Source organism: Vipera ursinii (assembly GCF_947247035.1).
Source record: "Vipera ursinii genome assembly, chromosome: 5".
NCBI classification, from domain to species: domain Eukaryota; kingdom Metazoa; phylum Chordata; class Lepidosauria; order Squamata; family Viperidae; genus Vipera; species Vipera ursinii.
The window spans coordinates 57,823,331-57,874,610 of record NC_139518.1 but is presented as its reverse complement, the minus strand read 5'-3'; the positions used below and the strand labels follow the sequence as shown (position 1 = coordinate 57,874,610).

At 38.2% G+C, this 51,280-nt stretch overlaps 1 protein-coding gene across 1 annotated transcript; it reads right to left on the bottom strand.

The window, feature by feature from the left end:
- Positions 1–529: 529 nt before the first annotated feature.
- INPP5F (inositol polyphosphate-5-phosphatase F) lies at positions 530–45,134 on the bottom strand. Its single transcript, XM_083364490.1, has 20 exons — positions 44,506–45,134; positions 33,614–33,694; positions 27,754–27,890; positions 26,555–26,683; positions 21,928–22,095; positions 21,669–21,725; positions 17,976–18,174; positions 17,112–17,291; positions 15,860–15,927; positions 14,507–14,631; positions 14,025–14,102; positions 13,222–13,342; positions 12,483–12,611; positions 10,949–11,066; positions 9,874–10,072; positions 7,196–7,267; positions 6,875–6,948; positions 4,827–4,955; positions 4,088–4,175; positions 530–3,107 (listed from the first exon to the last, which is right to left on the bottom strand). Exons 1-20 carry the CDS (start codon positions 44,600–44,602, stop codon positions 1,958–1,960), a joined length of 3,399 nt encoding a protein of 1,132 aa, XP_083220616.1. The 5' UTR covers positions 44,603–45,134; the 3' UTR covers positions 530–1,957.
- Between the last annotated feature and the right edge of the window lie 6,146 nt (positions 45,135–51,280).

Below are 51,280 nucleotides of genomic sequence, written 5' to 3'. Positions count from 1 at the left end.
CAAGTGTTCATGCTAGTCATTTAGACATCCCTTCAATCAGTTACCAAGTAGTAAAACTTCATTAACATCCTATTCTTTATGGCCCCAGACCAAAGCCACATGCGGCTCCTTCAGCCGTCTCCTGCGGCTCCCAGTCCTCTGCCATGTGCAGTCCAAAAAAAAGTGGGACTAAAAATGTTCAACCAATCAATTCAAATATGCAGGGTAGGTGCATATCTTGCCTTGGCTCCACTCTTCAGTCAAACCCTGTTCTGCGCATGCGCGCATGTACACACATTTTTTGTGGCTCCCAGTTTTTCCTTTTGTGAGGGAACCGGTTCTGAGTGGCTCTTTCATTGTTTCAGGTTGCTGACCCCTGCCCCAGACAGATCTGTGCAATCACTGTATCAAAATAGCATCCTCTGAACTTTTTTTTTACTAATTAAATGTGTTGCTTCCCCAAAAACAATAAAAGATGTCTAAGGAAAAACATGGGAGCAGAGAAGCAGCTTTAGTCTTGTAAATGAGAAATCAACCAAGATCCTTAGTATTCTGAACCATATACACCAAAATGCATAGTGTTTTATTTTTTTATTAAAATAGCTCTTGTTTCCCACATTAAAACAACAGTTTTATTGTATATTTATTCTAAATATACTTAAATGTATAGGTACTCTCAAAAGAACACACATTAAAGTATTAATAAATAACAAAATACAAACAGTACAAAAGTATCACACAAAAGACAGTTTAAGTAAGTTATCACTTCTGATATAGTAGACACTCAGACATATAATTGACTAATTAACTGTTCAGAACACCACATGCAACCTAGCTATAGTAGAAGTGTACTAACAAACCCAAGTTCTAGAATAAGGACAGAGGTTATGAAGGAACAAGACTGCATTCAGTGTTGTTTCTGCTGCTACGTTCTATTATACTTCATCACAAGACTGTTTTGGGCAACTGCTTCTAAGAAATGAGCTAGTATTTAAATACAACTTCATTTCTCCGCTGAAGTCAAGATTGTAGCTACAGTAACTTCTCAGGCATGTTGCACTGATCACATTTTAGACAACAGTAAGGTATTATGGAGGAGGAGTATGTTGTCAGTTATATTACTGAAAATTATTCCCTTGCATATGTTTAAGTAATATCTCCTCACAGGGATACATTTTTACTCAGTATTTGATATCAAGCTTAAGAATTTTGCTTTGATCCACAAAAGACTACGCTCTAAGAATATGCAACTAGTTTCTTAGAAAATAATGCATTATGGTTTCCAGAAACACTGATTTTATTTTTTAAAAGAGGATTAATTTTTTTTCCAGCTAGAAAAGCCCTTTCAGCAGCTACCCTGAAAGCTTTAACAAACATGTTAACTTCTAGATACCATAACTATTAAATCAACAGAGGTAGAAAGAAGCAAGGAATTGGTGAAGGAAAGGGAGAATGCCTAAGCATGTTTATTTAAAAAAAAATACTCCCTCTGCAGTGACCATTTCCTTAGGAATGAAACCTGTTCAAGGAACACAATTTTTTTTAAAAAAATTAAATTAAAAAAATCTGGAGAAAAATAAATAGAATGCCATCTATGAGTAAAATATTCACTGGTACAGTGCAAGATTAATAAGGTAATGGGTGTTTAGTACCAGACCCTTAATATAAATATTCTACACAAATCTGAAGACTTATAAAAAACTTGCCCCAAAAGATATAATTGTGCATCCGATTACCTAAAGGAGCAGCATGCACGTCAACAATTGCTGTGCGAGTTACCTGTTTAAGTATAATTTATTGTCGCTCACTCGCTACAAAACAGTTCTGAAGCCTGTTCAAAACCCAACTAATTTCTCCCATCAGTTTCTGTAAACATTGTTACTGGTATTCTTAATACCAATACTCAGTGGCAGTTTGCCTTTCTTCCCTAGAATTTATGTTACAGTATTTAATAGTATGTACAATTGGATCTTGAGCTCTAAATCTGAATTATTCGTGTTTGACACTGGGTAAACATTTCTTTCAATTCATTTTGCTGGCTTTCATTAATAGTTTCTGGTTCCGCTGGGCTCTTCTGGACTTTAGCCACAGCAAAGTTGATTCCTTGGGTTAAGCCGGCTTGTGTAATGTTAGCTACCTGGGCCACTGAATTGCGTATCTTTGCAAAGGGAGAGACTGCCCTGCTACCATTATTCTCTGCTGGTGAAGGAGTCACATGCAACCCTGGCTCAGCTTCGAGAACAATAGACGAGCCTGGGCTTTTATGAGACTGAAATAAATTCATCTGTTCAACCACTAAATATTGTGGTCCTGTCTCTGAAAGTGATACATCCAGTTTAGATGGTCTAGAAGGAGCCTTACTAGTTCCCAAACAATCAGCTGCCTTAGGAGCATTATGGCTAATATCATGCACTGCTTCTTGGAGTTCTTGAGAACCCCTCTCATGTTCTGAAACACTGTTCATCTTAAGTTTAGCATCCTGGACAAATCTGTGACAGTAAACATCAATCTGTTTAGTGATATCTAGTGTTGTATTTTCAGCAGACAAAGCTTCTTGAGAAGTTTTGCCTTCTCTTTCATTGTTCATTTGGTGTCCAGATTGTGCCACATAGATATCTGAAGGAACAGGAATGCTAATATTGACATCGGTGCTGCTCACAGATTGGGACCGACTATTTAACCGAGGAGCAGATGCAATGATACCACAACTAGGTAAGACATAATCTATCTGTCCGTTCTCTAAAGAGTCCATGAATTGCTGGTCATCAGAAGATCTGGAATTTGTCAGGAAGTCATCTGAATGGAATGAGTCGTTATCAGACGAGATCTCAATATCCGATTCTATATTAGCATTAGTATCAGTCATGACATTTTCCATGGTTTCAAGACTACTGTCAGATTTCCAAAGATTTACTTTCAGATTGGGCTTTAAGAAATTGACTTTCATTTCAGTCTTTGTAAAGTTTCCCAATTTTCTAAGATTGCTGATATTTACGTTGGATTTGGTTTGTTTCACTTTTTGATTAAGAGATGAAAACTTGTTCATTAAGTAATTCTTCCCCAGGGCCAAAGAACCTCTACTCTGGGATCTGATCCCAATGATGTCCTCATGTGGTTTGCTGCTTTTCCTGAAAAAGTGAGAAAACTAATAACTTCCTTTCTTACTCATATGATAAAAACAGTATATACCAAAAGTCAGGCTTCACAATTTATTACATAAATTACATTAAATGTTTGAATTGGTTACTGTTTTCTTTTAAACACTGTTTTCTTTTACTCATTTGAGACATGACCTTTAAGCATTCCTAGGATACAGTAACATTGGCAAAAAAAATAATAAAGCATTCTGATTGGGTTAGAGGGTCTGACTTTTGCTGCACCTGGGATATATAACAATTGCTTGTTTATTGGGGTTTAAGCATAGCATATCGTTGACCTTAACACCAAGGCACTCAACATCCCCAATATTGCAAGACAGAATCCTCAAGTACGGTAATATAATTATTAAGAACTTTTTGGACTCCTTGGTGTCCTCTGAACTTGGATGTTTTCTTGTAAATATGTCATTATCCAGCTAAATAACTACTCAGTGCTACTCAACCTGAAAAGCAAAGTATCAAAATTTACATACTTTGTTTACATAAAAGCAGGAAAGTAATTAATACAAACAGATGGCTGGTGTATAGGTAGTCCTCAACTTACAACTATTCCTTTAGTGACCATTAGAAGTTACATCAGCACTGAAAAAAGTGATTTACAACCATTCCTCACATTTACAACCATTGCAATATCTCCACAATCACGTGAAAATTCAGGTTGTTGTATCCCAAGAATTGTGACCGGCTTCCGACAAGCAAAGTCAAAAGGGAAAGTTGGATTTGTTTAACAATCACATAGTTCACTTAACAACTACAGTGATTCACTCAACAAATGTGCCAAAAAGGTTGCAAAATTAGGTGCATTAATAGCCGCCTTGCTTAGCAATATAAATCCTGGTCTCAATTGTGGTTGTAAGTCAAGGACTATCTGTAGTATATACAACAAGTGTTGTAGCTTAAAGTAAATTAGGTGTCAGAGAATTTATGAAAATGAAAAAATTAAAATTCACCTCTCCAGTTTTTTCTCAATAATGGAGACATCTAACCCCATGGCCTGCTTGGTGATTCGCAGCATTTCTGCAATGCACTGAAGAGTGTCTGAAATTCAAAGAATTAATCCAGAATTCCTGAAAAGATCATATTCTTCACTAAATGCTAATGACAGTTTACTTGAATATATTTGTCTTCCAAAAGTAATACAGGATGTACTTCATACTCACATGAAAAATTCACCTTCATTTTACATCAAATGACTCACATATTAATGAAGTTAGGTACTTAAGCAAAAAGTAAAGAATTAAGCTATTTTTAGTTGCAAAGATTCATTTTTATCCTTCAGATAAAATTAAAAATGAAGATTTCTACTAGACACATGTACTACAGATTCAATTGGTACATCTGTTGTCTGAGACATACTGCAAAATGCATGGCATAATTAGTGAAGTATAATTGAAAGGGTGGAAATGTACCAAATTTCTCTTGAATGGGTATGCTGCCCTTCCAGAGATGTACTCTCTGCTCAAAAATTAGTAGAAGAACTGATGTTGGTGAAAAGCAGGAATAGGCAGAGTTCTGGTGTCAGTAATTCAGTAATTAAATTGGCTAATTAATTTAAAATACAGTTTATTTTCAAACAAGTTATTTTTCTTATTCAGCTATTTAAATGTCCCATTTTATTTTCATAGCTACATTGTAATTGCTCAGAAACTTCTAAATTGATTCGATTCATTCCAAAAAGTAGATACTTACCTTTTCCATCCTCTTCAGGGCTGCGCACCACAGCTCTAAGCGTATGGAAGTACCCACTTGTATCTTTGTATTTATAATGAAGCCTCATGCATGAGAACTTGGGTTTTCCAAAGAACGTTGGTTCGGGTCCTTGTTAAAAAAATAGCAATTCAGGAATGCCTAGTCTACTTTTTAAACAACACACTTCATTATAGCTGTTCTGTCCCAGCCTACACGAACACCGCTCAACCGCTTACTCACAAGGAAAAAACCCTTTACATTGAACAGGGCAGGACTTGGTAAGATAAATCCCTTTTATTTTTACAAGGGCTTTTATGGAACAAAACTCCAACCAGTCCTTTAGCTGTTGAAACAAACAAGATTCAGTCTGAGTTCTCAGCTGCAATGCTCAAGGTTTAAGTCACTCAAACATACATAAAGCCGACAAACCTGGTTAAATATTCAAAATCCTGAGGCAAGAAATCCCAACGATAGAAGCACAAAGACGTAGCATGAACGGTTGCCTTCAACAACCAGCCCCTTCCACGCCTCTCCTCTTTATAGTCCACCCAGGGCGTGGCTTCTTAGTGTCTTTTACTTTTCCTGGAAAGCCGCCCCACCGCCCTCCGCTGCTCTTCGTCTTCACTCGGTTCAGGCCCCCAACCCAGCTGTCTCTCTGCCTGAGCATGAGTAGATGGCCCAGTGTCACATCTAGCACTGAGTCCTCGTGCTCCTCAGAGCCTTCCACAGACTCTGATGTGACCCCAGGCAACCCTTCCCCCTCATCCGATTCATCTGACTTGGCTGCCGGATCTGCTGGCAGGCAAGGACTCACAACAATATCAACCAGGAACAAAGACTTTCCTAGCTCAGCTGGAATGAACCACTATTTGGTTCCACCTGAACTGTATGCTGTGACTTCGTTCTACCGCTTCAGTTATACACCATTAAAAGATTAATCCCATAGGTTTTGTTGTATGTTTTTCTTCCTTATACCAGTGAGTGGTAGTAGTGAATATTGTCGCTTCAGAGATTTTGGTTTATATCCCATTTAGCAATGAAGCTCACCAATTACTTTTGGTCATTCAACCTCTCAAATTAATCTACGGTACTTTATAGAAAGATTGCAAGAATAAAAGAGGAGCAAGAAATTGAGTTCCCTGGCAAAAGGCAAGGTAACATTTTCATAAATGCTCACCACCTTTTCGACTGTATCACTTTAAAATCTTAAATCACAGTGATTACTCCATAGCACTGCACACATGGAGACAGCCACTTGCAGTAACAAAACAGGTAAAGAAGGGAATCCCTGGAAAAGTTGGTACATGCTATGGCTGCTCCGGGCCACAGCCATTCTTTTATTAAACCCAGTACAGCCAACAACTGGTCCGCCTCTCCTGTTTTTTCCAGTTCGCTCCTTATTCAGCCTCCTTTAGCCTATGCCAGGGGTAGGCAACCTCGGCTCTTTTATGACTCATGGACTTCAACTCCCAGAATTCCTGAGTCAGCTGACTCAGGAATTCTGGGAGTTGAAGTCCATGAGTCATAAAAGAGCCGAGGTTGCCTACCCCTGGCCTATGCCATCCTTAAGAACAGTATATTTCACCTCCCACCCCCTCCCCATGACAAGGCAGGCAGTTGGCTTATGTTGTTTATGAGGAGTTGAGTTCAAAGACAGCAGCATCATCTAAAGGGAAAGGGGGAAGACAAGGCACTTTCGTTCACAGGCCACACAGAGGGGGAGCAGAGAGAAAAAGAGAAAAATGCACCAGTTTTGCTTACTCACCTGGTAAGAATTTACCTAGGCTAGAACCTGGAACAACTAAGATGTTCCTGGGTTCACTTCACTAACTGCAACCTGCTCAAAACAGTTCAGCTAAACTTCAGAGCCACTATTCATGAGTTTGTTTTCGCAGTTGGAAACAAAATATTTGTTCATTTGTTTCATGACAAAGAGTTACAATCATTATACAAAAGAGAAAGATTTTTCAAACTTTTTTTTTTTACAATTACTGATATGCTCCAATTGCCCTGGCAAGAAAAAGGGACATAGAATGCAAAGTACATACCTATTTCTATCTTCTCCAAATTTTCAAGGCTCAGCCTTTGATACTGATTGACTTTATCTATTTCATCATCATAGCTACAAGGGGGGAAAAACAGTGCCTAGAATTAAATCTTCACTCATAGGGAAACCATCGATAATGCACTTCTGACAACTTAGTCTACAACAGATGTTCCCAATCTTTTGGGCACCAGGGTTTTTCCGCGGACCGGAAGGGGCGTGGTTTTGTGTGCTGCCTGCATGGCATGCCATGGACCGGCGCTGGTCCATGGACCAGGGGTTGGGGACCCCTAGTCTACAATGTGAAATGAAAATTATGACTTACTAGGCTACGTAGTATGCAGAGTTAGAAAGTAGAAGAAGAACATCCACATCTCTATGCGTAGCATCAGTAAGGCTAAAATAAAAAGACAGTAGTAACGAAAATGTTGAAACATAAATCTCATAAACACCTTTTGAAGATTTTTCTGTTTTGTGGTTAGGATGGAAACATTTATTAATAAATCATAAACACAGTTCCCGATTCCTGAGCCAAGCAGGAGGAGGATTGGCCTCCTGCCCCACGTTATGAGATTCCTGTTCTGAGCTCATTCATCTCACTGGATTCACACACACACACACACACACACACACACACACACACACACACACACACAAACTGTTCAGCCGGTCCTTTACCTGCTGAAGAACTAGTTTCCTAGTGTGGATGTCCTTTACAGAGTAAACGCTCTTAATTATTTTATCCTTCATTATATTGCTATGCTAGTAAAGGAAAATAAATAAAGGTTCTTCTTTTATAAATTGTATAAAATGTAACACCAATGAATTGTATCAAATGTAACACTAAGATGTGGGGCTATCTATTTCCTGCTCAGACAGAGGTCTCACAAAGTTTTTTTTTGAAATGTTAAAAAGCTTCAAAGAAGATAGGAACATCCCAAGGTTGCAAGTAAACAAGATAAGATAGTGACGGATGTAAGGAAGTTGTTACAATAAGTCTTTTGAGTGTAAAAAGCTTCAAAGAAGATCTTTTAGAAATGTAAATGACTTCAAAGACTAACTTAAGTTTCTTAGGGGGGTATGTATCGAGAAAAGAAAGTATAAATGCCTGGTTTGAAACTTGCTCAGTGCGCTCTTTGAACCCAATCCAATTTGGGTAGGGTCTAAGAGGCCGTGTTTGCAAACGCTTTCTTTCTTTATTATTTTCAATTTCTTTTCAATAAATCTTTGTTTTTGTTAACTAGACTTGTCTTTGAGTTGTATCAAATTTTGGGTTTTTAAATCTCACACTAGCATCAGCTAAGCCTAAGAAGTTGCAATCATGATACAGCAGCCTCTCATGTAAACAGTCACAAGGCTTGTAGCATTATAATGATTTTATTTCATTCTTTAAACAAATATTCATGAACGTCAAATCACACAATGAAAAACAAAATGCTTAAACTGCTTAAAAACCACTAACAGTAGGACCAAAAACAGAATGAAACCTTACGCTTAGAAAATATGAGGGAAAAGTACTTTCTCTAGCACCAAATAGGGACCATAAAGTAAACGCACAAATAAAAACTTTCTAGCAAGAACATTCTATAACTGTTTTGTTTGAACTGTCTCATTTATCAGAACCATATGACAATATGCTTCCCGTAATACATTTACTAAGTCTAAAGATACTGAGTACCAATGAAGGAGAATATTTGTAGCTCAGGGTTGAAATGAGGGGTTCTTGGTGCTCTCTAAGCTTGCTAGTAGGGACTCCTTACTAGCACTGATGACGTTACCTAGTTAAGGTAGTGAAACATTTGCAACAAAACAAGCAAGCTCAGACAGCACAAAGGACCCCTCATACTGAGTACCCCCCCAAAGAATGAATCCTCGGAATATTTTATGCTAAATAATCAGAATAAGCAACAAATAAATCTCAGCAGCACATCAGGATAAACAGTCCATCAGTATATTTTGGTCACCATATCACAAAAAAGATGTTGACAGTTTGGGGAAAAATCAGAGAAGAGCAACTAAGATGATCAAAGGCCTGGAGACTAAAACGTACAAACAACGGCTGCAGGACTTGGGTTTGGCTAGTCTAAAGAAAAGAAGAAATAGGGGAGACATGATAGCAGTGTGCCAGTATCTGAGGGATTGCCACAAAGAAGAGGGGGTCATGTTGTTCACCAAAACACCAGCGGGAAGGACAAGAAACAATGGTTGGAAACTGATCAAAGAAAGAAGCAACCTGGAATTAAGGAGATAGTTCCTGACAGTGAGGACAATCAACCAGTGAAACAGCTTACCCCCAGAAATCGTGGGTGCTCCATCACTGGAGATTTTTTAAGAAGAGACTAGATATTCACCTGTCTGAGACAGTATAGGTTCTCCTGCTTGACCAGGGGGCTGGACTAGAAGACCTCCAAGGTCCCTTCCAGCTCTATTCTATTCTATATAAATCCCAAACTTTAAAGTGCTTTAAAGGTCAAAAAGTACTTCAACTGATTATATTTTGAATCTACTTGAGATTTCAAGATTGGTATAGATATTACTAAAACGACTATGAGTGAAACAAGTATTGTATAGCAATTTAGACTTATATATCGCTTCACAGTGCTTTACAGAGTCAGCATATTGCCCTCAAGAATCTGGCTCCTCATTTTACCGACCCCGGAAGGATGGAAGGCTGAGTCAACCTTGAGCTGGTGAAAATCAAACTGCCAAACTGCAGTTCTGTATATGATAAAGAGTTATACATAAAGTACCAACCATATTGAAAAGAAATTGTAATAAATTCTAACTACCTAACACTGAAAGTAGTAAGATTTTGATTTTAAAGTTCTTACATTAATCTGCTGCTTTTGTTCAACAGTATTCATATTATCAACTTCTTTATTCACTTAGAATTCATAATGAAATAATAGTAGTTGCATAAAAGACAATGATTACGATTCACTGTCCTATGACAATGTGGAAAAATGTAGAATTATATAATCAAATATTTTAGACTCCGCATACCTGGGGTCACAGTCAATCAGTGCCCAACCACCATGAAATTTTTCATCATCTGGTAAAAGCAATTTCATGTAACTCTGCAATAATTGGCTAATCAATTCCTGATGACTCCTCAAATTTTCCTTGTGCAAGGCTTCATGCTCTTTTTCTTTGGTAAATATGGAATAGAGATCTTCTGTCACAGGAATACCCTGCATTAAATCTAGACAAACACAGAACGCATAGAATGATTAAATGAGAACTAAGCACAGACAGCAGAAATTATACCAAGAAATTTTGGTTTTAAATATTCAATATTATAAAAAAATAGTACGCAATTGTTGACAGGCTGCTTCCATCTGTCATGCTTTACTAACCTCCAAATCAGAATTTGGCCATAATTGGGGAAAATCTGGAGTATAGTTATGAATTATACCCTCCTTCTAGCCATATTATTGCTATTGCTAAGCTTGTAAGCCGCCCTGAGTCTTCGGAGAAGGGCGGGATATAAATGGAATTAAAATAAATAAAAATATTAGGTAAAAAAATAAAAATAATATCAATGCAACTTAAAAATAAATAGGCTAATATTAGAAGGAAAGAACTGTTCATATTTCAAGAAGAATCAGCTAAAAATGAACCAATCAAAACTATATTCAAATAACATATAATACATTTTTCATTAATATGAAGAATCTCCAAAATAAAATATTTCTAGATGGCATAAACTCAAAGCACACTTGGGAAAACAAAAGAAAATTCAACCAACATATGTCAACAATTACACAGGAAGCACTTTCAAACATCAGTATAAATCTAAACTGAATTTTTAAAAATAATCTTTAATCACGAGGAAGTAGCATAATTTATATCTTCTTGACAAATATTTAAATTAGGTTCTGATCAGGACTTAAGACATGCATATCAAGATCACTGGGTTTATTGCTTTCTGAACAAGGGAAGTGAAATGAAGAAAAAAGATTTGCTCAGTCATTTCCACTAGCCCGAACGGCCAATTGGGGATGATGAGGTCTCAGTGCTTGGCTCATTCATACAAATATGTTATCCATTTGATGTGAAAATGGAACAACTGTCTTACCTATGACTGCTTGTCTATAAGCATCCCGGAAGCGGTTTAAGTAGTATCTATTTGCAGAGTTAACACCGTCTTTCATAACTCCTGCCAGCTTCCTTTCACCAGTCCTTGTGAAGTCACTCTAATATACAAAATGTATCTCTGAATATTCAGTGTGCAATTTACATATCATTTAGACAAAGTTCTTCTTTCCATATTAGATAGCTTTGCAGCTTCACTTTTTGGACTCCAAGGTAAAGGTAAAGGTAAAGGTTCCCCCGCACACGCGTGCTAGTCGTTTCCAACTCTAGGGGCCGGTGCTCATCTCCGTTTCAAAGCCGAAGAGCCAGCGCTTGTCCGAGGACGTCTCCGTGGTCATGTGGCCGGCATGACTAGACGCCAAAGGCGCACAGAACGCTGTTACCTTCCCACCGTAGTGGTCCCTATTTTTCTACTTGCATTTTTACGTGCTTTCGAACTACTAGGTTGGCAGAAGCTGGGACGAGTAACAGGCGCTCACTCTGTTATGCGGCACTCGGGATTCGACCCGCCAAACTGCCGACCTTCTGATCGACAAGCTCAGCGTCCTAACCCACTGAGCCACCATGTCCCTCCAAAGCATTCCTCAAATTGTTGTGTCTTGTTAACAAAAATTAGGGCTGGGAAGAATGTGTTAAGGTTCTTCAAATCCCCATCTACCCTGAAACAGTTCTCCAAATAACCACTGTGAACCATACTTGCACGATAGCTATGTTCACACAATATACTTAAGCAGGCCAATTTAAGAACAAGAGATTGCAAATGTACAGCCCTAGTACTAACTGTGATTTGTTTGCATGTATAGTCATCAGAAGCTATTCCATTTTCAATATATTATATAAATAAGGAAAAATGAGTAAATCTGGTAAATAGGTTAAGCCTGGTATATAAATACAGTCAACGTAAAAACAAAGACTTCTTTGCTAGATTCAAACAGAATGCTAAATCATATTGTGATTTGTTTGATTTTCGTTTAGTATTTGATGAAACTAAGCCAATGGAATTAATAAATTATAATTTCTGCTTTTGTGTAATGTATAAACACAGCCCTTCTATATTCCTATTGACTTTGGTATGACTCATTTTGCTTTTAGGTAATAAAATGAAAAAAAAACCTTTAGCAAAAGAAAATAACAAAATTTATAAGGACTGAACTGAAATTGTGGAGAACGATTTGTCTATTATCTATATAGCACAGGCAAGGTTGAGTCTAAGTTAGCCATACATGCATGAAACTTTATAAGTTTCAATAAAGGATGGCCATTATTTTATTGTAATAATCCACACTCTATAAGCAACTCATTCATAATTCACAATTTCAACCCACTGAATAAGGACCATACATTTATTTTTCTAATTTTGAAAAACTAATCACTTAGCAATAAGGACATATAAAATCCACAGGATTCAATTATTTTATTCAAAAGCGATGCTATGGACAGTGACTTCAAAATATAAGACAATACACAGTCCTGAAGATTTTTTTTTTAATTTTCCTTACATCAAATAAAATATTTACCTTTAAAGCTGCTGTGCCAGCATATTGTCTGCTTATGGCATCACCATTGTTAGCCCATATGATCTGATAAATTCTATTGCACTTCACTGGCAATGCTTGTTCTGGGGGCATTACACCTAGTTTTTTCAGCTGAAATTTAATGTATTTATTATTAATTGTCACTTGTTCTACTGAAAACTATAAAATAAACAATAAAATAATGAAAACTTCCAGCTGATCTTCTCTTATCCAATTACCTCCAAACATATATATTATGTAACAATTCTCTTTTTATGATAAGACTTATACTTTAATACATAACAGAGGGCACCAAATGGGGGAAAGCTTTCTGTGTTCAATTTTCAGATGAAATCTCCCAAACAATCCAAATTATACTACTTTCTAGAAATAATAAAGGTCCTGTGTACTGAAAACATGCATTCACTTATTCATTTCCCTCTTTAACAGGGTACTTATGACTTCGTACTTAATTTGCATGACCAGGCTAAAATCAAAAAAGGCATTTTAAATCATTTTGCTGAAAAGCATCAATGTAAAAGTACATTTAAATTTTAAATTTCAGCATTATCTATAGAACTTCTAAAAAACATATCCCAGTACTACTATAGCTATTTTTCTTCAGTAAATTCAGCTCTTCTATATGAATTATTTGGAAGCAATTTAAAGATAAGCAGACTTTTCAAAATGCCTATACTAGTGTTCTCTTTAAGGACAATCACTATAGTTTACACCGTTGTACCTGCTGTTCCATAATGGCACGAGCAATTGCTGCTTGCACAACGTTGGTTCGATCCAGACAATCCATGCAGTTAACACGGAAAATTCCTTCCTGTTTACAAATTACACCAGCTTGGTCCACCCTTCCAAAAAAGTGATATTAAATAATTTTAATAAACTTTTTTTTAAAATGGCCATACTATACTAAATAAAAATACAGTGGTACCTTGGTACTCAACTGCTTTGAAACTCATTGAGTTTGGTACTTAATGCAAATTGCCTCGGTACTCATTGTTTGTTTGGTATTCAACGCACAAGCTAAAACTTGTCGGTGTTAGCTGCTTTATGACTTAATACTTTATTTCTTATGGGAAAAATCTGTTTGGTATTTATCGTTTTTGGTTCTCATCATGCTTCCTGGAACAAATCAATGATGACTACTGAGGTATCACATATTCATACTCTTATTGTATACAATAAAACAGTTTTTGGTGCTTGTATACAGTATGAGTTACTGTTAATCATATCCAAGCACAACATATTTCTGTTTGCAGAATCTCTCATCTCCATGGAAAACAGAAAGCTCTACATGAAAATTGTTATGGAGATGCATATTGCCTTGTACTCGCCAAGCCTTCCCCTCATTCCTGATTCAAGACACAAAAGGCACGGGTGTCAAACTCGCCACGTCATGTGATGTGTTGCAATGTATCGCAACTTTTTTTGCATTGCCGGAGCTGGGGTAAGGATGGCCTCCGAATGATGCAACCAGCCCGTGGGCTTGCAGTTTGACACCCCTGCACAAAGGCAACACTGAATACCTACCAGCACCATTTTACATCAGTGATTATGTCAGAAATGGCATCTGTGAGGGTTTGAACATTTTCAAACTTCATTCCACGGCTGAAAGGTAGAAAGAAGGCACAGTTTGCTGTAATTTTTATTGTACTAAAAATGTGCTGCTTATTATACCAAATCTGGAAAAAAAATCCCCAGTTTTTTGCCCTTTTTTACAATCTGCTACCAAATAATCCATAGATTAACAAGGCAGACTGCTATACCCTAATTTTAATATATACATACATGCACACACATACAGGAATACGTTTTTTATTAAGGTACTTTTTGAAACAAGTAAAAGTTTGCAAAAGCCTTGTAATCCTTCACTCATGAAAACTCTTGAGGGAAAACCCCAAATCTTACCTATGAAGAACTTCTGTCATCATGTATCATATAATATCAAGTATAGTAATAGACTGTACATTCCAATATTTAGCTGCTAGGTTAAGGTTCTTTCATAGTCTTACCAATGTTCATGGAAATCAAATGAAACATATGTAAGGCTTGGATTATTGTACAATAAAACTTGTTTAAGGTAAGCATCACCAATAATTTTTTCTCGACCAGTCTGGTCCACTAGGTTAATGATAATCTGTTTAGAGATAGGAAAATAGAAACATGTTTTAAAATACGAATGTACATGTCTTTATTTATTTATTTATTTATTTTTATTTATTTATTTTTAGGACTTATATGCTGCCCTATCTCCCGAAGGACTCAGGGCGGCTAACAACAATAATTCCATTTTTAAAATACAGGAGAAGTGGTTCTTATTTTAATTTTTAAGGGCTTGGTTCTAAGTGACTGCTAAGAAGCACTCAGTCAATGAATATTAAAAGCTTCACCAGTTCTTTAAAAATCATATTTAATCTCACATTTTATATCAGTCAGAATTGCACTAAATGGACAGTAAATGTTCACCAAATGCTTCACTATAAAGCAGTGTTTCTCAATCTTGGCAACTTTAAGTTGGGTGAACCCATCCACCCTTGCTGAGGAATTCTGGGTGTTGAAGTCTACCCATCTTAAAGTGACAAAGTTGAGAAACACTGCTTTAAAGGGATACATTTTTGCCTATGTAACATGAGGTATTCAGCTTTTGCCTCTTCAGCTTCTAGAATTTTTTTCCTCACCCCAAAAGGTTGCCCCAGAAACATCCTATGGAACATAACTAGTGATAGGATAGGAAATGCAGAAGAAATGGGAATATTCAGCAAGTCCCAGCTACCTTAGCAAACATATGTCAAAATGCTTTCCACTAACACAAAACCATCAATAGAGACAACCCAGGATTACATGGTTAGCAAATTTTTATAATTCACAAAGCACTAGATATTGCCAAACTCTTTTTTTCAAAAAATGAAAGCACAGTATAGGTAGTTCTCAACTTATGACCTCATTTGGAACTGAAATTTTGGTTACTAAGTGATGTGATGATTAAGTCAGCTATCATGTGACCCAACCCAATGTTACAACCAATTTTACTGAGGTTGTCAAGCAAATCATTGCTACCATTAAACTAATCACACTATCATTGAGTGAATTCAGCTTCCCCAATTGACTGTGTGCTTATTGTAAGCCAACTCAGAAGGCTGCAAAACACAATCATGTGGTTCAAAAGCCCAAAGTCTGGTCAAGTAAGTACGGAGGTGATGCCATCGCTGTAACTTGGAGGACAGATCATAAGTCACTTTTGGGAGGCTATTGGAACTTTGAACCATTGTTAACCTAATGGTTGTTAAGTTGAGGACTACCTGTACTGTACAAAATTTCAAAACTTTCAGTAATTTAACATGGACTTCCAAGATGGTGAAACCTACCTGTTTTTTATAAATGTTTAATTGTTCTTCAAAATGTGCACAGAAGTAAGAAACAGTTTCCTTCTCACCTATAAAAGAAAGATATGTTAGTTGACCCCTCCTTTGAGATGTTTCCATGGAAAGCAGAAGTAATTAGATTGGAACAAGCATATTCTTGGACTGAAGTAGACATGAAGTTAAAATATTTTAAATAATTATTATAGATTCTAGAATTCACGGCAATAACATTTACAAATAGTTATTAAGCAATGTATATCAGCAAATAAAGAATGGAACATCTTTTTCAAGGTATATATTTTAACCGTAGTTTTTTAAATGCTGATCTCTGTGTTTAAGTTTTTATGAGTCTATGGGTCAACATGCCATTTGAATTGGTGACTTTGGGCTATGCAACCTATCTCATAGGGTTGTTGTGGGAAAAAAATCTCCTTCTTTCTAGCCTATTGCCTTAACTACTAGATCAAACTGGCTGTTGAATAAGATTGAAGAAATGGATATTACATGGTGGCTGTTGAATAAGATTGAAGAAATGGATATTATATGGTGGGGTTGGGGAAGATGGTATTCGAAAAGAGGAGAACCGCAGAGTCTGGTAGTCAGAATGAGCAGAGGTAAGGTTTTCTGTCAATCAGGACTTAAGGAACTACCAGTTTTTCTTTCCTTTCCCTTCCATTCTCACTGCTGCCTGTTCGAGGAATGAGGAAGGGACAGGTCATATCCAGTAAATTGCTCAATAGGGATTTTCTGGCAAAAGTGGGTGAAGACAATGTAGTACCAAAATAGTACCTTTTAACCCTGTTCATATCCTGTCAGAAGGGAAAGAAAGCTACTAGAAGATATGATTTGGTTAAGTAATTGTTAAGGTTACTTCTCTAGAAAAATATGAAGCCTACAAATATGTGCACCTACAGATACGCATATAAACATACATAGACAGACATTTACTTGGAATACTATGAAATGGAATACCATGTCATTCTTAAGAATTCATTAGAGAAAATAAAAGTTAAATATTTGTAAAACATTCAGCTAAATTCAGTTTACAGTATTTCTATCAAATACAGTTGCCTTTTTTAATTAAAAAACACAAGAAAATCTTTATCATGTGCTACATTGATGGACTAAGTACTTTAGGGAAACATAAGCAAGAAAATAATTTTTAAAAAATCACTTTGTGATAAAAGTTACCACACTAATTTGAAAGATGACGGAATAATGTTGTAATTGCATTATGTATCATACGAATACTTACACTTATCAAGACGTGGCCGAGGGTTGTATCTATAACCAACCTGACTCCAGAAAACAGGCACAGAGCCTCTTGTCTGAACAAAAGATAGAGTGTGATTATGAACATGGATCAACTGTTCAGTCTCTACATAATTTGCTACATTCCCATTTTTATCCACGCCTCTTCGTTTGTAACGCATCCCTAGGGGGGGGGAAAAAACCAAAGAATTTCAGAAAAGAGATTGAACTTGCATGAACTTGCTCATATAACATTTCTTCACATAGCACCCTAGCTACTTAATATTGCATTTTCAAGACTTTCATAAAATTCCTCATCAAAGTCTGTCAAGTAATATTAGCATTTATGAGATAATGCAGCTGGAAAAACTGCAGAACCAATATGATCAAATATCTTCCACATGACAAAAGGCTCAGAATATCTGGGACTCTTTAGCCTGATAAAAATGTCTAAGGGTGGATTGTTTTACATGGAAGCATGGACAAGGAGAAATATAGTACTTATCTTTCTCTAAAAGGACAAGGGTTGATTTATAGATGTAGAACAGGAAAAAGTGACTTCAATACATACACTGTATAATTAATTCATGAAATTCATTACCACAACATAGGCAAGCATATAATACCCTTAGCATGAACATTCCTTTGATTCTAAGTCCTGCTCTCTGAATATATGGGATGGAGGGGATATTGTCTGAAAGAAGTCAGTCTTTACAGCATTTTCTTGTCCAATTTTTCAAGTGCTTCTTATAGCTTTAAGTGAACATTTTAATTTCTGTATATAAATGCAAATAGGATTTAAGTACTTGTTTCACATAAAACTAATCACTAGAGTTTTTTGTTTCTAGACTATACTGAATAAACTTACCCGCTCTGTGACGGCTTCTCCGTGAGATAAGTGCCACAAGAAAACTTGGATGAATGTAATCTACACAAACAGGCTCCTGAGATGGTGTTTCAGGGCTGCTTTTCTCCTCGTCTGATGTTTCATTGTAATTAACTATAAGTTCTTCAATTTGCACAAATCCCTGGATGACTGGGATAATCCAAAAGTCCACTTCAGATTGCTACAGGACATTAAAACATATATACATCTATGTTATGACATATGCACTTTATAGAACCCAAAATTTAAATAAATGAAAATAACTGCAGCAGTAGTATTCAAAGTTCTTATTTTAAAAATTTGCATTTGGGCATAATTTGGGCAGCTTTATTTATTACTATATTTAATATATTAGGAAGTTATATTGCATAATAATAGCAAATTGTACTACATAGCTAAACTTAAAATAACAATTAAAAATTAAGAAAACTGCTGACCATTTGAACCTTACCAATATGAGTTATTAAAATTAGTTGAAAAACACCAAGCAACTGATTAGTGGGAATTATAAGTGTTTATAGGGGATTACCGAGTCATAAAAAGGGAGTTATTTGGAAGTTTCTCTTCCTCTAAAAGAAACTATGAATAACCTAGATCACGGGTCGGCAACCCGTGGCTCCGGAGCCACATGCGGCTCTTTAAGCTGTCTCCTGTGGCTCCCAGTCCACTTCTGCCGTTCTGGGGAAAAAAAGTGGGAGTAAAAAAGTCCCATTGAGAGAATGGGGCGGCGGAGGTTGGGAGAGCTGGTGCCTTTCGGGGCCGAAAGAAATGCGAACAAAGGCAGCAGCTCTCCAAACGGGCAGTGGCGGTTTGGGGAGCTGCGCGTGCAGCTCTCCAAACCTCCACCGTCCCGTTTGCAGAGCTTCCGCCTTCGTCCATGTTTGACGGAGGCGGCAGATCTCCAAACCTCCACCACCCCGTTTGCAGAGCTGCTGCTTTCGTCCATGTTTGACAAAGGCAGCAGCTCTCCAAACGGGCGGCGGTGGTTTGGAGAGCTGCTGCCTTCACCCGCGTTTCTTTCAGGGCCGAAACGCAGACAAAGGCAGCAGCTCTCCAAACCTCCACCACCCCATTCCCATTGAGAGAATGGGTCGGCGGAGATTTGTTTATGTTTATGTTTATGTTTATTGGACTTATATACCGCCCTTGTCCCATAGGACTCAGGGCGGTTCACAAGGTATTTAAAATAACAATACAAATTACAAAAGTTAAGAACAATTAAAATAATTAAATTTAGTCCTTGAATAAAGTATAAAACCCCTGTTAAACTCCAATTAAAACCCAATTAAAATAAAATTAAAATTAAAATTCTCAGTCCTGGCCGGAAAGCTCAAAGAGCCAGGTCTTCAGGTCCCGGCGGAATGAACGAAGGTCAGGGGCAGTCCTGAGCTCTATGGGCAGCTGGTTCCAAAGGGCAGGCGCACCCACAGAGAAGGCCCTCCTCCCGGGTGTTACCCGCCGGCAACAGGCCCTCCCTGTGGGAGCGCACAGGACGAAGGGAACTTGATGCCGGCAGCAGGTGTTCCCTCAAATATCCCGGACCCAAGTGATTTAGGGCTTTATAGGTCATCACCAGCACCTTGAATCTCACCCGGAGGGCAACCGGAAGCCAATGCAGCTCGCGGAGCAGAGGTGTTACATGGGAGTATCGGGAAACCCCCATCACAACTCGCCATTAGGCGCCTGGGGCGGAACCACCTGGTCGGTTCCGCAACCCAGCGGCAAGGGGTAGCATAACGGAAGACCAGCCGCAGGAGGTGATGATCGGACCATGACAGGGGAACAATAGCTGACGAACCCCATCCCAAATCATCCAGCCACTGTCCAGACAGGAACACCAGGTCGAGAGTGTGACTCCACACGAGTCAGGCCCTGAATTACTTGGGTCAGGTCCATGGCCGTCATGGAAGCCATGAACTCCCGAGCTAACTCAGACGACCCTCCCAGGGAAGGCAGGTTAAAGTCACCCAGAACTATAAGCCTGGGGAACTCCATCGCCAACCCTGAGAGGGTGTCGAGCAGCTCGGGCAGGGCTGTTGCCACACAGCTGGGTGCCAGGTATGTGAGCAACAAGCCCATCTGAGTCCGGGGGCCACATCTCAGGAGGAGGGACTCACTCCCGCCCATCTGGACAATGGTGGTCTCCTGCAGACATAAAGTCTCCCGGATAACCACCGCCACCCCTCCACCCCTACCCTGAGCCTGTGGCTGGTGTAGCACATGGAAACCTGGGGGGCATAACTCGGTCAGAGGAACACCTCCCTCCCAGCCCAACCAAGTTTCCGTGATGCATGCCAGATCCGCACATTCCTCCTCGATCAAGTCATGAACAAGGGGAGCCTTGTTAACAATGGATCTGGAGGCCCCGGGGGGTAGGGGCAGGGTGCTCAGGTGGCTCCGGCACCACCCTGAAGGCAGCGCCGTGACCCAGCAACCGTCACCAGGGAGACCTGCTGCCGCTGCCGCGCAGGTGCCTCCCAACTTGGGGGAGCTGCACTGCGGGAGACGCTCACGAGGCTTCCTTCAGCCGGGGAAGGGCCCTCCGTGGTCATCTCGGCCTGCGAGTCCCCGGTAAGCGGGCGGCAACAGGTATGCGCGGCTCAGGATGTGGCGCGGGTGTCGGGGCTGCCGAGGATCGGCGCCGTGCAAGCGATCCAGGGTAGGAGCTGATCCCAAAGCTTCACAAAAGGTGGAAAGAAAAAAGTCCCAGAGAGAGAGCGCGCAGGGCGGGGGGAGAGCAGTTTTTTCTGAGGAAAAGGTGGACGGGGCAGGGCTGGCGCACGTTTCGCCTTGTTCTGCGCATGCGTGCGCGCATGCGTGCGCACATTTTGCGGCTCCCAGTTTTTTGTGTGTATGACGGAACTGGTTCCAAGTGGCTCTTTTACTTTTTCAGGTTGCTGACCCCTGACCTAGATGATGAATAATGAATCTCCAATATCCCTTTTCCAAGCAAGGTTGTACAACAGATGATGATAACAGTGTCACAGAATGAAACTAAATACTTATCTTTCAAGGAAAGAGAGTAAAGAACCCATGTTGCTTTTGTTGCACTTAGCCACATTTGATACCATAAACTGTTATTTTACAAAAACATTTGGCTAGTACAGAACAGCTAGAACTGTGTCGCTCAAAAGATGTTGCATAGAGATTTATAAATTATATTTTAGATGGACTGTGGAAACATTTTTGTTCTGCATGATTCTACACAAAGTAATTTATCAATTTTTTTTATCTACTTTTTCCTGCTCGATGTGTATGGTGTTTTTCAGTTTGCTTTAAAATATTTAGTTGCAGGCTAAATATTTAGCTAGAGTGTTATCTAGATCAAAAACCAACTAAGAAACTTCTGATTTCCTGCCAGCCTGCCAATTGAGCTTCCTTATGGGAAGCTGGCAGGGAGTATCAGAAATCACATATCTTAAGAAAGCCGGAATCATGGGGGAATGTATATCACAGATGGAAGTTACTGAAAGTCAGTAACAATTCCACTTGTTACTTAAATGGAAGCACTATTAGAAATCTAAATTTTTGTGTCACAGACAATTAGATAAATTACATGAAACACTAATGAGCTCTTTAATTGCCATTTAGACTAAATGGTATCAAGAAAGCAGCACAATATGATTAATTCATTGAAATTCTCAAGAAACCATAAATATATGGAATATTACTTACTCCAAGGTTTATCAGATCTTCAATCATGTGCTTATTCCAAAAGAATCTATCATCAACCTAAAACATATAAAAGTAAACCTTTTGTATCCAAATCTTACAGAAACCCGTGAAATCTGAAAGACTAAAGAACAATTTATATTGATCGGAACAGTCCAGGAACAAGAACTTAATTTGTGAAAGATCAGGAAACACGAATGTTTCTTTCCTTAAAATATATGCCCATATTTATCTATGGATGATCTTTCAAGAGACATATTACCTTTTTCCAGAGGGGCAAGTTAGTCTTCTCACATGCACTTTGCCTTTGTACAGAGTTTGTTAAGTCATAAGTCAAACTATAATAAAAAGAATCAGCATCCATAAACATTTTAAACAGTTCTTCCAATAGACGCCTCTCCAGTCTTTCTTTCTCTTTACTTTCTTTAACCTACAAAAGGGCAGAATGTTTTATTTCAGTACAGTGAGTTGGATTCCTGTCACTAACCTAAACATGATTTTTCATAACGTACAATCAATCATTTGCTTTTGTTTAAATAAAAGAAATGTATTTTTTCATAGTCTTTTCAAACAAGCACAGCTAGAATGACAACGTTGCAGACACTTTATGTTTTCCATATAAAATATGCTATTATTATTATATTCTACAAGGCTGAGAAATCACACTTCAAATAAAGTTACCTACCAAATTTATGTCTAAGAATAGTATGAGGAAACATCTAGAGTTACAGGAGGAAAGACCGCATGCTGCACAGAATCTTCATTAAATACAGGACTGTACTAGGTCTACATAAAACATAATGTAACTCAAACATATTCAAACAGTGTCCTAAATAATAAAAAAAACGTAAAAGGTACTATTTTTATTTAATGAAAGAAATAGGCATCACATCTCCTATTTTAAAAAATACTGCTCACAATAAGCTTTAAATCCTGTATACACAACTTTAAAAGACAGTCTCTCTAGATGCTTACTGCAAATGACCATTCATAAATAAACCACTTCAAAAGTTGCCAATTGTAAACATAGTTATTTTCTTCTGAACCACAAAATCTATTGTTTCAAAATACAGCAATTAATAATTAATCAATGACTTTATAAGTGAAGACCTGATCCATTAAGTCCACTCATGAGGTTGGTATTTAATTATTTACTTATTTGTTAAATTTACATCTTGCCATGGGACTACTCTGGATAGCTTACAACAATAAAATAGAAAAAAATTAAAAATGTAAACTTAACAATAGCAAAGGAATAGAACAGTAAACAATGGAAATACAATTAATATGAAATTAAAAAGATGGGAGGGGGAGAGCAGTAACTGCAAGGTAGAGGTGGGGGGGTCTTCAGACCCCTGCGGAAAAATAGAGGACGGTGAGGGCAAATTTCAACCCGGGGGGCAGAATGTCCCCAAAAGCCAGCACTACAGCAGAGATCCCGTTCTACTGGATCCTATCAGTTGGAGTTCCTTGACCAACGGGCTTGTCTTAGCAGGACAAGATGGTTCAAGTAAATTTGGTTAAACAAATTAGAGATCAAAGTCCTGCACATATCAGAAGGATATATAATGCATTGATAGAAATAGACTCAGAAACGGAACTTGTTAAAGATTGTATGATAAAATGGGCCCAGAATATTCAACAATCAATAACGATGGATACTTGGGAAACAATCTGGGTCAGAAATGTAAAATTTACACAGGCACAAAATTTAAGAGAGAATTTTTATAAGATGTTTTATAGAAGGCATTTAGATCCTAAGAAATTGGCATGTATGTATCCAAATTATCAGCCTAAATGCTGGAGGTGTGGTTGTGATGATGCAACGTATTATCATATATGGTGGACTTGTAAAAAGGTTAAAGCTTTTTGGATTAAAATTTGGTGGAATATGCAGAAGATATTTAAGAAAAAGATAAAGTTTTCTCCACAATTATTTTTGCTGGGTATTACTATAGACTGTACTGCTATAGAAACTAAATTGATGTTGAATTTAATAACGGCAGCAAGACTTTTGGTAGCGCAATATTGGAAGAAGGAGGATTTGCCTACTATAGAAGAATGGACTTTAAAAGTTTCGAACCTGGCAGAAATGGCAAAAATTTCAGCATATTTGAAAGACCATTCACAACAAAGATATATCTTGGAATGGAGAAGATGGACTGATTACATTCAGAATAAATATGGGACTAAAAGGTTTCATTTAGCATTTGAATAAGTATTAGATTTATAAGATTTATTATTATTTAGTTATTTTTAAGGAGAGTTAAAGTGCAATAGGATTTAAAGTGTTATTATAGTTAGTTAGCATATTATAGTTTAAGATTGCTAGAGTCAATACCCTGTATTATGCTCTGGGAAGTCGGTGGGGGAGGGGGAGGGAGGGGAAATTGGGTAGGGGTGGGGGAGGGATGGGTTTTATGTTTAAAATGTATCTGTAAAACTTTTTAATAAAAAAAAGATGGTTCATCAAGTAATCTAGACCTATGCTATGTAGGGTTTTAAAGGTTATAACCAACATCTTGAACTTCACCCAGAAGAAACTGGCAGCTTGCAAAGCAGTGATAACTTGGTTCACTCTACGGGCCACAAAGACTAATTGTACTGCCATATTTTGTACCAGATTGAAGTTTCCAAATGTATTTCAAGGGTAGTCCCATATAACGTAAAAGCCCTATGTGTGCTATATTGCATTAAAAACATTTTCTGTATCAGCATTACTGGAAAGAATTCAAAGCAACTTTACAGCTTATAAATTTCTGTTGAGAAATGTTTTATGGAGGAACTATACTAATGGGGCAATGCAACTTTGATTTAAACCCATTTGTGTTTCAAAATAACATTTTAGTCTACATTTGTATATGCTTTATAGACCATGGCTATTAATGTGTTTTCATATGTAATATTTATTGATGTGCATATCAAAGCATTTGCTGTTGTTTTTTCTCCAGTACTCATTTTGTCTTTGTTGTATGCTTTCATCGGGAATATGAATGAGAATTGATGTTACTAATAATCTGCTGTACAGTAATAGTTCCAGTATTTGATTTTCAGCCTTTGCCTCACTGCCTTTTCAATATTTCTTTTGGTTCCACATCAGCAGCAAAGGATCAGAATCCTTTATTGCAAAATGGCCTCCAGATAATTGTAGGATGTCCTTTATTACCCTTGCTGTTCATCATCTAGAAACTAGCATTCTGAAATTCTGTATTTTTTTTTCAGAACAAGGAGTTTCAATGTATGAAGCACTAGTTCACAGGTCTGCAACCCGCGGCTCCGGAGCCACATGCGGCTCTTTCAGCCGTCTCCTGGTCCTCTGCCATGTGCAGTCCAAAAAAAAAAAAGTGGGACTAAAAAAGTTCAACCAATCAATTCAAATATGCAGGGGAGGTGCATAACTCGCCTTGGCTCTACTCTTCAGTCAAACCCTGTTCTGCTCATGTGCGCATGTACGTGCATGCGCACATATTTTTTGCGGCTCCCAGTTTTTCCTTTTGTGAGGGAACCGGTTCCGAGTGGCTCTTTCACTGTTTGAGGTTCTTGACCCCTGCACTAGTTGGTAGACAAAATTAGTGCAAAATCAGACTAAAATCAGACTAATTGTCATTTGAAACATAAACTAGTAGATATTATCATATTCTGTACTGTACTATATTCCAGTTCCTTAAACACAATCAGTAAGGAATTATTATTTTTCTTTCTTTTACATATGGACTGACCTACTTTAAGTTCAAAAGAAAAAAAAATAGAGAATCACCCAGGCATCCTGACAGCAAATACCAGATGTAGCTAATTAAAAAAGACAAAATATAGCCACATATGAGAAAAGCATGATTGAGTTGTGGACCTGGATTTTGTGGGATAAACAATATAAAACCTATGGCAATTAAGGTAATAAATTTAATCTGTATTTTAAAACCGAGGGGGGGGTGTGAAACAATACTACTGTTGATACCAGCATGAACAACCATATGAATGTCAGCACACAATTGTAGCTAGACTCAAGAGGACCAAAATGTGACTATAGAAAACCAAATAGAAGGCTGCAATATGAGATTGAATATGAACAGGGGGGAAAATGAAACTAAACATTTGTTGCAAAGATCTACAGTAACATAGGCGAGTCAATAACAAGCTAAATGTAAGGGAACAAAACAAGCAAATGAATCCAAGGCTTTGCATCTAATAAAAACAATAAATTATTTAAAGTGTTCCTAGGGGTTCTTTCACAGGGGTATATTGGAAAAGAACTTTAGAAGAGAGATTAGAAGCAGTATTGAACATATTGATTGAAATGATAACATGTCCAAGTAGTAATATGAATTATATTAGTAGAGCTATAAAATTGTGCAGTTGGAAATTATCAGGAATAGAGCAGAGTTTCAAACTTATGTGAAATACTAAAAGATAGTACCTGCAAAATTCCAAGTGAGAACAGTAAACACATATATTTGGGCACCCAAGGAGAAAAGTAAATGTTTTATTAGAACTGAATCTGACAAATGGGGTTAGAACCAGTCAAATAACATAAAGGCATAAAGGGCTTCAAGCAGTAAAGTTTGGTCTACTTACTGTAAGCAGGATGAAAATAGGAGATAAAAATTAATCTGGCAGATTAAATAAAATACCCTTGATTATACTCGTGGGAATTTTAGCAAACTTCAGAAGTATAACAGAAAAAAAAAGGCAGCAGAAATAAACAGTGGAAGACAAGGCGAAAAGGGCAATTTAATCAAGAAATATCTCCAAAACAAGTGAAATGCTTGAATATTTATGACTATATTAATCGACTAGTTGGAGGAAAAGTACAAAATTAAATAAATATGTGAGCAGCGTTTGTACAGCATCTACCATCAAAAATTCTTTAAAATGTAACAAATAATTATCACCTTCTTTTTATTAGAAGAGGAAACATTTGTTTTTATCTGAGTGAAGGTTCTCAGCAGAAATTTAGAATCATCTGGAGACTGTGTAATTTTCTCTGTTTTATATATTCCAAAATGATGTTTTTTACAGGGCTGAAAAAGAATAAATTTTGTTAAAAAGATGCTTAATAAAATAATGTTATATAAAATGCATTCGCAGATTAATATCTTTCTAAGAAAATTAAATAAAAGCTAACATTTGCATGATACCAAACATATTTTTATATTTATTTATTGAATATATACTCCTGCCTTTCATATTCTGTATTCTTACATTTAAATGAGGATAAAAAGTAAAGGTAAAGTTTTCCCCGCACATGAGTGCTAGTCGTTTCCAACTCTAGGAGCCGGTGCTCATCTCCGTTTCAAAGCCGAAGAGCCAGCGTTTGTCTGAGGACGTCTCCGTGGTCGTGTGGCCGGCATGACTAGACGCCAAAGGCGCACGAAACGCTGTTACCTTCCCACCATAGTGGTCCCTATTTTTCTACTTGCATTTTTACGTGCTTTCGAACTGCTAGGTTGGCAGAAGCTGGGACGAGTAACAGGCGCTCACTCTCTTACGCGGCACTTGGGATTCGACCCGCCAAACTGCCGACCTTCTGATCGACAAGCTCAAAAAACTGGAAAGTTATACAGAATTCATTCTAGCTATCACTGAAGAATTATCTAGTATCTGCTAAAAGTTAGAAGATTCCACATTTTAAAAAGCCTTTTCATCTACTCTCTAACCTTGAGAAAGGTCACTGTCAAAGACTTAATTAACAAGTCTGTTGAAACAAGATTTTTGGCAAAACTAATTGTCATTTGTATATCTAATCATAGCAGAGACATCTCATTAAAAAGATATCTGACACAAAGCAAATGACCATGGAGAAGAAACAGGTTATAAATGCAGTAAATAAACGGTACAGTAAAAGACAGCAATTGAGAGATGGAAAAGAAGAACTGTTCCAAATGTTTGACAAGAAATGTTTACATCCACTTACTATCCAGTTATCCTTTGGGTCAAATAATGATCACATGATAAATGTTTACCTAAAAATTGTTATTCAGCATGGCTGCCTGATCTGATCATGATAACTTTCATTTCCACCTAGGTATCATTCCAATTATGTAAGTTGGTTGGAGCACTTCTTTTATGAATTGCTGGGATTTCATCTTACCTCCAAATCCAGATCCTGAGGTTCTGCTTCAGAAAGTGGTATTGCGACAATTTTTGTAATTTTACATACATCATGATCTCCTGGAAGCTTGCCAACAACAAGTTTTTGGCGAATTAGAAGCAACCACCAAGGCAAATCTATAAGAAATACAAATCTATTAGTTTGGAAAGAGAAATTTCAATTATAATTTTAACCAAGTGAATAGCAACCTTTCAATTTAGATATTCTCTTGATCAGGCTGACAAAATTACAGCCTAGCACTCAAGAGGAAAAGCCTCTTCTCAGTATGAAATTAAGGTTGCAGAACCCCAGAGCTCTGAAGGGCTTGAAAAAAAACTGCAAATAATATATTTATTTATTTATATTATATTAATTACAGTATATTAATATATTATATTAATATATTTTCTTTCACTAGAACATCGGTGTCAAACTCATGACATCGTGACGTATTGCAACTTTTTCCCCATTGCCGGCAATGGGGTGGCTGAGCTTTTTGCGTGACACATCCGGCCCATGGGCCAGCAGTTTGACATCCCTGTACTAGAACAAAACCAGTATCTGTTCCTTCCTAAGACAGATAGGATTTTTGGGATTTTTCTAATAATGAACATAGTGGTTAAAATAAAAAAAAATAATAAATCTGCAGAAAGAGTTCACTACCATAGCCAAATAATAGGCTTTTTAAATAAAATGTTTAAAATTTTCAGTTTTTCTTGTGCCCTGACACTTGCTTAACCATGCTAACACTGCATATACAATCTGGTTTATAACACTATTAAGTAACTTATTAACCAGGTTAATATATTAGACTGTGAATCCTATGGGGCCATGTTGTTTGTTGGGTAATTGGGTAATGACCACTAATTCTTAATCCAGGGTATGATAAAATGAGGAGACCATATCTGGCACTGATTTGAGCTCCCAAAACAACTGAGATTTAAATCCAATAAATAGCAATTTATTAATCAGGTAGGATGAGTTGTTTTTTTTTATTGAAATGTAAAATGAGAGTTACTGCATAATCTCCAGGCCACAGCATACACTCACATAAGAGACTAACATTATCTGTAGCTCTTTTGCCATATCTTTTATTGATGATTCCAGTTATGTTTTAGTTTATGTTCTGCATCTTAATCACTGTTCATTACCTTGAATTTTCCACTGAATAAAAGGATATAATAATGAAAATGATTTTTGCAAAATAAGGCAGAATGTTTTTCAGTCCTTATGAAGAATATAACATTTAATGACAATGCATGCCAATGAGCATTAAACTTCTTCTGAAGATTCAGAGTTAAATACTTCCAATTTACTTTTTTTCAAGTACTTTAAAAGGGAGTGATATCGTAGCGTTCTATTATTGTAATAAAGCTCCAAAACAGAATCAGGATAACTGATATAATTACAACTTCATTCATAGAACAATACACCGTACCTAAAGAATATTTTATGCTAATTATGTATTATTTATAGCAGCATAATTATTTATACTGCCTTGGTCAGTATCAATAGTGTCTTTATTTTAGTAGCCAATAGAGAACTACTGAATTAAATAAGATTAAGAAAACCTCAAATAGCATATATCCATAGTTACAGTGGTACAAGTCCACTTAAGCGATTCTCTAACAGCAAATGAAAAAAAAACTGCAGGAAGAGTAATTCCCCCTTGCCCTTTAAGCTTCTTATAGCCTGTGACAAGCTGTTTCAAATTGGAAAATGGGGGGGGGGGGCAGCTGAATAGGGAATTGGTAAAAATGGTTTCATCCATCTTTCAAAAGGAAGCAACTTAATCTCAGTGTCTTCCACAGATGAAAAGAACCCTTCCGTTCACAGAAGGAATAGATTCTCCAGGTGTTTATTCCTTTACAAATGTTTTATGACATCACTATCTATAAACCAACCTATGTGCTCTCAAATTTGCTGTTGAGATTGGAAGAAGTGTATTCTTTGCAGTTCCTGTGAGGTGAAGAAAATGCAATCACGCAAACAGACTTCCACTTATATAACATTGGTTTCATAACTAAATTCAATCGGAAGAAAAGATGAGATATTTCTAAACATGATTTCCTTTACCACAGTGGTTTGTGTGTGAAAAAAGAGAACAATTGTTATATTTGGTGAGAAGAATGATTTTCATTTTTACAGGCAATATCTTGATGACTAAATATCAATTCTAATTTGTTGTGGTGGCCGTTTTCTTCTGGTGTATGGTTTCAGGTCAGATGTGTGTTTGTGTTGGAAAGGTAAGGTCTCCAAGATTGGTTTTCATTTGGAGACAGAAAACCATATTTATATATGGGTATTTCAAAGGATTTTCTGTCTTTTTTTTATCATTTACTTGCCTATTTTGAGAAGTCCATGTTAAATATTTTTTCTTGCAGATAAAGAAAATAAATATGCTTATCTGATTAAAAATATATTATAAGCATAAGCAAGATTTAAAAAAAACAGAAAGGTCATTGCACAAATAAAAGAAAAATCTAGCTTTAGTGGAATAGGTTTCAAGTTTCAAGTTTTATTTAATTACATTAAATAAAAGGTTACATTATGTCTACTAATATCCAGCGGTCCCCAACCTTTTGGGCACTAGGGACCAGTTCTGTAGAGTGAGTCTTTTCCACGGACCGGGGTGTGGGGGGGGGTGCGTGTTTTCGCATGCTGCCTGCATCCTAAGACCAGGGGTTGGGGACCTCTGTACTAATCTATTTGCTGCCTCCCATGGACCACTTTATTTAGGCATTCCCTCAAGTATATGAAGATCTTAAAAGTGAAAGTTCCTAAAAAAACAATGGAACCATTCATGGGATCTTCTTCAAGTAAGTCTCCAGCTTCTTCTGTTTTGGACCTTGCTTTGTTGCATTCATCTGAATGTAAATGAAAGTATTCCTCATGACCATGGATAATGCTGGGTCTGGGAGAAAGCAGTATTTACAGCCAGGAAGAAACAAGCAAAAAGAATTACGGCTCCACCCACCTCAAAACACAGTGGATATTTCTCGTTTTGACTAATAGAATGCATGCCCATCTTTCAATGACAGGAGCAAACCCCACACCAGGCAAGATAAAGCAAGCTGTTACTAATACTGCAATTGTTTATATACACAGTTTAATGACAGTGTTGACAATTGGTTTTTGTATTTTATCTGCAGCATCTAGAAAACAATTTTGCTGCCAAAAAAAAAATGAAAACCCTTTTTATCTCTGTTCCCAGTAAATATTCTTTGTATCCAATCACAATGCAGTCCCTTCTATTAATCTGCCTCCAGAAAGGAAGGGAAAAACACAGCTATGAGTATGTTTTCAGAAGTAGTTTGTTCAAACAGATTTAGAATACATAGACTACCATTATTTATTAATTATAAATAGATTTACTATATTTAAAATATAGTAAAGATATATAAGATATATTTAAAATATATCTCTCAACTACAGTCCTACTTTTCCATTAGCAGAAACTCCTGGGGATTCTGACAGATCTTTGAGCAATGAACTTCTTTATTACATTCCAGTTATTCCACAATAAACCATACTTATCTAAAAATACAAGTTTCCTCTCTTTCTTTAATCTAGTTATTTTTTCCTATGAGCTAGAACTTATCAAAAAAATAGCAGCAGCAATTCTTTGCTTTTCTAAAATTGTAAAGGAAGTAACACTATCCTTAGTTTTTTTTTCCAGAAAGAGGTTGAAGAAACAACAGTGGGATAGATATTCCTCCCATAACTGTCCGAGGAAATGTTCACATAGTACTGCTTGCTCAGTTTAAGGGCACAGAAAACTAAGCTATCTCTGCAAAATAGACTTGCAAAGACAGTCAATAGTAGCTCCTGTTGCATTTTCTGAAACAGGCACTATTATTTCTAAGAAAGAGATATATTCCCATTAGATTTTTGCAGGATACAGCAGAAACATTGCACTAGATTTTGAGAGAGAGAGAGTGCCTCACATACAAACAGTCCCAAAAAGGGTGGGGAGAGTGTTTTAAATTCATATATTGCTTCTCTAGATACAATCCACTATACTTATTTTCCTTATAGCTTTCTAACAGGATAAAGGAAGTACTGAAGTCAGTTATTGATGAAAGCTTGTTCACAAGTGTATACCTAAATTTAGGTTTCAATTAATTTCCTCATAGAATCAATATTTTATCAATCAAATCTAAATCAATCTAAACTATAAAATCTAAAGTTTCAGGTTCTAGAGAAAAAAAATCTAGGTCTAGTGTGATGATCTTAAAAAAGCATCTTTAAGCAGTATATTGTGACAGTATATGGTAGCTTCTCATACCTATCGTTCTCTCAAAAAACTGGAACAAGCCAGACAAATGAAAGGAAAAATGTATAGACCATTTTTTATTGAAATTAGCTAGAATTTTATACCTCAATTTGGTTTGTGAGAAATAATTTTACTAACCTATCTATAATAATCACAAACCAATTCACAAGAAATATTGCTTGCCTAAATATTATTTAAAAATAAGGTAAAGAAAAGCCTGAGGACAAGCCAAGAGAATCTAAAGCAGGCTGACTTCACTTCTGAAATGTTTAAGGTGTGCATACAGTACTATTCTCTCTTTTTCAGCAGTAGATCCAATGTTATTTCATTAGTGAATAACAACCTGTCTAGCTGCCAAAGGTACTTCCCCCCCTCCCCAAAGACAACTGGACTTTCTTTTCAGTTGCCTTTGGAGTAAAAAATGCATCTTTGGGACAACCATGACATGGTTGATTGAGAATCTCCATAGACAAAGGGTCCCCAACCCCAGTCCATGGACCAGCCCCAGTCCGCAGCATGCCAGAAACCGGGACGCAGAAACAAGTGAGGCTCCATCCGAGGGATGCAGTGAATACGCAAAACCATGTCCCCTCCGGTAAGCATAAAAACCTCTTTCCACGGAACTGGTCCTTAGTGCCCAAAAGGTTGGGGGCCACTTCCATAGACAACTTGTCCAGCTTTTACAGTAGCATAAAGCACATGAAACCACTTAAGAGAAGGAAATCTGTAATAAATTGTAGTAACTAGGATAATGCAAACCATTTGGAAAAAAGTGATCCATAAAGCATGCTAGCACAAATGAAGCGCCTTTCTTCAGAGCATGAAAGCAAGTATTATCCTTTGGAGTATCATACCAGTTTCAAAAGTTGTCCCCTAAGCACCTCTGCATGTATGTGCATATCCAGACACTGCTGTTATGATTACTAACAAAGAATATGTATATACGGTAAACACAGAGCAGAAAGCCAGGAACAGCCTTCAAAGTTATAAAGCTCTCAAGAAAAAGTACTATACACACAATAACACGTTCTGTAAGGCATCTCTTTTAAATGCTTTGTAGAGCCCAATTATAATCTGCTCTCCAAAAAGATGTCTTCACATAATATTGGTGATATTTCCATGCTTCTTCCAGAATGTTCAACTCAGCAGCTTTATTTATAATCCCAAACTAAGTTTATGGTTACAAGAATTCTCATTAATATTTTACAGCCACATATTACTAATATATCACATAAATTACTAATGGCTGAACTTAAAACCATTTCAATCTTTCATTAATATGTTTGTGAATGTGTATATATTTCATTCATTTGTATATATTTTTCTTTCCTAACATCATTTGATGTCACGAAAACACTTCATCAAAAACTATGACATAGTTTTAGACAGCTATGTGCTTTCCAATTCTTTATTAATTCAACAAAAAGGTGACACATTACATTGATAGAAGCATTGGCAAAGATCAGATATGTTTTGTCAGTCATGGGTAATTTTAGAGTGGAAGTTCCTATCCCAACAGGCATAACAAATTGAGCATTATTTTAATTATTTCTTCAGGCTGTACAAAGATTTTATTGTCCGTACCTGTATGAAGTTGAATTTTGCCAATAATTCCCTCGATCAAACCCAGACAAACTGGATTCCAAGCCAAAAGAAGATCAGTAGCTGCAAAGGAAGAGGAGGTGAGTTAGACACATAAAGATAAACTTTATCTTATCCATATAATTCAAATATACACTTATTTTATTATTTATCTGGAACAACTGGGTTTCTATTAGGCAAGATGATGGTGTAAACATGCTAGGTACAAATTACTCCATCTAGTTAAGAAAATTTCTTTTAAGAAAATATTATATATTTCTTGATCTAATGCCCTGACTAAAATTAAGTTTGATTTTTTTTCCATAGCCAAGATTTTAGGAAGACTAATTCAAGAGCCTCCATGTCCCTTTACCAACAAGATGGTAAATCAAAGTAGGATTAATTCTTTGAGAAGTCCAATTTCATAATAAGAAAATATATTCATTCTTTCTTAATTCTGTTATGAGGAAAGGTACATAGCTATTTCTGGCTACGGTGACTTCTTCAGAATAAAGATGGAACTCAGCCATTTCTACATAATATTAAACAAAATAAGATACCGTACTTGGAGAGCCAATGAGTTTTAGCTCGTCGGTAAAAGTTCTGGCAATGTTTTTATTTCCTATTCTTATCACCTAACATGTTTAGTATTGCTAGCAGAAGACATATAAGTACGTAGGTGATTCTGAGTTCTGAATTCCTACTTCAGGTGACTCCAAGGAACTCAATACATGATGATACAATACTCAATTGGCAAAGCTTCTCCTAATTTTTTTCAATATACTTTTTTAGTTTTAAATATTTTTTAAAACCATTGATGTCAAACTCTAGAAACAGAAGTCCATTTTACTGGGAAAAGGGAACACCAGGGGAAAAAACAAGAAAAGCAACACTTTATAAATATAAATATAAATAATATAAATATAAATATAAATAAAATCAATAGTTACACAAGCACAGGGGTGTCAAACTCAATTTCATTGAGGGCCGTATCAGCATTGCGGTTGCCCTCAGGGGGCCGGGTGGGTATGGCCAGGGTGGGCGTGGCCTACTGGGTAGGCGTGGCTAGAGTGCGTATGACCTACTGGGTGGGCGTTACCAGCTCTACATCGTTCGCATCAAGGGTGCCTATGGGGGCCTGGGCAGGAGTGGGACAGATCTGAGGGTCTCTGGCAGAAGGAGGGTCTCAGGGCCAGGGCCAAGGCAGTGGGGGCCATTCCCTTAGTTTCCAGGATGGCTTCGCGGGCCGCATGAAACCACTTTGCGGGCCGGATCCGGCCCCCGGGCCTTGTGTTTGACATGTCTGCACAAGCAGATCTTGAGAATTATTGAATTATAGAGATAAAAGATGCTATCAGATCTAACATCCTGCCCACTGCAGAAATCCAACATCACAGACAGATGTCTGTAAAACTCTCCAACCTCTGCTTGAACCCCTCCAGTGGCAGAGAACCAACTACCTCTCTGGCTAATTGGCTCTACTGTCAAACTTTTCCTACCTGCTAAGAAGGTTTTTTTTTCTAAGATTCACTGCCTTCTTATAACCTAAATCCATTTCTCCATGTTATTCAGACAATTGAGGAAAGTTCTTTCCTACCTTTATTTCAAGGCTAAACATTTTTTCATTTCATTCTATAAGACTTAATTACTAATCCCCTGACATCTTCACTGCCTTTTTTCTGAATTTGTTTCAAGTTCTCCAAATTTTTCATAAAGTATGATTCCCACAACTAAACACAATGCTTATGATGAGGTCTGTCCAAACTAGAATACTGTAAGCTGTCTGGAAACAGTGCTTCTGTTGATAAAGCCAAAAACTGCACTTGATTATTTTATAGCCATATCATGCTGCTGACACATATTCAGTTTGTAATCAACTAATATTCTCATTTTTTTCACAAGTACTATTAATGAACCAAATATTCACAAACCCCTTCTTATACATAATTTCCTAAGTGAAGAACTCTGATTGCCTTTGTTAATTTTACTCTGTTGTTTAAGCCATTTCTCTAACTTCTCAAAGGTATTTTGAACTTGATTTCCATCTGTAGTTTTGTGAAACTTGAAAATCTAATACACATTCTCTTCCCTTTTACTTTGCAGCTATTAATAAAAAAATATTTAAAAATAGGGATAGCTAAACGCATCTCAATATTTCACTCCAGTTTAAAGGGACCATTCTTGGAACATAATTTTCATCTGTTATTGTTGTTAGCTGCGAAGTTGTGTCCGACCCATCGCGACCCCATGGACAAAGTTCCTCCAGGCCTTCCTGTCCTCTACCATCTTCTGGAGTCTATTTAAGCTCACGCCTTCAGTGACTCCATCCAGCCACCTCATTCCCTGTTGTCCCCTTCTTCTATTGCCCTCAATCTTTCCCAGCATTAGGCTCTTCTCCAGTGAGTCCTTCCTTCTCATTAGGTGGCCAAAGTACTGTATATACTTGAGTATAAGCCGAATTTTTCAGCCCACTTTTTGGGCTGAAAAATTCCACTTCGGCTTATACTCCAGTCAACAAAAAAACTTACCGAGGACTTGTGCGCGGCCGAGGCTTTGGTGCTTCCGGGATCGCGCGCACCGGAAAGAAGCGGAAAGAAGCAGGCAGACAGGGCGCGGAGGTCCGGAGACCTGCTGACGTTTGGGGAGGTTTGGGGAGGTGCGCGCGCACCTCCCCAAACCTCCCCAAACTTCAGCAGGTCTCCGGACGGCGGCGGCTTGGGAGAGGTGCGCGCGATCCTGGAAGCACCGAAGCCTCGGCCGCGCGCAAGTCCTCGGTAAGCTCCGGGCGGTCACTTGCTTCGCGTCTCCTGAGGGAAGGGGGGGGCGACTGGAGCGGGCGTGTTTCCTCGCCTGCTGGGCGCCGCGATTTGCCCAGGGAACGCGCGGGCCCCGAATGGCAGCGTGGAGCGAGGAAGCGGACAGCCAGGGCTTCCCCGAGAGCCGCGGCCACACAGGGTATTCCTGTGTATTCAGGCTTGCAAAATGGTGGATCGAGCCTCTGCTGGCGGCAGAGGCTTGCAGAGCGCGTATCCAGCCTCCGCCGGCAGTGGAGGCTTGCAGAGCGCGGATCCAGCCTCCGCCGGCGGCGGAGGCTTGCAGAACGGCGGATCGGCTTATACTCGAGTCAATAACTTTTGCCAGTTTTGGGGGGTGAAATTGGGGGTCTCGGCTTATACTCGAGTCAGCTTATACTCAAGTATATACGGTATTTGAGTTTTATATATATATCTGTTTTTATATATCTGTTATATATCCTCTTAATTTTCATATCATACAGTCTATATTTAACTAGTTTGCTAATCAGAGCATCATATGATGTACATTAACATTAACAAATCAAGATCAACTATCTCTATTATTTTCACAGCTAAGTAAGGAAATAACCTTATCAGAAAGCAAGACATTTGTTTCTCAAGAATTATTATTGACCTATCCATGCTGACTTCTAGTAATTAACAGAATGTTTTCAAGGTGCTTTCAATCAATCATTTTATGATTTACTTAAGAATCTTCCCAAATAGCATTATCAGACTGACGGGTATATAACTCTCTATATCTTCCTTTTCTTACTTTTAAATTGTTGTTCTCCTGGCACTTTGCTAGTTCTACCAGATTTCTCAAAGCTCATATGTAAAAGTTAGTATGTCAATATCATGAATGTGATACACAATAAGACAAGAAAACATTTTGTTACAATATATCACAGCCAGAGAGATCATAGAATCTTACATCTGGAAATATGATCAGAGCTTACCTCATCCAACCCCTTATTTGTTGTAGGATCTGATAAAGTGGCTGCCTGGAATAGATGGGTGGCGCCTTGGATTGTATAACTCTACGTCTACGTGACCTATGTATGCCAATTCAAGTACAGCTAGTTTACTAGCAGCTCTGGGAAATGAAATGCTAAAAAGATGCCAGGAGGAGGAAGTCTTCTGCAATTGGGAGAAAAACTCAAAGTGAATTTGAACAGGCAATTGTAACAGCCATATCCGGGATTACCTCATCGCAATGAGGACAGCAAAATGTCAATATTTCTCCAATCTTACTGCATCTGCTGATAATCATCCTAAACAGCAGACCTTTTTAGGATAGCCCAGTCCTACTGGGTAAGGAGTGCCCCATCCAGAACATCTGAGGCATTTTTTTTTTAGATTATTCTGGCTGGCTGTAAGATAAAATCACTCTGCCTTGAACTCTGATTGTGTCAGGCCAGAGTGCCTGAGTTACAGTCTTGTGCTGTGATCTGGGATGGGTTTATGCTGGTAACTCCTAAGGAAGTGGACAGGGCTCTTTATATTGTCATTGTTCACTGGATCTGGCTGCTTTCTGGATCATGATAGCAGCCAAGAAGGTCACCTGCAGTAGGGTTCATGTTGGTCTCTCTGACGTGTGTGTGTGTGTCCAGTCTCAAAAGAGGGGTGGTATATTTCTCAAGAGCCCACCATTAGATCCAACAGTCTTCATTATCTATCAACCAGTATCCAACCTTCCCTTTCCCTTTAATGGTTTAGGAGTGCGACACCTGCTTTGGTTGCCACTTTGCTTCTGTGTGAATTCAAGGAGCTGGGCATTACTTATAAAACCTAACATGGCAGAGAACCTGGTTATTGAGGAGCCACCAATCTCCTACAGTATCTGCTTGGCAGGGTTAGCATATTCTGGATTCCAACAATTAAACAATACCATCTTTTGGGACCCAGAAGGACACATTCTCTGCAATAGTACCTGACTTCTGGAAAGAGGTTCACCTCAAGATTCGAACGTCCCCCACCCAGTGATATTTTGAAGGGCCCTTAAGACACCCCGCCATTTTGCAGGGACAATTTATGCTTCCTTTCTTCCTTTCCCTTGTTCCCATCCAGGTTTGTTTTCTTTGCTATCTTGTTTGTATTTTTGTACTCTTATTTTTTAAAAAAAAACATTTTAAACTATGTGTAAATTGCCTGGAGTTTCTGGGAATCAGAAGGCATATAAATGACTGAAATACAAATGTTGAACAACAAAGGAAGGAACCCTTAGCACCCTATTCAGTGCTATTCAGCTAATGCAGAGCCGCTATACTATAGCTGAGGTCATTCAGCCAATTATGAATCCATATAACAGTTGTAGCATCAAACACTAATTTTATCATTATACTAATGAGGACAGGATGAAAGATTTTGAGTTCCCTGTTGATCTTTAATTCTGTTGAAACAGGTCCAGAAAACCCATGGGGAGGTACAACAGAGACAAGAAATTTTTAGAAAGAGAAAATGGGCTACCTAATATTCACCACTTTGAAATGCAAATCATAAAAATGGATTTACCTTCTAAGTTCAGATTTCAAGCTTCCTTATTAGAAATTTCTACAAGTTGCTCTTTTGACACTTATGTCTAAAGTTGACTAAGATTAACAAAGATATTTTTACTTAATTCAAAGCCCAGAAGCAAACTACATTATAAAAGATATATAACTGTTCAGCCTAGAAAATGAATCTCCAACAAAAGTAAATGCACAAAAACAGCTCTGAAAACTCACTTAATCCACTTAACAGATTTTCTTAAACTTAATTACAAAGATAGCCCTTTAGAGTAGTTTCTTTCTTTACAGCTTTTACCGTGCACAGTTCAAACTACTGTAGCTTATTTTAAGCTAAAACCAAAAGGGAATATCATGTTTCACAATTCAATGATACAGAAGCATTCAGAAACTGGTACCAGTCTCTTTGTCCACTTCACTGTCTGAAATTACAGTAATCCAACTATGGTATTTTTAAATCAAACCCTTACATAATGTTATCTAAGTTAAATGTCAAAATATGAGTATTGGGGAAGGGGAAGCAGAAAAATGCAGGAAAATCTCCCCACAACAAAAAAGAACAACCTAAAACAATACCAGGAAATTAATTAAGAGTTCTGTATTGTGTTGATAAACATCTTATTCAAAGAAACATTTGATTTACAGCAAATATATTTTACGTAAAACTATTTTAACTATTACAGCAGCAGTTTTTACTGCATTTTATTTTTCTGGTTTGTATAATTCTTTACACTTTTAAGCACCCAAGTAAAGAACAGACATTGGCAGGACAAGGTACACATTTCAATATGTTTCAGACCAAACTACATGTAACTTAAAAATTAATCAACTGTTGATTGGATCTAGTCTTGGGATATTTGGCACAGAAATGATTGATAGAGAATAATCACAGTTGTAGGTGATAAATGGGAATCACAACAAAACTCATAATCATCTAGTTTTAAATGTTCCACTTCATGAATGGGTCACATTTGATCAATAGACAAAGAGAGATACTCCAAAAATAGGAAGAAGTAGGGAAAATGGAATCTGATTAAATTTCAACCACTGGCAAACTGAAAGCTACTTTGGAGTTAAGGTTAAAGATATAGGGCTAGAAACTGGAAGACTATGAATTCTAGTCTTGCCTAGGCACTAAGCTAACTGGACGATTTCAGATCAATTACCATTTCTGAAAAGGTTGCTAAAAAACTACTGTATATGGATTTGTCCGTGTAGTTGTCAATAGTCAAGACAGACTTGAAAACAGAAACACAAAAGGCAAATAATTACACAAACTATCTGTTTCGATGTAACATAGCTTTCCACATTTTCAAACACCTCTTAAAAAGGACAATCAAAGGGATTCCAAAATGAAGCCAAAAAGAAAGAGGATCCTTATCCAATTTGAAATTCAAGAGAAAACCTAGATGTGCTATTGAAAATACTGGGGGGGGGGATCAGAAGAATCTGCTGCTTTTCAAGTATCTCCAAAATCAGCACAGTATCAAAGAAAATCCTTCTAGGCACCAGAGGAAGTCAAACCATCTTCCTAATGCTGTATTTTCTTCAAAGATAATTACAACCTAATTCTTATTACAGAATTTCAAAAGTCAGTCTACAACAGGGGTGTCAAACTCAATTTCATTGAGGGCCGCATCAGCATTGCGGTTGCCCTCAGGGGGCCGGGTGGGTATGGCCAGGGTGGGCGTGGCCTACTGGGTGGGCGTGGCTAGAGTGCGTATGGCCTGCTGGCTGGGCGTGGCCAGCTCTACATCGTTCGCATCAAGGGTGCCTATGGGGGCCTGGGCAGGAGTGGGACAGATCTGAGGGTCTCTGGCAGAAGGAGGGTCTCTGGGCCAGGGCCAAGGCAGTGGCGGCCGTTCCCTCACTGTTTCCAGGATGGTTTCGCGGGCCGCATGAAACCACTTCGCGGGCCGGATCTGGCCCCCGGGCCTTGTGTTTGACATGTCTGGTCTACAAGGTACATTGAAAATTCTAGCAAATTTGATTTTCCAATATTTACCTTCAAGAAATACTTTTTGCAATAGCTTATTGCCAAGGAATGTTTGAGTATCTACAGTATTAGGGACTCTTTCTTTAGTCACAAATATAATTAGACAAACCTGTTATGTTGTGGATGAATTACAGGTAATCATTGATTTAGGATCACAATTGAGCCCAAAATTTATGTTACTGAGACCATTTTCAAGTGAGTTTTGCCCCATTTTATGACCTTTCTTTCCACAGATGTTGAATGAATCATTGTAGTTGTTATTACTGCAGTTATTAACATGGTTAAGTGAATCTGGCTTCCCCACTGACTTTGTCAGAGGGTCGCAAAAGCTGATCACATGATCCCAGGACACTGCAACTGTCATAAATATGAACCAGTTGCCAAGCATCCAAATTTTGATTATGTAACCATGGGGATGCTGCAACAGTCCTGAGTGTGGAAAATGGTCACTTTTTTCAAAGCTGTTTTGACTTTGAACTGTCACTAAACAAACTGCTGTAAGTTGAGGACTATTTGTATGAGTGGCAAATTTGGCAATCATTGTTAAACTGCTTATAGAGTTTGAAAAACTATGCCAAGACATTACAGCAAACTTTGCTACATAATGCCACAAATAAACAAAACCAACCATTTTAGCTTTCACTCTTTACTTCATTAGCACAAACTCTAAACTCAAAAATAAGTAGAAAATGTGAACAGATTGTCATTGAAGCAAAAAATATCTCCGAAGGATAATAAAAGAACAAGCATATTGTCATTTCAATATGTTTCACTCTCTTACTCATGACTCTGCGCAATCAGCAGGAATTCAATGCTTAGTCAAATCTGACATAGACAATATAATTATGATTCTTCCTAAAATGTTCAGAAACCAGCTCATAACAACCAGCTCAGAAAAAAAGCAGCAAAGCAGCAGTCAAAGAGCTCTTTGTAGGACAGATCAGCAATCCATTATTGGCACTTCTTCAAAACAGGAGAGTGATAGGTCTCACCTACCTGAATTATAACAGAGATAAAATGTTAAAAAAACATATCTGCATACTCGTATGATGAGAACTTTTTAAAAACAATGAAAAATGAAATAGCCCATTCAAGGCTTAGCTGAAGACTTTATCTTCCCACTTTACTATGTGTCAAGCACCCCAATTTCTCCAACCAACTTCATCCTTAAAAGTAGAATAATTAACTATGTGGCTACTTCATATACCAGAAGCATACATACCTCTGGTTCTGTAAAGGATCTTGCCATTAGTCTACTAAAATCACCATAATGCTCCTAAATGAAAATATTTTTAGAACTTCATTCATACTGTTCATCAACACTTAATTTTACTCTCTGTATGGCTGTAAGTAGGTTAACTGCTCTGGCTGTGTCAGCTTACCAATGGATGAACACCAAATTTGTTGTGTAAAGAAGCCTGCAGAGGAGCTGATCACAACCATGGGGAGATGCATAGTGCAGTGGATTCCCCCAATCTGGCCAGTTAAAGTGGGGGAAAGCACAACTGATCATCAGGCTGGATGTCAGCCTTACCAGGTAGGCCAGAAAGAAAGCATGATCAGATGAGCTAATTCTACTTTATTATACCATTCTTCCCATCTCTTTTACAACCTAAGAAATTAGGGAGGCTCTCTTTTTAGTCTCTCACCTTGCCCATTATCCACCTGCAGACTAACTACGTATGCTGTCTCTTATCTGACCATTCCCTTGGCAGCATATCTGGCTCCATCTCCCAAGATGGAAGCAAATGAAAAATGATTACTTTTTCAAAACCCCCAGCCCTGCAAAAAGCTGAGTAGCTCCAACTAAAGCAGCAGAACTGATCATCACAGGAGAGTGTTGCTGGCTTTTAAGAGAACCAGCTCTTCTATTTTACTGGGCATTTCCCCCAGGTTTCAATCCTGCTTTGACCCATATAGGAAAAATACATGGATCAGCCATCTTTCAAAACTCACTTCCACATCACTTTGATTGATAAATGGATTCCCATCTGCTGATGATGTCAAGAAAAAAAACAGGATTTTACTTAACATTGATACACTACAGTTACACAAGCAGCACACTACCACATGGCAATAAAAAGAAGAGGGACAGTAAATGCAGAATTTAGCAATAGGAATTAATTCTATGACGGTACAGCATACCCAAGAACAGGTGGATAGCACTTCATCTCCAAATGGCATACAAAATCTCTTACGCATATATATCCAACTGATTATGGCTAAGCCAAACAGACAATTTGATGTAACATTACATCCATTAAACATGCCTCAACTTTATTCCCGTGACCGAAATAAACCTGTTGCAACAATTCAAAGATTAAAACAGAGGAAGAGAGGAAAAAATCCATATACCAATATTTCAAATAGGCCATTTGATACACCCACAGTAAAACAACAAAACTCCCGGCTTTAACTCTCTTATCTAAAGGTCAAGTACAACAAGCCCAGAGATACTGGACAGCAGGAGATCCAAAGCCCACACTAGAAAAAGGCAGGCAAGCATGAGGCAACATTACCATCCAAAGAAAAGATATTAGGGAAGGATTTTAAAAAGAAAATGGCACGTCTTCTGCAAGATCCAGGGTATCCCAAGGCCCTTTCCTGGTTCACTCTGTAAAATGCTTCAGGTATTTAAAGAACCCCCTTCAGGACTGAACACGGCCTCCCCTGAACATCCCGGACGTGCTCATTTCTCCACTTCAGAGGAAGCGGACTTGCCCCCTCCTCTATTGCCCCCCTCCTTGGTGGAGCAGTGGGCTAATGCCTCCTTAAGTAAGACCAGCTGCCTGCAATTAGTGCAGGTTCGCGTCCCACCAGGCTCAAGGTTGACTCAGCCCCTCCATCCTTCCCAGGTAGGTAAAAAGAGGACCCCGATTGTTGGGGGCAATTAAGCCGACTTTGTAATAATGCCGCTTGGGATGTGTGTGTGAAAGCCCTAATAAGCAGGCATATACATAGAATGAAGGCTACTGCTAAGCACATTGATTTGTGCTTCTTAGATTGTAAGCCGCCCTGAGTCTTCGGAGAAGGGCGGGATATAAATGGGATTAAAATAAAATTAAAAAAAAATATTTGCAGGTCAGCACTTGTCACCAGACTCCGACTCCTTCACCCTCCCCTCCTCCTCCTCCTCCTCCAGATAACACGGGAGACCTCCAGGTGAGCCAATGTGCACGCCTTCGCCCAGTGCAGGGGTAGGCAACCTCGGCTCTTTTATGACTCATGGACTTCAACTCCCAGAATTCCTGAGCCAGCCAAGCTGGCTCAGGAATTCTGGGAGTTGAAGTCCATGAGTCATAAAAGAGCCGAGGTTGCCTACCCCTGACCCAGTGGATCAACTGCCCTCCCTCCCTCCCTCCCTCCCGGCTGTCCGAGAGCCTCACCTCCCTTCAGCAGGTGCCCTTCCCCTCCTTCCAGCTAGCCTGCCCATATACCCCTACCCCCCCACCCCCGAGCTCTTCCTCCTCCTTCTCGGGACCGGCAAAGTCCCGCCGACGCCAGGTTTAACCTCCTCCGAAGAGTTCTTGCTCCCGCTCCTCGCCCTCCTTTCCCCGGGGTGGGCTCGGTCCGGCCACCGGCTGCGGACCAACTCACCGGGTCGGAGCTGGAGGCTGCCGTCGGCGCGGCTACACCAGAGCGCCCGGTTCTCCTGTTGCAAGATGTAGTGATCCTTCGCTTGGAAAAGCTCCATGGCGGGGCAACCAAAGGAAGGCAGGGAGCGAGGGAGGGAGGAAGCAAAGGCAGAGGGAGACAGAGAGAGAGAGAGAGAGAGAGAGAGCACCGCTGCGCTCAAGGAAGCCGCTGCCGAACAAGAGGCGGCCAAACCCAACCGGACCCTGCCCTCCGCCGCCGACACCGGGCACCACCCAACCGTCTCAAGGGCGGCAATTCCGGGAACAGCCGCCGCCGCCGCCGCCGCCGCCAAGCTTGTTGGTTGTGCTCCGACCGGACGGGTTCCGGCGCGCGCATACCGGCGGGACACGTGACCTCAGGCTTCCCTTCGCCCCCCCCCCCTTTTTTTCTTTTCGTTTAAAGGGAAAGCGCCGCCTTACCCGCCGCGCAGCTCTACGTTAAGGGAGGGGGGGGGAGAAAAGGGGGGAGGGCCCCCGAAATAAATCAATCTACTTCCGTGTTTTGGTTAATTGATTAAGGGGCTTAAGTATATTTATTTATTTATTTATTTATTTATTTATTTATTTATTTATTTATTTATTTTATTACATTTATATACCGCCCTTTCCCGAAGTATATTTATTTATTTATTTATTTATTTATTTATTTTATTACATTTATATACCGCCCTTTCCCGAAGTATATTTATTTATTTATTTATTTATTTTATTACATTTATATACCGCCCTTTCCCGAAGTTTATTTATTTATTTATTTATTTATTTATTTTATTACATTTATATACCGCCCTTTCCCGAAGTATATTTATTTATTTATTTATTTATTTATTTATTTATTTTATTACATTTATATACCGCCCTTTCCCGAAGTTTATTTATTTATTTATTTATTTATTTATTTATTTATTTATTTTATTACATTTATATACCGCCCTTTCCCGAAGGACTCAGGGCGGTTTACAGGGTGATTAAAAACAAAAATACAAAAGTTAAAAACAGATTTTAAAAAAAATTATATTCGTCCCTGCATAAGTAAAACCCCAGTTAAAATTAAAATTAAAACTAAAATTCAAATTCTCAGCCTGGGCCAGAGAGCTCGAAGAGCCAGGTCTTCAGGTCCCGGAGGAATGAACGGAGGTGGGGGGCGGTCCTAAGCTCCACTGGCAGCTGGTTCCAAAGGGCAGGCGCCCCCACTGAGAAGGCCCTATCCCTGGGTGTCGTCCGCCGGCAATCTCTTACCGGTGGCACTCTGAGAAGACCCTCCCTGTGGGAGCGCACTGGGCGAAGGGAGCTTGATGCCGGCAGCAGGTGTTCCCTCAGATATCCCGGACCCAAGCCATTTAGGGCTTTATAGGTCATCACCAGCACCTTGAATCTCACCCGGAGGGCAACCGGGAGCAAATGCAGCTCGCGGAGTAGAGGTGTTACATGGGAGTATCGGGAAACCCCCATCACAACTCGCGCGGCCGCATTCTGCACCAGCTGAAGCCTCCGAGTGGTCCTCAAGGGCAGCCCCATGTTAAGTTAAGTTAACATCCGTTTTCCTTTGGGGAGCTTAAGGCAGCCCTGTGAGGTAAGTGGGCTGAGTTGGGTTAAGGGTAGACCTCGACTTAACGACCACAATTGAGCCCCAAATTTCTGTTGTGAAGTGAGACATAAGTGAGTTTTGCCCCCATTTTATGTCCTTTCTTGTGCACAGTCGTTAAGTGAATCACTGCAGTTGATAAGTTAGTAACCTGGTTGTTAAGTGAAGCTGGCTTCCCCATTGAGTTTGCTTGTCAGGAGGTCGCAAAAGGTGACACTGCAACTGTCATATGAACCAGTTTGCCAAGCATCTGAAATGTGATCGTGGGGATGTTGCAAAAGTCGTAACTCTGAAAAATGGTCAAAAGTCCCTTTTTTCATTGCCATTGTAACTTTGAACACTCACTAAATGAGCTGTTGTAACTTGAGGACTACCTGTACTATCTTAGGATCCCCCGCCGCTCTGACTGCTTGGGATGGCAATGAAGAGCTGGGAATCCGCACCCTTTTGAAGACTCTTTTCCTTACCCCAAACCAACTGCCTTTGCCAATTGAAAATAAAATTGCCAAGTGCCATTTTTCAAATATAAACTGTATAAAACAAAGATTTTGCTATATGGCCATGGTTACAGTTTGCACTCGCGTAGGGTCTAAAGTGAAGTTCTGCTTTTCTCTGAAAACCTTTTTTCTTTTTGCCATAATTTAATTTCTTCCTATAAACTTGAATTATCTGTGTTTAGATCACTTTACTTATCTGCAGAATATATACCTTTGCAAAACTGTTGAACATGATTTGTTGGTACAATAGTGAAATCGATTCATATCAACAAATTTATTTGTGAAATACGTAAAGATTCAGCATTTTCTTTATTTTTCTCAGGTTTTTTTAATTTATTAATGTCATTTTCTCTGTTCTCCCTATTCCATTTTACTTTCATTCTGAGTCATATGTTCCTTACTGGAAATAATCTCTTTAATCTTTCTCTTCTCAGCAAGCAAAGCAGGTAAAGGATAGTTTGTTTATTTCAGCTGGAGTGGAGGAGAGATGTGAAGATTAAAAATCTCTGTTGCCTGAAATAAATTATGTTTATTCTCAGAGAATTCTTGAGGAATTATGTCTCACTGGAAACACTGACACTAGAAACTAAAACCAAATGTACAGCACAAATCTGTTCATACTGTTCATACAAATTCATACATGTAATGTTAATTTATTCAAACAAATAAGTATGTTAGATGTTTTGTGCCAGCCATTGGCAGTTCCCCAAAAAGGTCATCAGATGGCAGCAAAGAGGCTTCTTTGCTTCCACTGATGAGCCAAGGGTCTCAGACCCGACAGCCCCATTGGCGAGAGAGTTTTATGGTCAGGGAGGGACCAAGACCCCCCATAAATACCTCTGCACGAGGGGCTGCTCTTTTTTCCAGTTCCATTCTCCTTCCAGTTCTACCTCTACTCCTAGCCCCTAGTCCTTCTTCTGTTTTAGTTATGTAATGCTAGCTTGCTTTTATTTTATTTCTCTCTCACATGCAGGCATGAATGCTTTCATGCCAAGTATTTCTTTCTCTTTAATCTATCATTGAATAAAGCTAATATGATTGCATCTCTGCGTGATGCTTTTACTTGGAAGCACCTTTAACGATCCATCGTGAGATCACCTCACAAAGTATTCCAATTGTATGTTTACTTTATGCAGCACCTCTTTGTTCTTTTATATTCTGCGTAGTGTTGTCCTTGAGTATTTGGTCCTCTCAACAAGAACAAATGTTGCTTCCTGTCCCACATGTATCCAATACAAATCAGAATCACAATAGAGCTGGAGGGGACCTTGGAGGTCTTCTAGGCCAACTCAAACAGGAAACCTATACCGTTTCAGACAAGTGACAATTAACACAGCAACCTTATTTGCTTCCCTATTTGCCTTATTTAAAATCTTATTTATTTCCTCTTCAGTTCTGAATCTTCTGTAGGCACACTGGCTGAGGAATTCTGGGAATTGAAGTCCACAAGTCATAAAAGGACCAAGTTTGAAGACCCCTGTTCTATAGTGTATGAGTCCTTCGTTCAGCCCTTGGTAAAATAATGAAGAGAAGATTCACTAATTGGATATGTATTTAGTAGTTATTACAGTGGCACTGTTAGCATTAACAATAATCTTTTTCAGAAAAGCCTAAGTAAAAAGACAGATCTTCAAATGACAACACAGAAAGCAGTGGAAGAGGAGGTATACCAAGACAATAGCAAAAAAATATGTATGAGTAGTAAAAAAAAAAAAAGGTTCTTCACTGATGGCAGTTATCAAAAGCTCGAATGAGATCAATGAACAATAGTCTGTAAATTCAAATCCAGCAGTCTCACAAACTCCAGGTGAGAGAGCAAATAAAAGTAAGAACATTATTAGTAAGCCAACCTTGAGTGGATGAACTTGAAGTCCAAAGATCAGGGCAAACAACAATATAAAGATAAAATTTAAGAGCATGAACACGAGCTGAAGAGTAAAGCTAATATATTAAGAAATAAACCAGGTATACTCTATTGTTTTCCAGCTCTGACAGCACCTTGCTCATACATATTTATAATCGGGGCCTCCCTGGACATTGTTTTCTATCCAGCTATTTTTTACATACTTATTTTTAATTCCTTTAAGAAGTTGGGTTATTGTAAGAGAAGAAGTGGCAGAACCTTGGGCAGAGTTAAAAGTTCAGTCTAGAATTTCTACCTAGCCACAAGTAGACTAAGTCCAACTCCCCTTGAATTCCATTGACCATTATCTAACTTTAAGAAGAGGCTATTACGGTAGTTGAGAAGATTCCTGTGTGTAGGCCTTTTAGCGATAAATCAATTCAATTGGACCTTCAAATGTGGACCTGGCTTTTTGCACCTGACGCTTATATTTAGCTGTGAGGTTTCAAAATTATCTCTTGTTTTAAACATACCAAGTTAGGAAATTCCACAATCTTCAGGCACAAATGGAAACTTCCTTATACCATCAGCAGTTCCCAGCTTATGATGCTTGCTAATTCTACATATTCTTTAACTAACTAAAGTTGGTGTATTTACTTGACAACCTTAACTTTTCAGTGTTTCCTTATCGTTTTCATTTAAAAAGACTACATTTATCAAAGCTCCTTTTCTAAATTTTAATTCATCATAACCCAAAAATTATGTGTTCCCCAATCCTATTCTTCCTTGTTCAGAACTAATCACTAATGAATTCAACTGGGTTAAATTGGGAGTACTGAGCCCACACAACTATCACTGTTGTGATTTCACTTTTCTGTAATTGGTGATAAGTATTCCTTAATGAATTGTGACAATGTTCATACCCTCTGTTCCCCCCCCCTTTTTAAAAACTATGAAAGAAACACTTCTTTTATAAGGAGGGTATCAGAAATTGGTGGAATAGTACCAACACATTTTTAATGTTTTATCTGTTTAGGATATGATGAAATTGCCTAATGAAAACATGAATTTGTCTCCAGCCAAAAATAGACATGATTATGACAGCTATTGTATGTTTTCTCACTTTTGCTAAAAATACCATCCTACTAATATGAGTTGCAATTTAAAGTAAAAAAAAGCTTTCCATTTTGTTTATGCAGTCAGATTTAATATTTCCAAGTTAAACCTGGATATTTAAAGAGAAGGTTCTTATAATTTGAAATGCATAATAAAAATAATATCAATCATTTGATTATTTTGAAAAAGTTATTAGCTATTTACATTCTGTAATTAATTTCTCAGTAGAAGGAGACTGTGAAAAAATAGATTGGTGTTCTGATGAATCAAGATTCAGGAACAGTTCAGAGTTTCAGGTATTCCTGAAGGCTAACCAAGCTTCAGGCAACATCAGCAGTCAGTTCAATGATGTATGCAAGCCAAATTGTCTTTGTAGGCACCTGGTACATTTTATGAATATCTGCCAATAGGTTATGAAGGAACCTAGAAATAAATATATGCAAACTGATAAGATTCTAGGATGCATCAGCTGCAACATTTGATTCTCTGTTGACAAAAATAAAGTATTGATAAATAAAAGTATTGTTCCATATTGAGACAGTAGAACCTCTGCTATTTGTTCAATAATAGTAAGACAGTAGGTGAAAATAGATTTATAAGACAAGTGGTAAATGCCAACCAAATCTCAGTTCTTCTTAGATTTTCTTCTTAGAAATGTGGGATAGTAATACCATTACAGTAAGTGACAATCACAATACCCTTATGGAAACAGTGAGAAAGTGTTACAAATATGGTCAACTTCCCTGTAGCCCTTTATACTATATTGGGCAGCTGACCTATTTGGTCCCAGGCCTAGGGTTGATGATTATTATTTGTCTAAAACCTTATTTTGCTTTTGTTGTTTATTAGATCATTTTAGTCTTGATGGTCTGATTTAATGTTTTAGCTGTATTTATGTTTTTTCTATGCTACCCAGAGTTCATTGGAGTTGAGTTGGTAATAAATGTAAATAAATAATAATAATTAATACAGACAATTACGCAATAGCAGCAAAGGATGGGCTGTTTTAGTATGGAGAAGAAGCTTCTGCAACCAAATACAGTATGATTGCTCTAGTATAGCTATTATAATGCCTGCTAATGTCCTTTGTCCTCCAAAACATATGCTACAAATATGCAGAGCAATCTCAGCTGACACCCTCTTCCTTATAAAAGAAATATAAAACCACTAGTAACCTTAGAGGCTGGGTCACTTTGTTTAGTAATGCCCTTCACCAGGAGCCTGTTATAACCTGTGTCATTACTGAAACTTGCATGATAATATACAATAGAAAGCTACAAAGAATCTACAACTGTAAATATTGAATTGCTAAAACATTAACTAAAATATGCCTCCAATACACTCCAGTACACAAGAATACTTCTTGTAGTTTATAGAAGTGGTGTGAAAGTCTCAGCCATATTGCAATACAATAGAATAAAGCCCCCTCCTGTAGCCATAGGAGTATTGCAGTAGCCTAGAGCAGTGTTTCTCAACCTCAGCATACTTAAGCTGTGTGGACCACAACTCCCAGAATTCCCTAGGCAAGAAAGCCAGCTGGGGAATTCTGGGAGTTGAAGTCCACAACATCCTACAGTTGCTAAGGTTGAAAATCACTGGCCTAGAGGAGAAACAAATGCATATTTATTGAAACTTATTTCCTTAAGGAGTACAAATTCAACACATCAGCTAAGCAATTCTACTACTCTTATCAGAA

Excerpts from the sequence above, each read along its gene's own strand:
- INPP5F (XM_083364490.1), bottom strand. The coding sequence starts at position 44,602 with ATGGAGCTTTTCCAAGCGAAGGATCACTACATCTTGCAACAGGAGAAC. Across the intron at positions 22,096-26,554 it reads CCTCTTCTAATAAAAAGAAG|GTTAAAGAAAGTAAAGAGAA; the intron begins GTGATAATTATT and ends GCCCTTTTGTAG. Across the intron at positions 6,949-7,195 it reads TCTGCATACTACGTAGCCTA|CTATGATGATGAAATAGATA; the intron begins GTAAGTCATAAT and ends CCCCCCTTGTAG.